The sequence below is a fragment of the Microcebus murinus genome, chromosome 22 (assembly GCF_040939455.1).
Source record: "Microcebus murinus isolate Inina chromosome 22, M.murinus_Inina_mat1.0, whole genome shotgun sequence".
NCBI lineage: Eukaryota > Metazoa > Chordata > Mammalia > Primates > Cheirogaleidae > Microcebus > Microcebus murinus.
In genome coordinates this window covers 29,795,681-29,867,612 of record NC_134125.1, presented here as the reverse complement: position 1 = coordinate 29,867,612, position 71,932 = coordinate 29,795,681, and positions in this window count along the sequence as shown.

Here is a 71,932-nt window from a genome sequence, read left to right as displayed (position 1 = left end):
GCAGGGCGCAGAGCGTATCTGGGTGTGTCCACTCACCCACGGGAGACGGGCAAGGGGGTGCAGCGTGGATATGGCTATGTACACTGAACCACGGCAGACGGTCCGGCAGGGCGGTGTGCGGATCTGGCTGTGTCCACTCACCCACGGCAGACGGTCAGGAAGGGCGCAGTGCGGATCTGGCTGTGTCCACTCACCCACGGGAGACGGGCAGGCAGGGCGCAGTGCGGATCTGGCTGTGTCCACTCACCCACGGCAGACGAGCAGGCAGGGCGCAGTGCGGATATGGCTGTGTCCACTCAGCCACGGGAGACGGGCAGCCAAGGCACAGTGTGGATCTGGCTGTGTCCACTCACTCACAAGAGACGGGCAGAAAGGGCGCTGTGTGGATCTGGCTATGTCCACTGACCTACGGCAGACGGGCAGGCAGGGCGCAGTGCGGATGTGGCTGTGTCCACTCACCCACGGCAGACGGTCAGGCAGGGCGCAGTGCGGATCTGGCTGTGTCCACTCACCCACGGGAGACGGGCAGAGAGGGTGTCGTGTGGATCTGGCTATGTCCACTGACACACGGTATACGGGCAGGCAGGGCGCACTGCGGATTTGGCTGTGTCCCCTCACCCACAGCAGACGGTCAGGCAGGGCGCAGTGCGGATCTGGCTGTCTCCCCTCTCCCACGGCAGACGGTCAGGCAGGGCGCAGTGCGGATCTGGCTGTGTCCACTCACCCAAGGGAGACGGGCAGGCAAGGCGCAGTGTGGATTTGGCTGTGTCCACTCACCCACGGGAGACGGGCATAGAGGGTGCTGTGTGGTCTGGCTATGTAGTGACCGACGGCAGAAGGGCAGGCAGGGCGCAGTGCGGATCTGGTTGTGTCCCCTCACCAACGGCACACGGTAAGGCAGGGCGCAGTGCGGATCTGGCTGTGTCCACTCACCCACGGGAGACGGGCAGGCAGGGCGCAGTGCGGATCTGGCTTTGTCCACTCACCCAGGGCAGACGGGCAGGCAGGGCGCAGTGCGGATATGGCTGTGTCCACTCACCCATGGGAGACGGGCAGGCAAGTCGCAGTGTGGATCTGGCTGTGTCCACTCACCCACAGGAGACGGGCAGAGAGGATGCAGTGAGGATCTGGCTGTTTCCACTCACCCACGGGAGACTTGCAGGCAGGGCTCAGTGCGGATCTGGCTGTGTCCACTCACCCACGGGAGACGGGCAGGCAAGGCGCAGTGTGGATCTGGCTGTGTCCACTCACCCACGGGAGATGGGCAGGCAGGGCGCAGTGCGGATCTGGCTGTGTCCCCTCACCCACGGCAGACAGTCAGGCAGGGCGCAGTGCGGATCTGGCTGTGTCCACTCACCCACGGGAGACGGGTAGGCAAGGCGCAGTGTGGATCTGGCAGTGTCCACTCACCAACGGGAGACGGGCAAGAGGGCGCAGTGCGGATATGGCTGTGTCCACACACCCATGGGAGACGGGCAGGCAGGGCACATTGCGGATCTGGCTGTGTCCACTCACCCAAGGGAGACGGGCAGAGAGGGTGCCGTGTGGATCTGGCTATGTCCACTGACCCACGGCACACGGGCAGGCAGGGCGCAGTGCGGATCTGGCTGTGTCCCCTCACCCACGGCAGAGGGTCAGGCAGGGCGCAGTGCGGAATTGCCTGTGTCCACTCACCCACGGGAGACAAGTAGGCAAGGTGCAGTGTGGATCTGGCTGTGTCCACTCACCCACGGTAGACGGGCAGGCAGGGCGCACAGCGGATCTGGCTGTGTCCACTCACCCACGGGAGACGTGCAGGCAAGGTGCAGTGTCGATCTGGCTGTGTCCACTCACCCACGGGAGACGGGCAGAGATGGTGCTGTGTGGATCTGGCTATGTACACTGACCCACGGCAGACGGGCAGGCAGAGCGCAGTGCGGATCTGGCTGTGTCCACTCACCCACGGCAGACGGTCAGGCAGGGCGCAGTGCGGATCTGGCTGTGTCCACTCACCCACGTAGACGGGCAGGCAGGGCGCAGTGCGGATCTGGCGGTGTCCACTCACCCACGGGAGACGGGCAGGCAGGGCACATTGCGGATATGGCTGTGTCCACTAACCCAAGGGAGAAGGGCAGAGAGGGTGCTGTGTGGTCTGGCTATGTCCACTGACCGACGGCAGACGGGCAGGCAGGGCGCAGTGCGGATCTGGCTTTGTCCACTCACCCAGGGGAGAAGAGCAGAGAGGGTGCCGTGTGGATCTGGCTATGTCCACTGACCCACGGCAGACGGTCATGCAGGGCGCAGTGCAGTTCTGGCTGTGTCCCCTCACCCACTTCAGACGGTCAGGCAGGGCGCAGTGCGGAATTGGCTGTGTCCACTCACCCACGGGGGACAAGTAGGCAAGGCGCAGTGTGGATCTGGCTGTGTCCACTCACCCACGAGAGACGGGCAGAGAGGGTCCTGTGAGGATCTGCCTATGTCCACTGACCCAAGGCAGACGGGCAGGCAGGGCGCAGTGCAGATCTTGCTGTGTCCACTCACCCACGGTGGACGGGCAGGCAGGGCGCACATCGGATCTGGCTGTGTCCACTCACCCACGGGAGACGGGCAGGCATAGCGCAGTGTGGATCTGGCTGTGTCCACAACCCACGGGAGACCGGCAGAGAGGGTGCTGTGTGGATCTGGCTATGTAAACTGACCCACGGCAGACAGGCAGGCAGAGCGCAGTGCGGATCTGGCTGTGTCCACTTACCCACGGCAGATGGTCAGGCAGGGGGCAGTGCGGATCTGGCTGTGTCCACTCACCCACGGGAGATGGGCAGGCAGGGCGCAGTGCGGATCTGGCTGTGTCCACTCACCCACGGGAGATGGGCAGGCAGGGCGCAGTGCGGATCTGGCTCTGTCCACTCACCCACGGGAGACCGGCAGGCAGGGCATAGTGTGGATCTGGCTGTGTCCACTCACCCACGGTAGACGGGCAGGAAGGGCGCAGTGCGGATTTGGATGTGTCCACTCACCCATGGGAGAAGGGCAGGCAAGGCGCAGTGTGGATCTGGCTGTGTCCACTCACCCACGGGAGACGGGCAGAGAGGGTGCTGTGTGGATCTGGCTATGTCCACTGACCCACGGCAGACGGGCAGGCAGGGCGCACTGCGGATCTGGCTGTGTCCAATCACCCACGGCAGACGGGCAGGCAGGGCGCAGTGCGAATATGGCTGTGTCCACTCACCCACGGCAGACGGGCAGGCAGGGCGCACTGCGTATCTGGGTGTGTCCACTCACCCACGGGAGACGGGCAGGCAAGGCGCAGTGTGGATCTGGCTGTGTCCACACACCCACGGGAGACGGGCAAGGGGGTGCTGTGTGGATCTGGCTATGTACACTGAACCACAGCAGACGGGAAGGCAGGGCGGTGTGCGGATCAGGCTGTCTCCACTCACCCACGGCAGACGGTCAGGAAGGGCGCAGTGTGGATCTGGCTGTGTCCACTCACCCACGGGAGACGGGCAGGCAGGGCGCTTGTGGATCTTGCTGTGTCCACTCACCCACGGGAGACGGGCGGAGAGGGTGCTGTGTTGATCTGGCTATGTCCACTGACCCACGGCAGACAAGCAGGCAGGGCGCAGTGCGGATCTGGCTGTGTCCAATCACCCACGGCAGACGGGCAGGCAAGGTGCAGTGTGGATCTGGCTGTGTGCACTCACCCACGGGAGACGGGCAGGCAAGGTGCACTGTGGATGTTGCTGTGAACACTCACCCACGGGAGACGGGCAGAGAGGGTGCTGTGTGGATTTAGCGATGTCCACTGACCCACGTCAGACGGGCAGGCAGGGCGCAGTGCGGATCTGGCTGTGTCCACTCACCCACGGGAGACCGGCAGGCAGGGCGCAGTGCGGATCTGGCTGTGTCCACTGACCCACGGCAGACGGGCAGGCAGGGCGCAGTGCGGATCTGGCTGTGTCCACTGACCCACGGCAGACGGGCAGGCTGGGCGAAGTGCGGATCTGGCTGTGTCCACTCACCCACGGGAGACGGGCAGGCAGGGCGCAGTGTGGATCTGGCTGTGTCCACTCACCAACGGGAGACGGGCAAGTGGGTGTTGTGTGGATCTGGCTATGTCCACTGACACAGGGAAGACGGGCAGGCAGGGCGGTGTGCGGATCTGGCTGTGTCCACTCACCCACGGTAGACGGTCAGGAAGGGCGCAGTGCGGATCTGGCTGTGTCCACTCATGCACGGGAAACGGGCAGGCAGTGCGCAGTGCAGATCTGGCTGTGTACACTCACCCACGGCAGACGGGCAGGCAGGGCGCAGTGTGGATCTGGCTGTGTCAACTCACCCACGGGAGACTGGCAGGCAAGGCGCAGTGTGGATCTGGCTGTGTCCACTCACCCCCGGGAGATGGGCAGAAAGGGCGCTGTGTGGATCTGGCTATGTCCACTGACCCACGGCCGATGGGCTGGCAGCGCGCAGTGCGGATCTGGCTGTGTCCACTCACCCACGGCAGACGGGCAGGCAGGGCGCAGTGCGGATCTGGCTGTGTCGCCTCACTCACGGCAGACGGTCAGGCGGGTCGCAGTGCGGAATTGGCTGTGTCCACTCACCCACGGGAGACGGGTAGGCAAGGTGCAGTGTGGATCTGGCAGTGTCCACACACCCACGGGAAACGGGCAGAGAGGGTCCTGTGTGGATCTGGCTATGTCCACTTACCCACGGCAGACGGGCAGGCAGGGCGCAGTGCGGATCTGGCTGTGTCCACTCACCCACGGCAGACGGGCAGGCAGGGCGCAGTGCGTATCTGGCTGTGTCCACTCACCCACGGGAGACGGGCAGGCAAGGCGCAGTGTGGATCTGGCTGTGTCCACTCACCCACGAGAGACGGGCAGAGAGTGCGCTGTGTGGATCTGGCTATGTCTACTGACCCACGGCAGATGGGCAGGCAGGGCGCAGTGCGGATGTGGCTGTGTCCACTCACCCACGGCAGAGGGTCATGCAGGGTGCAGAGCGGATCTGGCTGTGTCCACTCACCCAAGGGAGACGGGCAGGCAAGGCGCAGTGCGGATCTAGCTGTGTCCACTCACCCATGGGAGACGGGCAGGCAGAACGTAGTGCGGATCTGGCTATGTCCACTCACCCACGGGAGACGGGCAGAAAGGGCTCTGTGTGGATCTGGCTATGTACACTGACCCACGACAGACGGGTAGGCAGGGCGCTGGGCGGATCTGGCTGTGTCCACTCACCCACGGGAGACGGGCAGGCAGGGCGCAGTCGGATCTGGCTGTGTCCACTCACCCATGGGAGACGGGCAGGCAAGGCGCAGTGTGGATCTGGCTGTGTCCACTCACCCACGGGAGATGGGCAGAGAGGGTGCTGTGTGGATCTGGCTATGTCCACTGACCCACGGCAGACGGGCAGGCAGGGCGCAGTGCGGATCTGGCTGTGTCCAATCACCCACGGCAGACGGGCAGGCAGGGCGCAGTGCGGATATGGCTGTGTACACTCACCTACGGCAGACGGGCAGGCAGGGCGCAGAGCGTATCTGGGTGTGTCCACTCACCCACGGGAGACGGGCAAGGGGGTGCAGCGTGGATATGGCTATGTACACTGAACCACGGCAGACGGGCAGGCAGGGCGGTGTGCGGATCTGGCTCTCTCCACTCACCCACGGCAGACGGTCAGGAAGGGCGCAGTGTGGATCTGGCTGTGTCCACTCACCCACGGGAGATGGGCAGGCAGGGCGCAGTGTGGATCTGGCTGTGTCCACTGACCCACGGCAGACGGGTAGGCAGGGCGCAGTGCGGATCTGGCTGTGTCCCCTCACCCACGGCAGACGTTCAGGTAGGGCGCAGTGCGGATCTGGCTGTGTCCACTCACCCACGGGAGACGGGTAGGCAAGGCAAACTGTGGATCTCGCTGTGTCCACTCACCCACAGGAGACAGGCAGAGAGGGTGCTGTGTGGATCTGGCTATGTCCACTGACCCACGGCATACGGTCAAGCAGGGCACAGTGCGGATCTGGCTGTGTCCACTCACCCACAGCAGAGGGTCAGGCAGGGCGTAAAGCGGATCTGGCTGTGTCCACTCACCCACGGGAGTTGGGCAGGCAAGGCGCAGTGCGGATCTAGCTGTGTCCACTCACCCACGGGAGACGGGCAGGCAGAACGTAGTGCGGATCTGGCTGTGTCCACTCACCAACGGGAGACGGGCAGGCAAGGCGCAGTGTGGATCTGGCTGTGTCCACTCACCCACAAGAGACGGACAGAGAGAGTGCTGTGTGGATCTGGCTATGTCCACTGACCCACGGCAGACGGGCAGGCAGGGCGCAGTGCGGATCTGGCTGTGACCCCTCACCCATAGCAGACGGTCAGGCCGGGCGCAGTGCGGATCTAGCTGTGTCCACTCACCCACGGGACACGGGCAGGCAGGGCGCAGTGCGGATCTGGCTGTGTCCACTCACCCACGGGAGACGGGCAGGCAGGGCGCAGTGCGGATCTGGCTGTGTCCACTCACGCACAGGAGACGGGCAAGCAAGGTGCAGTGTGGATCTGGCTGTGTCCATCACCCACAGGAGACGGGCAGAAAGGGCGCTGTGTGGATCTGACTATGTCCACTGACCCACGGCAGACGAGCAGGCAGGGCGCAGTGCGGATCTGGCTGTGTCCAATCACCCACAATAGACGGGCAGGCAGGGCGCTGTGCGGATCTGGCTGTGTTCACTCACCCACGGGAGAAGGTCAGGCAGGGCACAGTGCGGATCTGGCTGTGTCCACTCACCCATGGTAGACGGGTAGGCAAGGCGCAGTGTGGATCTGGCTGTGTCCACTCACCCACGGGAGACGGGCAGAGAGGGTGCTGTGTGGATCTGGCTATGTCCAGTGACCCACGGCAGACGGGCAGGAAGGGCGCAGTGCGGATCTGGCTATGTCCACAGACCCACGGGAGATGGGCAGGCAAGGCGCAGTGCAGATCTGGCTGTGTCCACTGACCCACGGCACACGGGCAGGCAGGGCGCAGTCCGGATATGGCTGTTTCCACTCACCCACGGCAGACGGTCAGGAAGGGCGCAGTGCGGATCTGGCTGTGTCCACTGACCCACGGGAGACGGGCAGGCAGGGCGCAGTGCGGATCTGGCTGTGTCCACTCACCCACGGCAGACGGGCAGGCAGGGCGCAGTGCGGATCTGGCTGTGTCCACTCACCCACGGGAGACGGGCAGGCAGGGCGCAGTGTGGATCTGGCTGTGTCCACTCACCCACGGGAGACGGGCAGGCAAGGCGCAGTGTGGATCTGGCTGTGTCCACTCACCCACAGGAGACGGGCAGAAAGGGCTCTGTGTGGATCTGGGTATGTCCACTGACCCACAGCAGACAGGCAGGCACGGCGCAGTGCGGATCTGGCTGTGTCCAATCACCCACGGCAGACGGGCAGGCAGGGCGCAGTGCGGATCTGGCTGTGTCCACTCACCCACGGCAGACGGTCAGGCAGGGCGCAGTGCGGATCTGGCTGTGTCCACTCACCCACGGGAGACGGGCAGGCAGGGCGCAATGGGGATCTGGCTGTGTACACTCACCCACGGGAGACGGCCAGGCAAGGCGCAGTGTGGATCTGGCTGTGTCCACTCACCCACGGGAGACGGGCAGAGAGTGTGCTGTGTGGATCTGGCTATGTCCACTGACCCACGGCAGACGGGCAGGCAGGGCGCAGTGCGGATATGGCTGAGTCCACTCACCCACGGGAGACAAGTAGGCAAAGCGCAGTGTGGATCTGGCTGTGTCCACTCACCAGCGGGAGACGGGCAGAGAGGGTGCCTTGTGGATCTGGCTATGTCCACTGACCCACGGCAGACGGGCAGGCAGGGCGGTGTGCGGATCTCGCTGTGTCCACTCACCCACGGCAGACGGGCAGGCAGGGTGCAGTGCGGATCTGGCTGTGTCCACTCACCCACGGGAGACGGGCAGGCAGGGCGCAGTGTGGATCTGGCTGTGTCCACTCACCCACGGGAGACGGGCAGAAAGGGCGCAGTGTGGATCTGGCTGTGTGCACTCACCCACGGGAGACGGCCAGAGAGGGTGCTGTGTGGATCTCGCTATGTCCACTGACCCACAGCAGACGGGCAGGCAGGGCGCAGTGCGGATCTGGCTGTGTCCCCTCACCCAAGGCAGACCGTCAGGCAGGGCGCAGTGCGGATCTGGCTGTGTCCACTCCCCCACGGGAGACGGGCAGGCAGGGCGCAGTGCGGATCTGGCTGTGTCCAATCACCCACGGCAGACGGGCAGGCAGGGTGCAGTGCGGATCTTGCTGTGTCCACTCACCCACGGGAGACTGTCAGGCAGGGCACAGTGCGGATCTGGCTGTGTCCACTCACCCACGGGAGACGGGTAGGCAAGACGCAGTGTGGATCTGGCTGTGTCCACTCACCCACGGGAGACGGGCATAGAGGGTGCTGTGTGGATCTGGCTATGTCCACTGACCCATGGCAGACTGGCATGAAGGGCGCAGTGCGGACCTGACTGTGCCCAGTGACCCACGGGAGACCGGCAGGCAAGGCGCAGTGGATATCTGGCTATGTACACTGACCCACGGCACACGGGCAGGCAGGGCCCAGTCCGGATCTGGCTGTGTCCACTGACCCACGGGAGACGGGCAGGCAATGCGCAGTGTGGATCTGGCTGTGTCCACTCACCCACGGGAAACGGGCAGAGAGGGTGCTGTGTGGATCTGGTTATGTACACTGACCCACGGCAGACGGGCAGGTAGGGCCGTGTGCGGATCTGGCTGTGTCCACTCACCCACGGCAGACGGTCAAGTAGGGCGCAATGCGGATCTGGCTGTGTCCACTACCCACGGGAGACGGGCAGGCAGGGAGCAGTGCGGATCTCGCTGTGTCCACTCACCCACGCCAGACGGTCGTGAAGGGCGCAGTGCGGATCTGGCTGTGTCCACTAACCCACGGGAGACGGGCAGGCAGGGCGCAGTGCGGATCTGGCTGAGTCCACTCACCCACGGCAGACAGGCAGGCAGGGCGCAGTGCGGATCTGGCTCTGTCCACTCACCCACGGGGGACGTGTAGGCAAAGAGCAGTGTGGATCTGGCTGTGTCCACTCACTCACGGGAGAAGGGCAGAGAGGGTGGCGTGTGTATTTGGCTATGTCCACTGACCCACTGAAGACGGGCAGGCAGGGCGCAGTGCGGATCTGGCTGTGTCCCCTCACCCACGGCAGACGGTCAGGCAGGGCGCAGTGCGGATATGGCTGTGTCCACTCACGCACGGGAGACGGGTAGGCAAGAAGCACTGTGGATCTGGCTGTGTCCACTCACCCACGGGAGACGGGCAGAGAGGGTGCTGTGTAGATCTGGCGATGTCCACTCACCCACGGCAGACGGGCATGCAGGGCGCCGTGCGGATCTGGCTGTGTCCACTCACCCACGGGAGACGGGCAGGCAAGGCGCAGTGTGGATCTGGCTGTGTCCACTCACCAACGGGAGACGGGCAGAGAGGGTGCTGTGTGGATCTGGCTATGTACACTGACCCACAGGAGACGGGCAGGCAGGGCGCAGTGCGGATCTGGCTCTGTCCAATCACCCACGGCAGACTGGCATACAGGGCGCAGTGCGGATCTGGCTGTGTCCACTCACCCACGGGAGACGGTCAGGCAGGGCACGTGCGGATCTAGCTGTGTCCACTCACCCACGGGAGACGGGTAGGGAAGGCGCAGTGTGGATCTGGCTGTGTCCACTCACCCACGGGAGACGGGCAGGCAAGGCGCAGTGTGGATCTGGCTGTGTCCACTCACCCACGGGAGACGGGCAGAGAGGGTGCTGAGTGGATCTGGCTATGTACACTGACGCACGGGAGACGGGCAGGCAGGGCGCAGTGCGGATCTGGCTGTGTCCAATCACCCACGGCAGACGGGCAGGCAGGGCGCAGTGCGGATCTGGCTGTGTCCACTCACCCACGGCAGACGGTCAGGCAGAGCACAGTGCGGATCTCGCTGTGTCCACTCACCCACGGGAGACTGGTAGGCAAGGCGCAGTGTGGATCTGGCTGTGTCCACTCACCCACGGGAGACGGGCAGAGAGGGTGCTGTGTGGATCTGGCTATGTCCACTGACCCACGGCAGACTGGCAGGAAGGGCGCAGTGCGGATCTGGCTGTGTCCACTGACCCACGGGAGACGGGCAGGCAAGGCGCAGTACAGATCTGGCTGTGTCCACTGTCCCACGGCACACGGGCAGGCAGGGCGCAGTGCGGATCTGGCTGTGTCCACTCACCCACGGGAGACGGGCAGGCAATGCGCAGTGTGGATCTGACTGTGTCCACTCACCCTCGGGAGACGGGCAGAAAGGGTGCTGTGTGGATCTGGTTATATACACTGACCCACGGCAGACGGGCAGGCAAGGCGCAGTGCGGATCTGGCTGTGTCCACTCACCCACGGGAGACGGGCAGGCAAGGTGCAGTGTTTATCTGGCTGTGTCCATCACCCACGGTAGACGGGCAGAAAGGGCGCTCTGTGGATCTGGCTATGTCCACTGACCCACGGCAGACGGGCAGGTAGGGCGTAGTGCGGATCTGGCTGTGTCCAATCACCCTCGGCAGACAGGCAGGCAGGGCGCAGTGCGGATCTGGCTGTGTAAACTCACCCAGGGGAGACGGTCAGGCAAGGCGCAGTGTGGATCTGGCTGTGTCCACTCACCCACGGCAGGCGGTCAGGCAGGGCGCAGTGCGGATCTGGCTATGTCCACTGACCCACGGCAGACGGGCAGGCAGGGCCCAGTGCGGATCTGGCTCAGTCCACTCACCCACGGGAGTCGGGCAGGCAGGGCGCAGTGCGGATCTGGCTGTGTCCACTCACCCACGGGAGACGGGCAGGCAAGGTGCAGTGCGGATCTGGCTGTGTCCACTCACCCACGGGAGACGGGCAGAGACGGTGCTGTGTGGATCTGGCGATGTCCACTGACCCACGGCAGACGGGCAGGCAGGTTGCAGTACGGATCTCGCTGTGTCCACTCACCCACGGCAGGCGGTCAGGCAGGGCGCAGTGCGGTTCTGGCTGTGTCCACTCACCCACGGCAGACGGTCAGGCAGGGCGCAGTGCGGATCTGGCTGTGTCCACTCACCCACGGGAGACGGGTAGTCAGGGCGCAGTGCAGATCTGGCTGTGTCCACTCACCCACGGGAGACGGGTAGGCAGGGCGCAGTGCGGATCTGGCTGTGTCCACTCACCCACGGCAGACGGGCAGGCAGGGCCCAGTGCGGATCTGGCTCTGTCCACTCACCAACGAGAGACGGGCAGAGAGGGTGCTGTGTGGATCTGGCTTTGTCAATCACCCACGGGAGACGGGAGGAGACGGTGCTGTGTGGATCTGGGTGTGTCCACTCACCCACGGTAGACGGGCAGGCAGGGCGCAGTGCGGATTTGGCTGTGTCCACTCACCCACGGGAGGCGGTCAGGCAAGGCGCAGTGTGGATCTGGCTGTGTCCACTCACCCACGGGAGACGGGCAGAGAGGGTGCTATGTGGATCTGGCTATGTTCACTGACCCACGGCAGACGGGCAGGCAGGGCCCAGTGCGGATCTGGCTCTGTCCACTCACCCACGGGAGACGGGCAGGCAGGGCGCAGTGCGGATCTGCCTGTGTCCACTCACCCTCGGCAGACGGGCAGGCAGGGCGCAGTGCGGATCTGGCTGTGTCCACTCACCCACGGGATACGGGCAGGCAGGGCGCAGTGCGGATCTGGCTGTGTCCAATCACCCACGGCAGACGGGCAGGCAGGGCGCAGTGCGGATCTGGCTGTTTCCACTCACAAATGGGAGACGGACAGGCAAGGCGCAGTGTGGATCTAGCTGTGTCCACTCACCCACGGGAGACGGACAGAGAGGGTGCTGTGTGGATCTGGCTATGTCCACTCACCCACGGCAGACGGGCAGGCAGGGCGCAGTGCGGATCTGGCTGTGTCCACTCACACAAGGGAGGCGGTCAGGCAGTGCGCAGTGCGGATCTGGCTGTGTCCACTCACCCACGGGAGACGGGTAGGCAGGGCGCAGTGCCGATCTGGCTGTGTCCACTCACCCACGGCAGACGGCCAGGCAGGGCGCAGTGCGGATCTGGCTGTGTCCCCTCACCCACGGGAGACGGGCAGGCAAGGCGCAATGCGGATCTGGCTGTGTCCACTCACCCACGGGAGACGGGCAGGCAGAGCGCAGTGCGGATCTGGCTGTCTCCACTCACCCACGGGAGACAGGCAGGCAAGGCGCAGTGCGGATCTGGCTGTGTCCAGTAACCAACGGGAGACGGGCAGGCAAGGCGCAGTTCGGATCTGGCTGTGTCCACTCACCCACGGGAGACGGGCAGGCAGGGCGCAGTGCGGATCTGTCTGTGTCCACTCACCCACGGCATACGGTCAGGCGGGTTGCAGTGCGGATCTGGCTGTGTCCACTCACCCACGGGAGACAGGTAGGCAAGGCGCAGTGTGGATCTGGCTGTGTCCACTCACCCATGGGACACGGGCAGAGAGGGTGCTGTGTGTATCTGGTGATGTCCACTGACCAACGGCAGATGGGCAGGCAGGACGCAGTGCTGATCTGGCTGTGCCCACTCACACACGGCAGACGGGCAGGCAAGGCGCAGTGTGGATCTGGCTGTGTTCATTCACACACGGCAGACGGGTAGGCAAGGCGCAGTGTGGATCTGGCTGTGTCCACTCACCCACGGGAGACGGGCAGAGAGGGTGCCGTGTGTATCTGGATACGTCCACTGACCCACGGCAGACGGGCAGGCAGGGCGCAGTGCGGATCTGGCTGTGTCCACTCACCCACGGCAGACGGGCAACCAGGGCGCAGTGCAGATCTGACTGTGTCCACTCACCCACTGCAGATAGTCAGGCAGGGCGAAGTGCGGATCTGGCTGTGTCCACTCACCCACGGGAACGGGTAGGCAAGGCACAGTGTGGATCTGGCTGTGTCCACTCACCCACGGGAGACGGGCAAAGAGGGTGCTGTGTGGATCTGGCTATGTCCACTGACCCACGGCAGACGGGCAGGCAGGGCGCAGTGCGGATCTGGATGTGTCCCCTCACTCACAGCAGACGGTCAGGCAGGGCGCAGTCTGGATCTGGCTGTGTCCACTCACCCACGGGAGACGGGCAGGCAGGGCGCAGTGCGGATCTGGCTGTGTCCACTCACCCACGGGAGACGGGTAGGCAGGGCGCAGTGCGGATCTGGCTGTTTCCACTCACCCACGGGAGACGGGCAGGCAGGGTGCAGTGCGGATCTGGCTGTGTCCACTCACCCACGGCAGACGGGCAGGCAGGGCGCAGTGCGGATCAGGCTGTGTCCATTAACCCATGGGAGACAGGCAGGCTAGGCGCAGTGTGGATCTGGCTGTGTCCACACTCCCACGGGAGACGGGCAGAGAGGGTGCTGTGTGGATCTGGCTATGTCCACTGACCCACGGCACACGGGCAGGCAGAGCGCAGTGCGGTTCTGGCTTTGTCCAATCACCAATGCAGACGGGCAGGCAGGGCGCAGTGCGGATATGGCTGTGTCCACTCACCCACGGGAGACGTGCAGGTAAGGCGCATTGTGGATCTCGCTGTGTCCACTCACCCACGGCAGACGGGCAGGCAGGGCGCAGTGCGGATCTGGCTGTGTCCACTCACCCACGGGAGACAGGCAGAGAGGGTGCTATGTGGAGGTGGCTATGTTCACTGACCCACGGCAGACGGGCAGGCAGGGCGCAGTGCGGATCTGGCTGTGTCCACTCACCCACGGCAGACGGTCAGGAAGGGCGCAGTGCGGATCTAGCTGTGTCCACTCACCCACGGGAGACGGGCACGCAGGGCGCAGTGCGGATCTGGCTGTGTCCACTCACACACGGCAGACAGGCAAGCAGGGCGCAGTGCGGATCTGGCTTTGTCCACTCACCCACGGGAGACGGGCAGGCAAGGCGCAGTTTGGATCTGGCTGTGTCCATTCACCCACGGGAGACGGGCAGAAAGGGCGCTGTGTGGATCTATGTCCACTGACCCACGGCAGACGGGCAGGCAAGGCGCAGTGCGGATCTGGCTTTGTCCAATCACCCACGGCAGACGGGCAGGCAGGGCGCAGTGCGGATCTGGCTGTGTCCACTCACCCACGGCAGACGGGCAGGCAGGGTGCAGTGCGGATCTGGCTGTGTCCACTGACCCACGGCAGACGGTCAGGCAGGGCGCAGTGCGGATCTGGCTGTGTCCACTCACCCACGGCAGACGGGTAGGCAAGGCGCAGTGTAGATCTGGCTGTGTCCACTCATCAACGGGAGAGGGGCAGAGAGGGTGCCGTGTGGATCTGGCTATGTCCACTGACCCACGGCAGTTGGGCAGGCCAGGCGCAGTGCGGATCTGGCTGTGTCCAATCACCCACGGCAGACGGGCAGGAAGGGCGCAGTGCGGATCTGGCTGTGTCCACTCACCCACGGGAGACAGGCAGGCAAGTCGCAGTTTGGATCTGGCTGTGTCCACTCACCCACGGGAGACGGGCAGAGAGGGTGCTGTGTGGATCTCGCTATGTACACTGACCCACGGCAGACGGGCAGGCAGGGCGCAGTGCGTTTCTGGCTCTGTCCACTCACCCATGGCAGACGGTCAGGAAGGGCGCAGTGCGGATCTGGCTATGTCCACTCACCCAAGGGAGACGGGCAGGCAGGGCGCAGTTGGGATCTGGCTGTGTCCGCTCACACACGGCAGACGGGCAGGCAGGGCGCTGTGCGGATCTGGCTGTGTCCACTCACCCACGGGAGTCGGTCAGGCAAGGCGCAGTGTGGATCTGGCTGTGTACACTCACCCACGGGAGATGGCCAGAAAGGGCACTATGTGGATTTGGCTATGTCCACCTACCCACGGCAGACGGGCAGGCAGGGCGCAGTGCGGAGCTGTCTGTGTCCAATCACACACGGCAGACGGGCAGGCAGGGCGCAGTGCGGATCTGGCTGTGTCTACACACCCACTGCAGACGGTCAGGCAGGGCGCAGTGCGGATCTGGCTGTGTCCACTAACCCACGGGAGACGGATAGGAAAGGAGCAGTGTGGATCTGGCTGTGTCCACTCACCCACGGGAGACAGGCAGAGAGGGGGCTGTGTGGATCTGGCTATGTACACGGACCCACGGCAGACGGGAAGGCAGGGCGCACTACGGATCTGGCTGTGTCCACTCACCCACGGCAGACGGTCAGGCAGGGCGCAGTGCGGATCTCGCTGTGTCCACTCACCCATGGGAGATGGGCAGGCAAAGCGCAGTGTGTATCTGGCTGTGTCCACTCACCCTCGGGAGATGGGCAGAGAGGGTGCCGTGTGGATCTGGCTATGTCCACGGACCCACGGGAGACGGTCAGGCAGGGAGCAGTGCGGATCTGGCTGTGTCCACTCACCCACGGGAGACGGGCACACAAGGCGCAGTGTGGATCTGGCTGTGTCCACTCAACCACGGGAGACGGACAGAGAGGGTGCTGTGTGGATCTGGCTATGTCCACTTACCAATGGCAGACGGGCAGGCAGGGCGCAGTGGGGATCTGGCTGTGTCCACTCACCCACGGCAGACGGTCAGGAAGTGCACAGTGCGGATCTGGCTGTGTCCACCCACCCACGGCAGACGGGCAGGCAGGTCGCAGAGCGGATGTGGCTGTGTCCACTCACCCACGGCAGACGGGTAGGCAGGGCGCAGTGCGGATCTGACTGTGTCCACTCACCCAGGGTGACGGGAGGCAAGGCAAAGTGTGGATATGGCTGTGTCCACTCACCCACGGGAGAAGGGCAGAGAGGGTGCTGTGAGGATATGGCTGTGTCCACTCACCCACGGGAGACGGGCAGGCAAGGCGCACTGTGGATCTGGCTGTGTCCACTCACCCACGGGAGACGGGCAGAGAGGGTGCTGTGTGGATCTGGCTATGTCCACTGACCCACGGCAGACGGGAAGGCAGGGCACCGTGCGGATCAGGCTGTGTCCAATCACCCACGGCAGACGGTCAGGCAGGGCGCAGTGCGGATCTGGCTGTGTCCACTCACCCACGGCAGACGGGCAGGCAGGGCGCAGTGCGGATCTGGCTGTGTCCACTCACCCTCGGGAGACGGGCAGAGAGTGTACTTTGTGGATCTGGCTATGTCCACTGACCCACGGCAGACGGGCAGGCAGGGCACAGTGCGGATCTGGCTGTGTCCACTCACCCACGGGAACGGGTAGGCAAGGCACAGTGTGGATCTGGCTGTGTCCACTCACCCACGGGAGACGGGCAAAGAGGGTGCTGTGTGGATCTGGCTATGTCCACTGACCCACGGCAGACGGGCAGGCAGGGCGCAGTGCGGATCTGGATGTGTCCCCTCACTCACAGCAGACGGTCAGGCAGGGCGCAGTCTGGATCTGGCTGTGTCCACTCACCCACGGGAGACGGGCAGGCAGGGCGCAGTGCGGATCTGGCTGTGTCCACTCACCCACGGGAGACGGGTAGGCAGGGCGCAGTGCGGATCTGGCTGTTTCCACTCACCCACGGGAGACGGGCAGGCAGGGTGCAGTGCGGATCTGGCTGTGTCCACTCACCCACGGCAGACGGGCAGGCAGGGCGCAGTGCGGATCAGGCTGTGTCCATTAACCCATGGGAGACAGGCAGGCTAGGCGCAGTGTGGATCTGGCTGTGTCCACACTCCCACGGGAGACGGGCAGAGAGGGTGCTGTGTGGATCTGGCTATGTCCACTGACCCACGGCACACGGGCAGGCAGAGCGCAGTGCGGTTCTGGCTTTGTCCAATCACCAATGCAGACGGGCAGGCAGGGCGCAGTGCGGATATGGCTGTGTCCACTCACCCACGGGAGACGTGCAGGTAAGGCGCATTGTGGATCTCGCTGTGTCCACTCACCCACGGCAGACGGGCAGGCAGGGCGCAGTGCGGATCTGGCTGTGTCCACTCACCCACGGGAGACAGGCAGAGAGGGTGCTATGTGGAGGTGGCTATGTTCACTGACCCACGGCAGACGGGCAGGCAGGGCGCAGTGCGGATCTGGCTGTGTCCACTCACCCACGGCAGACGGTCAGGAAGGGCGCAGTGCGGATCTAGCTGTGTCCACTCACCCACGGGAGACGGGCACGCAGGGCGCAGTGCGGATCTGGCTGTGTCCACTCACACACGGCAGACAGGCAAGCAGGGCGCAGTGCGGATCTGGCTTTGTCCACTCACCCACGGGAGACGGGCAGGCAAGGCGCAGTTTGGATCTGGCTGTGTCCATTCACCCACGGGAGACGGGCAGAAAGGGCGCTGTGTGGATCTATGTCCACTGACCCACGGCAGACGGGCAGGCAAGGCGCAGTGCGGATCTGGCTTTGTCCAATCACCCACGGCAGACGGGCAGGCAGGGCGCAGTGCGGATCTGGCTGTGTCCACTCACCCACGGCAGACGGGCAGGCAGGGTGCAGTGCGGATCTGGCTGTGTCCACTGACCCACGGCAGACGGTCAGGCAGGGCGCAGTGCGGATCTGGCTGTGTCCACTCACCCACGGCAGACGGGTAGGCAAGGCGCAGTGTAGATCTGGCTGTGTCCACTCATCAACGGGAGAGGGGCAGAGAGGGTGCCGTGTGGATCTGGCTATGTCCACTGACCCACGGCAGTTGGGCAGGCCAGGCGCAGTGCGGATCTGGCTGTGTCCAATCACCCACGGCAGACGGGCAGGAAGGGCGCAGTGCGGATCTGGCTGTGTCCACTCACCCACGGGAGACAGGCAGGCAAGTCGCAGTTTGGATCTGGCTGTGTCCACTCACCCACGGGAGACGGGCAGAGAGGGTGCTGTGTGGATCTCGCTATGTACACTGACCCACGGCAGACGGGCAGGCAGGGCGCAGTGCGTTTCTGGCTCTGTCCACTCACCCATGGCAGACGGTCAGGAAGGGCGCAGTGCGGATCTGGCTATGTCCACTCACCCAAGGGAGACGGGCAGGCAGGGCGCAGTTGGGATCTGGCTGTGTCCGCTCACACACGGCAGACGGGCAGGCAGGGCGCTGTGCGGATCTGGCTGTGTCCACTCACCCACGGGAGTCGGTCAGGCAAGGCGCAGTGTGGATCTGGCTGTGTACACTCACCCACGGGAGATGGCCAGAAAGGGCACTATGTGGATTTGGCTATGTCCACCTACCCACGGCAGACGGGCAGGCAGGGCGCAGTGCGGAGCTGTCTGTGTCCAATCACACACGGCAGACGGGCAGGCAGGGCGCAGTGCGGATCTGGCTGTGTCTACACACCCACTGCAGACGGTCAGGCAGGGCGCAGTGCGGATCTGGCTGTGTCCACTAACCCACGGGAGACGGATAGGAAAGGAGCAGTGTGGATCTGGCTGTGTCCACTCACCCACGGGAGACAGGCAGAGAGGGGGCTGTGTGGATCTGGCTATGTACACGGACCCACGGCAGACGGGAAGGCAGGGCGCACTACGGATCTGGCTGTGTCCACTCACCCACGGCAGACGGTCAGGCAGGGCGCAGTGCGGATCTCGCTGTGTCCACTCACCCATGGGAGATGGGCAGGCAAAGCGCAGTGTGTATCTGGCTGTGTCCACTCACCCTCGGGAGATGGGCAGAGAGGGTGCCGTGTGGATCTGGCTATGTCCACGGACCCACGGGAGACGGTCAGGCAGGGAGCAGTGCGGATCTGGCTGTGTCCACTCACCCACGGGAGACGGGCACACAAGGCGCAGTGTGGATCTGGCTGTGTCCACTCAACCACGGGAGACGGACAGAGAGGGTGCTGTGTGGATCTGGCTATGTCCACTTACCAATGGCAGACGGGCAGGCAGGGCGCAGTGGGGATCTGGCTGTGTCCACTCACCCACGGCAGACGGTCAGGAAGTGCACAGTGCGGATCTGGCTGTGTCCACCCACCCACGGCAGACGGGCAGGCAGGTCGCAGAGCGGATGTGGCTGTGTCCACTCACCCACGGCAGACGGGTAGGCAGGGCGCAGTGCGGATCTGACTGTGTCCACTCACCCAGGGTGACGGGAGGCAAGGCAAAGTGTGGATATGGCTGTGTCCACTCACCCACGGGAGAAGGGCAGAGAGGGTGCTGTGAGGATATGGCTGTGTCCACTCACCCACGGGAGACGGGCAGGCAAGGCGCACTGTGGATCTGGCTGTGTCCACTCACCCACGGGAGACGGGCAGAGAGGGTGCTGTGTGGATCTGGCTATGTCCACTGACCCACGGCAGACGGGAAGGCAGGGCACCGTGCGGATCAGGCTGTGTCCAATCACCCACGGCAGACGGTCAGGCAGGGCGCAGTGCGGATCTGGCTGTGTCCACTCACCCACGGCAGACGGGCAGGCAGGGCGCAGTGCGGATCTGGCTGTGTCCACTCACCCTCGGGAGACGGGCAGAGAGTGTACTTTGTGGATCTGGCTATGTCCACTGACCCACGGCAGACGGGCAGGCAGGGCACAGTGCGGATCTGGCTGTGTCCAATCACCCACGGGAGACGGGTAGACAAGGCGCACTGAGGATCTGGCTGTGTCCACTCACCCACGGGAGACGGGCAGAGAGGGTGCTGTGTGGATCTGGCTATGTCCACTGACCCACGGCAGACGGGCAGGCAGGGCGCAGTGCGGATCTGGCTGAGTCCATTCACCCACGGGAGACGGGTAGGCAAGGTGCAGTGTTGATCTGGCTGTGTCCACTCACCCACGGGAGACGGGCACAGAGGGCGCAGTGCGGATCTGTCTGTGTCCACTGACCCACGGCAGACGGGCAGGCAGGGCGCAGTGCGGATCTGGCTGTGTCCACTCACCCACGGGATACGGGCATAGAGGGTGCTGTGTGGATCTGGCTATGTACACTGACCCACAGCAGACGGGCAGGCAGGGCGCAGTGCGGATCTGGCTGTGTCCACTCACCCACGGCAGACGGTCAGGAAGGGCGCAGTGCGGATCTGGCTGTGTCCACTCACCCACGGGAGACGGGCAGGCAGGGCGCAGTGCGGATCTGGCTGAGTCCACTCACCCACGGCAGACAGGCAGGCAGGGCGCAGTGCGGATCTGGCTCTGTCCACTCACCCACGGGGGACGTGTAGGCAAAGAGCAGTGTGGATCTGGCTGTGTCCACTCACTCACGGGAGAAGGGCAGAGACGGTGGCGTGTGTATTTGGCTATGTCCACTGACCCACGGAAGACGGGCAGGCAGGGCGCAGTGCGGATCTGGCTGTGTCCCCTCACCCACGGCAGACGGTCAGGCAGGGCGCAGTGCGGATATGGCTGTGTCCACTCACGCACGGGAGACGGGTAGGCAAGAAGCACTGTGGATCTGGCTGTGTCCACTCACCCACGGGAGACGGGCAGAGAGGGTGCTGTGTAGATCTGGCGATGTCCACTCACCCACGGCAGACGGGCATGCAGGGCGCCGTGCGGATCTGGCTGTGTCCACTCACCCACGGGAGACGGGCAGGCAAGGCGCAGTGTGGATCTGGCTGTGTCCACTCACCAACGGGAGACGGGCAGAGAGGGTGCTGTGTGGATCTGGCTATGTACACTGACCCACAGGAGACGGGCAGGCAGGGCGCAGTGCGGATCTGGCTCTGTCCAATCACCCACGGCAGACTGGCATACAGGGCGCAGTGCGGATCTGGCTGTGTCCACTCACCCACGGGAGACGGTCAGGCAGGGCACGTGCGGATCTAGCTGTGTCCACTCACCCACGGGAGACGGGTAGGGAAGGCGCAGTGTGGATCTGGCTGTGTCCACTCACCCACGGGAGACGGGCAGGCAAGGCGCAGTGTGGATCTGGCTGTGTCCACTCACCCACGGGAGACGGGCAGAGAGGGTGCTGAGTGGATCTGGCTATGTACACTGACGCACGGGAGACGGGCAGGCAGGGCGCAGTGCGGATCTGGCTGTGTCCAATCACCCACGGCAGACGGGCAGGCAGGGCGCAGTGCGGATCTGGCTGTGTCCACTCACCCACGGCAGACGGTCAGGCAGAGCACAGTGCGGATCTCGCTGTGTCCACTCACCCACGGGAGACTGGTAGGCAAGGCGCAGTGTGGATCTGGCTGTGTCCACTCACCCACGGGAGACGGGCAGAGAGGGTGCTGTGTGGATCTGGCTATGTCCACTGACCCACGGCAGACTGGCAGGAAGGGCGCAGTGCGGATCTGGCTGTGTCCACTGACCCACGGGAGACGGGCAGGCAAGGCGCAGTACAGATCTGGCTGTGTCCACTGTCCCACGGCACACGGGCAGGCAGGGCGCAGTGCGGATCTGGCTGTGTCCACTCACCCACGGGAGACGGGCAGGCAATGCGCAGTGTGGATCTGACTGTGTCCACTCACCCTCGGGAGATGGGCAGAAAGGGTGCTGTGTGGATCTGGTTATATACACTGACCCACGGCAGACGGGCAGGCAAGGCGCAGTGCGGATCTGGCTGTGTCCACTCACCCACGGGAGACGGGCAGGCAAGGTGCAGTGTTTATCTGGCTGTGTCCATCACCCACGGTAGACGGGCAGAAAGGGCGCTGTGTGGATCTGGCTATGTCCACTGTCCCACGGCAGACGGGCAGGTAGGGCGTAGTGCGGATCTGGCTGTGTCCAATCACCCTCGGCAGACAGGCAGGCAGGGCGCAGTGCGGATCTGGCTGTGTAAACTCACCCAGGGGAGACGGTCAGGCAAGGCGCAGTGTGGATCTGGCTGTGTCCACTCACCCACGGCAGGCGGTCAGGCAGGGCGCAGTGCGGATCTGGCTATGTCCACTGACCCACGGCAGACGGGCAGGCAGGGCCCAGTGCGGATCTGGCTCAGTCCACTCACCCACGGGAGTCGGGCAGGCAGGGCGCAGTGCGGATCTGGCTGTGTCCACTCACCCACGGGAGACGGGCAGGCAAGGTGCAGTGCGGATCTGGCTGTGTCCACTCACCCACGGGAGACGGGCAGAGACGGTGCTGTGTGGATCTGGCGATGTCCACTGACCCACGGCAGACGGGCAGGCAGGTTGCAGTACGGATCTCGCTGTGTCCACTCACCCACGGCAGGCGGTCAGGCAGGGCGCAGTGCGGTTCTGGCTGTGTCCACTCACCCACGGCAGACGGTCAGGCAGGGCGCAGTGCGGATCTGGCTGTGTCCACTCACCCACGGGAGACGGGTAGTCAGGGCGCAGTGCAGATCTGGCTGTGTCCACTCACCCACGGGAGACGGGTAGGCAGGGCGCAGTGCGGATCTGGCTGTGTCCACTCACCCACGGCAGACGGGCAGGCAGGGCCCAGTGCGGATCTGGCTCTGTCCACTCACCCACGAGAGACGGGCAGAGAGGGTGCTGTGTGGATCTGGCTTTGTCAATCACCCACGGGAGACGGGAGGAGACGGTGCTGTGTGGATCTGGGTGTGTCCACTCACCCACGGTAGACGGGCAGGCAGGGCGCAGTGCGGATTTGGCTGTGTCCACTCACCCAAGGGAGGCGGTCAGGCAAGGCGCAGTGTGGATCTGGCTGTGTCCACTCACCCACGGGAGACGGGCAGAGAGGGTGCTATGTGGATCTGGCTATGTTCACTGACCCACGGCAGACGGGCAGGCAGGGCCCAGTGCGGATCTGGCTCTGTCCACTCACCCACGGGAGACGGGCAGGCAGGGCGCAGTGCGGATCTGCCTGTGTCCACTCACCCTCGGCAGACGGGCAGGCAGGGCGCAGTGCGGATCTGGCTGTGTCCACTCACCCACGGGATACGGGCAGGCAGGGCGCAGTGCGGATCTGGCTGTGTCCAATCACCCACGGCAGACGGGCAGGCAGGGCGCAGTGCGGATCTGGCTGTTTCCACTCACAAATGGGAGACGGACAGGCAAGGCGCAGTGTGGATCTAGCTGTGTCCACTCACCCACGGGAGACGGACAGAGAGGGTGCTGTGTGGATCTGGCTATGTCCACTCACCCACGGCAGACGGGCAGGCAGGGCGCAGTGCGGATCTGGCTGTGTCCACTCACACAAGGGAGGCGGTCAGGCAGTGCGCAGTGCGGATCTGGCTGTGTCCACTCACCCACGGGAGACGGGTAGGCAGGGCGCAGTGCCGATCTGGCTGTGTCCACTCACCCACGGCAGACGGCCAGGCAGGGCGCAGTGCGGATCTGGCTGTGTCCCCTCACCCACGGGAGACGGGCAGGCAAGGCGCAATGCGGATCTGGCTGTGTCCACTCACCCACGGGAGACGGGCAGGCAGAGCGCAGTGCGGATCTGGCTGTCTCCACTCACCCACGGGAGACAGGCAGGCAAGGCGCAGTGCGGATCTGGCTGTGTCCAGTAACCAACGGGAGACGGGCAGGCAAGGCGCAGTTCGGATCTGGCTGTGTCCACTCACCCACGGGAGACGGGCAGGCAGGGCGCAGTGCGGATCTGTCTGTGTCCACTCACCCACGGCATACGGTCAGGCGGGTTGCAGTGCGGATCTGGCTGTGTCCACTCACCCACGGGAGACAGGTAGGCAAGGCGCAGTGTGGATCTGGCTGTGTCCACTCACCCATGGGACACGGGCAGAGAGGGTGCTGTGTGTATCTGGTGATGTCCACTGACCAACGGCAGATGGGCAGGCAGGACGCAGTGCTGATCTGGCTGTGCCCACTCACACACGGCAGACGGGCAGGCAAGGCGCAGTGTGGATCTGGCTGTGTTCATTCACACACGGCAGACGGGTAGGCAAGGCGCAGTGTGGATCTGGCTGTGTCCACTCACCCACGGGAGACGGGCAGAGAGGGTGCCGTGTGTATCTGGATACGTCCACTGACCCACGGCAGACGGGCAGGCAGGGCGCAGTGCGGATCTGGCTGTGTCCACTCACCCACGGCAGACGGGCAACCAGGGCGCAGTGCAGATCTGACTGTGTCCACTCACCCACTGCAGATAGTCAGGCAGGGCGAAGTGCGGATCTGGCTGTGTCCACTCACCCACGGGAACGGGTAGGCAAGGCACAGTGTGGATCTGGCTGTGTCCACTCACCCACGGGAGACGGGCAAAGAGGGTGCTGTGTGGATCTGGCTATGTCCACTGACCCACGGCAGACGGGCAGGCAGGGCGCAGTGCGGATCTGGATGTGTCCCCTCACTCACAGCAGACGGTCAGGCAGGGCGCAGTCTGGATCTGGCTGTGTCCACTCACCCACGGGAGACGGGCAGGCAGGGCGCAGTGCGGATCTGGCTGTGTCCACTCACCCACGGGAGACGGGTAGGCAGGGCGCAGTGCGGATCTGGCTGTTTCCACTCACCCACGGGAGACGGGCAGGCAGGGTGCAGTGCGGATCTGGCTGTGTCCACTCACCCACGGCAGACGGGCAGGCAGGGCGCAGTGCGGATCAGGCTGTGTCCATTAACCCATGGGAGACAGGCAGGCTAGGCGCAGTGTGGATCTGGCTGTGTCCACACTCCCACGGGAGACGGGCAGAGAGGGTGCTGTGTGGATCTGGCTATGTCCACTGACCCACGGCACACGGGCAGGCAGAGCGCAGTGCGGTTCTGGCTTTGTCCAATCACCAATGCAGACGGGCAGGCAGGGCGCAGTGCGGATATGGCTGTGTCCACTCACCCACGGGAGACGTGCAGGTAAGGCGCATTGTGGATCTCGCTGTGTCCACTCACCCACGGCAGACGGGCAGGCAGGGCGCAGTGCGGATCTGGCTGTGTCCACTCACCCACGGGAGACAGGCAGAGAGGGTGCTATGTGGAGGTGGCTATGTTCACTGACCCACGGCAGACGGGCAGGCAGGGCGCAGTGCGGATCTGGCTGTGTCCACTCACCCACGGCAGACGGTCAGGAAGGGCGCAGTGCGGATCTAGCTGTGTCCACTCACCCACGGGAGACGGGCACGCAGGGCGCAGTGCGGATCTGGCTGTGTCCACTCACACACGGCAGACAGGCAAGCAGGGCGCAGTGCGGATCTGGCTTTGTCCACTCACCCACGGGAGACGGGCAGGCAAGGCGCAGTTTGGATCTGGCTGTGTCCATTCACCCACGGGAGACGGGCAGAAAGGGCGCTGTGTGGATCTATGTCCACTGACCCACGGCAGACGGGCAGGCAAGGCGCAGTGCGGATCTGGCTTTGTCCAATCACCCACGGCAGACGGGCAGGCAGGGCGCAGTGCGGATCTGGCTGTGTCCACTCACCCACGGCAGACGGGCAGGCAGGGTGCAGTGCGGATCTGGCTGTGTCCACTGACCCACGGCAGACGGTCAGGCAGGGCGCAGTGCGGATCTGGCTGTGTCCACTCACCCACGGCAGACGGGTAGGCAAGGCGCAGTGTAGATCTGGCTGTGTCCACTCATCAACGGGAGAGGGGCAGAGAGGGTGCCGTGTGGATCTGGCTATGTCCACTGACCCACGGCAGTTGGGCAGGCCAGGCGCAGTGCGGATCTGGCTGTGTCCAATCACCCACGGCAGACGGGCAGGAAGGGCGCAGTGCGGATCTGGCTGTGTCCACTCACCCACGGGAGACAGGCAGGCAAGTCGCAGTTTGGATCTGGCTGTGTCCACTCACCCACGGGAGACGGGCAGAGAGGGTGCTGTGTGGATCTCGCTATGTACACTGACCCACGGCAGACGGGCAGGCAGGGCGCAGTGCGTTTCTGGCTCTGTCCACTCACCCATGGCAGACGGTCAGGAAGGGCGCAGTGCGGATCTGGCTATGTCCACTCACCCAAGGGAGACGGGCAGGCAGGGCGCAGTTGGGATCTGGCTGTGTCCGCTCACACACGGCAGACGGGCAGGCAGGGCGCTGTGCGGATCTGGCTGTGTCCACTCACCCACGGGAGTCGGTCAGGCAAGGCGCAGTGTGGATCTGGCTGTGTACACTCACCCACGGGAGATGGCCAGAAAGGGCACTATGTGGATTTGGCTATGTCCACCTACCCACGGCAGACGGGCAGGCAGGGCGCAGTGCGGAGCTGTCTGTGTCCAATCACACACGGCAGACGGGCAGGCAGGGCGCAGTGCGGATCTGGCTGTGTCTACACACCCACTGCAGACGGTCAGGCAGGGCGCAGTGCGGATCTGGCTGTGTCCACTAACCCACGGGAGACGGATAGGAAAGGAGCAGTGTGGATCTGGCTGTGTCCACTCACCCACGGGAGACAGGCAGAGAGGGGGCTGTGTGGATCTGGCTATGTACACGGACCCACGGCAGACGGGAAGGCAGGGCGCACTACGGATCTGGCTGTGTCCACTCACCCACGGCAGACGGTCAGGCAGGGCGCAGTGCGGATCTCGCTGTGTCCACTCACCCATGGGAGATGGGCAGGCAAAGCGCAGTGTGTATCTGGCTGTGTCCACTCACCCTCGGGAGATGGGCAGAGAGGGTGCCGTGTGGATCTGGCTATGTCCACGGACCCACGGGAGACGGTCAGGCAGGGAGCAGTGCGGATCTGGCTGTGTCCACTCACCCACGGGAGACGGGCACACAAGGCGCAGTGTGGATCTGGCTGTGTCCACTCAACCACGGGAGACGGACAGAGAGGGTGCTGTGTGGATCTGGCTATGTCCACTTACCAATGGCAGACGGGCAGGCAGGGCGCAGTGGGGATCTGGCTGTGTCCACTCACCCACGGCAGACGGTCAGGAAGTGCACAGTGCGGATCTGGCTGTGTCCACCCACCCACGGCAGACGGGCAGGCAGGTCGCAGAGCGGATGTGGCTGTGTCCACTCACCCACGGCAGACGGGTAGGCAGGGCGCAGTGCGGATCTGACTGTGTCCACTCACCCAGGGTGACGGGAGGCAAGGCAAAGTGTGGATATGGCTGTGTCCACTCACCCACGGGAGACGGGCAGAGAGGGTGCTGTGAGGATATGGCTGTGTCCACTCACCCACGGGAGACGGGCAGGCAAGGCGCACTGTGGATCTGGCTGTGTCCACTCACCCACGGGAGACGGGCAGAGAGGGTGCTGTGTGGATCTGGCTATGTCCACTGACCCACGGCAGACGGGAAGGCAGGGCACCGTGCGGATCAGGCTGTGTCCAATCACCCACGGCAGACGGTCAGGCAGGGCGCAGTGCGGATCTGGCTGTGTCCACTCACCCACGGCAGACGGGCAGGCAGGGCGCAGTGCGGATCTGGCTGTGTCCACTCACCCTCGGGAGACGGGCAGAGAGTGTACTTTGTGGATCTGGCTATGTCCACTGACCCACGGCAGACGGGCAGGCAGGGCACAGTGCGGATCTGGCTGTGTCCAATCACCCACGGGAGACGGGTAGACAAGGCGCACTGAGGATCTGGCTGTGTCCACTCACCCACGGGAGACGGGCAGAGAGGGTGCTGTGTGGATCTGGCTATGTCCACTGACCCACGGCAGACGGGCAGGCAGGGCGCAGTGCGGATCTGGCTGAGTCCATTCACCCACGGGAGACGGGTAGGCAAGGTGCAGTGTTGATCTGGCTGTGTCCACTCACCCACGGGAGACGGGCACAGAGGGCGCAGTGCGGATCTGTCTGTGTCCACTGACCCACGGCAGACGGGCAGGCAGGGCGCAGTGCGGATCTGGCTGTGTCCACTCACCCACGGGATACGGGCATAGAGGGTGCTGTGTGGATCTGGCTATGTACACTGACCCACAGCAGACGGGCAGGCAGGGCGCAGTGCGGATCTGGCTGTGTCCACTCACCCACGGCAGACGGTCAGGAAGGGCGCAGTGCGGATCTGGCTGTGTCCACTCACCCACGGGAGACGGGCAGGCAGGGCGCAGTGCGGATCTGGCTGAGTCCACTCACCCACGGCAGACAGGCAGGCAGGGCGCAGTGCGGATCTGGCTCTGTCCACTCACCCACGGGGGACGTGTAGGCAAAGAGCAGTGTGGATCTGGCTGTGTCCACTCACTCACGGGAGAAGGGCAGAGAGGGTGGCGTGTGTATTTGGCTATGTCCACTGACCCACGGAAGACGGGCAGGCAGGGCGCAGTGCGGATCTGGCTGTGTCCCCTCACCCACGGCAGACGGTCAGGCAGGGCGCAGTGCGGATATGGCTGTGTCCACTCACGCACGGGAGACGGGTAGGCAAGAAGCACTGTGGATCTGGCTGTGTCCACTCACCCACGGGAGACGGGCAGAGAGGGTGCTGTGTAGATCTGGCGATGTCCACTCACCCACGGCAGACGGGCATGCAGGGCGCCGTGCGGATCTGGCTGTGTCCACTCACCCACGGGAGACGGGCAGGCAAGGCGCAGTGTGGATCTGGCTGTGTCCACTCACCAACGGGAGACGGGCAGAGAGGGTGCTGTGTGGATCTGGCTATGTACACTGACCCACAGGAGACGGGCAGGCAGGGCGCAGTGCGGATCTGGCTCTGTCCAATCACCCACGGCAGACTGGCATACAGGGCGCAGTGCGGATCTGGCTGTGTCCACTCACCCACGGGAGACGGTCAGGCAGGGCACGTGCGGATCTAGCTGTGTCCACTCACCCACGGGAGACGGGTAGGGAAGGCGCAGTGTGGATCTGGCTGTGTCCACTCACCCACGGGAGACGGGCAGGCAAGGCGCAGTGTGGATCTGGCTGTGTCCACTCACCCACGGGAGACGGGCAGAGAGGGTGCTGAGTGGATCTGGCTATGTACACTGACGCACGGGAGACGGGCAGGCAGGGCGCAGTGCGGATCTGGCTGTGTCCAATCACCCACGGCAGACGGGCAGGCAGGGCGCAGTGCGGATCTGGCTGTGTCCACTCACCCACGGCAGACGGTCAGGCAGAGCACAGTGCGGATCTCGCTGTGTCCACTCACCCACGGGAGACTGGTAGGCAAGGCGCAGTGTGGATCTGGCTGTGTCCACTCACCCACGGGAGACGGGCAGAGAGGGTGCTGTGTGGATCTGGCTATGTCCACTGACCCACGGCAGACTGGCAGGAAGGGCGCAGTGCGGATCTGGCTGTGTCCACTGACCCACGGGAGACGGGCAGGCAAGGCGCAGTACAGATCTGGCTGTGTCCACTGTCCCACGGCACACGGGCAGGCAGGGCGCAGTGCGGATCTGGCTGTGTCCACTCACCCACGGGAGACGGGCAGGCAATGCGCAGTGTGGATCTGACTGTGTCCACTCACCCTCGGGAGATGGGCAGAAAGGGTGCTGTGTGGATCTGGTTATATACACTGACCCACGGCAGACGGGCAGGCAAGGCGCAGTGCGGATCTGGCTGTGTCCACTCACCCACGGGAGACGGGCAGGCAAGGTGCAGTGTTTATCTGGCTGTGTCCATCACCCACGGTAGACGGGCAGAAAGGGCGCTGTGTGGATCTGGCTATGTCCACTGTCCCACGGCAGACGGGCAGGTAGGGCGTAGTGCGGATCTGGCTGTGTCCAATCACCCTCGGCAGACAGGCAGGCAGGGCGCAGTGCGGATCTGGCTGTGTAAACTCACCCAGGGGAGACGGTCAGGCAAGGCGCAGTGTGGATCTGGCTGTGTCCACTCACCCACGGCAGGCGGTCAGGCAGGGCGCAGTGCGGATCTGGCTATGTCCACTGACCCACGGCAGACGGGCAGGCAGGGCCCAGTGCGGATCTGGCTCAGTCCACTCACCCACGGGAGTCGGGCAGGCAGGGCGCAGTGCGGATCTGGCTGTGTCCACTCACCCACGGGAGACGGGCAGGCAAGGTGCAGTGCGGATCTGGCTGTGTCCACTCACCCACGGGAGACGGGCAGAGACGGTGCTGTGTGGATCTGGCGATGTCCACTGACCCACGGCAGACGGGCAGGCAGGTTGCAGTACGGATCTCGCTGTGTCCACTCACCCACGGCAGGCGGTCAGGCAGGGCGCAGTGCGGTTCTGGCTGTGTCCACTCACCCACGGCAGACGGTCAGGCAGGGCGCAGTGCGGATCTGGCTGTGTCCACTCACCCACGGGAGACGGGTAGTCAGGGCGCAGTGCAGATCTGGCTGTGTCCACTCACCCACGGGAGACGGGTAGGCAGGGCGCAGTGCGGATCTGGCTGTGTCCACTCACCCACGGCAGACGGGCAGGCAGGGCCCAGTGCGGATCTGGCTCTGTCCACTCACCCACGAGAGACGGGCAGAGAGGGTGCTGTGTGGATCTGGCTTTGTCAATCACCCACGGGAGACGGGAGGAGACGGTGCTGTGTGGATCTGGGTGTGTCCACTCACCCACGGTAGACGGGCAGGCAGGGCGCAGTGCGGATTTGGCTGTGTCCACTCACCCACGGGAGGCGGTCAGGCAAGGCGCAGTGTGGATCTGGCTGTGTCCACTCACCCACGGGAGACGGGCAGAGAGGGTGCTATGTGGATCTGGCTATGTTCACTGACCCACGGCAGACGGGCAGGCAGGGCCCAGTGCGGATCTGGCTCTGTCCACTCACCCACGGGAGACGGGCAGGCAGGGCGCAGTGCGGATCTGCCTGTGTCCACTCACCCTCGGCAGACGGGCAGGCAGGGCGCAGTGCGGATCTGGCTGTGTCCACTCACCCACGGGATACGGGCAGGCAGGGCGCAGTGCGGATCTGGCTGTGTCCAATCACCCACGGCAGACGGGCAGGCAGGGCGCAGTGCGGATCTGGCTGTTTCCACTCACAAATGGGAGACGGACAGGCAAGGCGCAGTGTGGATCTAGCTGTGTCCACTCACCCACGGGAGACGGACAGAGAGGGTGCTGTGTGGATCTGGCTATGTCCACTCACCCACGGCCGACGGGCAGGCAGGGCGCAGTGCGGATCTGGCTGTGTCCACTCACACAAGGGAGGCGGTCAGGCAGTGCGCAGTGCGGATCTGGCTGTGTCCACTCACCCACGGGAGACGGGTAGGCAGGGCGCAGTGCCGATCTGGCTGTGTCCACTCACCCACGGCAGACGGCCAGGCAGGGCGCAGTGCGGATCTGGCTGTGTCCCCTCACCCACGGGAGACGGGCAGGCAAGGCGCAATGCGGATCTGGCTGTGTCCACTCACCCACGGGAGACGGGCAGGCAGAGCGCAGTGCGGATCTGGCTGTCTCCACTCACCCACGGGAGACAGGCAGGCAAGGCGCAGTGCGGATCTGGCTGTGTCCAGTAACCAACGGGAGACGGGCAGGCAAGGCGCAGTTCGGATCTGGCTGTGTCCACTCACCCACGGGAGACGGGCAGGCAGGGCGCAGTGCGGATCTGTCTGTGTCCACTCACCCACGGCATACGGTCAGGCGGGTTGCAGTGCGGATCTGGCTGTGTCCACTCACCCACGGGAGACAGGTAGGCAAGGCGCAGTGTGGATCTGGCTGTGTCCACTCACCCATGGGACACGGGCAGAGAGGGTGCTGTGTGTATCTGGTGATGTCCACTGACCAACGGCAGATGGGCAGGCAGGACGCAGTGCTGATCTGGCTGTGCCCACTCACACACGGCAGACGGGCAGGCAAGGCGCAGTGTGGATCTGGCTGTGTTCATTCACACACGGCAGACGGGTAGGCAAGGCGCAGTGTGGATCTGGCTGTGTCCACTCACCCACGGGAGACGGGCAGAGAGGGTGCCGTGTGTATCTGGATACGTCCACTGACCCACGGCAGACGGGCAGGCAGGGCGCAGTGCGGATCTGGCTGTGTCCACTCACCCACGGCAGACGGGCAACCAGGGCGCAGTGCAGATCTGACTGTGTCCACTCACCCACTGCAGATAGTCAGGCAGGGCGAAGTGCGGATCTGGCTGTGTCCACTCACCCACGGGAACGGGTAGGCAAGGCACAGTGTGGATCTGGCTGTGTCCACTCACCCACGGGAGACGGGCAAAGAGGGTGCTGTGTGGATCTGGCTATGTCCACTGACCCACGGCAGACGGGCAGGCAGGGCGCAGTGCGGATCTGGATGTGTCCCCTCACTCACAGCAGACGGTCAGGCAGGGCGCAGTCTGGATCTGGCTGTGTCCACTCACCCACGGGAGACGGGCAGGCAGGGCGCAGTGCGGATCTGGCTGTGTCCACTCACCCACGGGAGACGGGTAGGCAGGGCGCAGTGCGGATCTGGCTGTTTCCACTCACCCACGGGAGACGGGCAGGCAGGGTGCAGTGCGGATCTGGCTGTGTCCACTCACCCACGGCAGACGGGCAGGCAGGGCGCAGTGCGGATCAGGCTGTGTCCATTAACCCATGGGAGACAGGCAGGCTAGGCGCAGTGTGGATCTGGCTGTGTCCACACTCCCACGGGAGACGGGCAGAGAGGGTGCTGTGTGGATCTGGCTATGTCCACTGACCCACGGCACACGGGCAGGCAGAGCGCAGTGCGGTTCTGGCTTTGTCCAATCACCAATGCAGACGGGCAGGCAGGGCGCAGTGCGGATATGGCTGTGTCCACTCACCCACGGGAGACGTGCAGGTAAGGCGCATTGTGGATCTCGCTGTGTCCACTCACCCACGGCAGACGGGCAGGCAGGGCGCAGTGCGGATCTGGCTGTGTCCACTCACCCACGGGAGACAGGCAGAGAGGGTGCTATGTGGAGGTGGCTATGTTCACTGACCCACGGCAGACGGGCAGGCAGGGCGCAGTGCGGATCTGGCTGTGTCCACTCACCCACGGCAGACGGTCAGGAAGGGCGCAGTGCGGATCTAGCTGTGTCCACTCACCCACGGGAGACGGGCACGCAGGGCGCAGTGCGGATCTGGCTGTGTCCACTCACACACGGCAGACAGGCAAGCAGGGCGCAGTGCGGATCTGGCTTTGTCCACTCACCCACGGGAGACGGGCAGGCAAGGCGCAGTTTGGATCTGGCTGTGTCCATTCACCCACGGGAGACGGGCAGAAAGGGCGCTGTGTGGATCTATGTCCACTGACCCACGGCAGACGGGCAGGCAAGGCGCAGTGCGGATCTGGCTTTGTCCAATCACCCACGGCAGACGGGCAGGCAGGGCGCAGTGCGGATCTGGCTGTGTCCACTCACCCACGGCAGACGGGCAGGCAGGGTGCAGTGCGGATCTGGCTGTGTCCACTGACCCACGGCAGACGGTCAGGCAGGGCGCAGTGCGGATCTGGCTGTGTACACTCACCCACGGCAGACGGGTAGGCAAGGCGCAGTGTAGATCTGGCTGTGTCCACTCATCAACGGGAGAGGGGCAGAGAGGGTGCCGTGTGGATCTGGCTATGTCCACTGACCCACGGCAGTTGGGCAGGCCAGGCGCAGTGCGGATCTGGCTGTGTCCAATCACCCACGGCAGACGGGCAGGAAGGGCGCAGTGCGGATCTGGCTGTGTCCACTCACCCACGGGAGACAGGCAGGCAAGTCGCAGTTTGGATCTGGCTGTGTCCACTCACCCACGGGAGACGGGCAGAGAGGGTGCTGTGTGGATCTCGCTATGTACACTGACCCACGGCAGACGGGCAGGCAGGGCGCAGTGCGTTTCTGGCTCTGTCCACTCACCCATGGCAGACGGTCAGGAAGGGCGCAGTGCGGATCTGGCTATGTCCACTCACCCAAGGGAGACGGGCAGGCAGGGCGCAGTTGGGATCTGGCTGTGTCCGCTCACACACGGCAGACGGGCAGGCAGGGCGCTGTGCGGATCTGGCTGTGTCCACTCACCCACGGGAGTCGGTCAGGCAAGGCGCAGTGTGGATCTGGCTGTGTACACTCACCCACGGGAGATGGCCAGAAAGGGCACTATGTGGATTTGGCTATGTCCACCTACCCACGGCAGACGGGCAGGCAGGGCGCAGTGCGGAGCTGTCTGTGTCCAATCACACACGGCAGACGGGCAGGCAGGGCGCAGTGCGGATCTGGCTGTGTCTACACACCCACTGCAGACGGTCAGGCAGGGCGCAGTGCGGATCTGGCTGTGTCCACTAACCCACGGGAGACGGATAGGAAAGGAGCAGTGTGGATCTGGCTGTGTCCACTCACCCACGGGAGACAGGCAGAGAGGGGGCTGTGTGGATCTGGCTATGTACACGGACCCACGGCAGACGGGAAGGCAGGGCGCACTACGGATCTGGCTGTGTCCACTCACCCACGGCAGACGGTCAGGCAGGGCGCAGTGCGGATCTCGCTGTGTCCACTCACCCATGGGAGATGGGCAGGCAAAGCGCAGTGTGTATCTGGCTGTGTCCACTCACCCTCGGGAGATGGGCAGAGAGGGTGCCGTGTGGATCTGGCTATGTCCACGGACCCACGGGAGACGGTCAGGCAGGGAGCAGTGCGGATCTGGCTGTGTCCACTCACCCACGGGAGACGGGCACACAAGGCGCAGTGTGGATCTGGCTGTGTCCACTCAACCACGGGAGACGGACAGAGAGGGTGCTGTGTGGATCTGGCTATGTCCACTTACCAATGGCAGACGGGCAGGCAGGGCGCAGTGGGGATCTGGCTGTGTCCACTCACCCACGGCAGACGGTCAGGAAGTGCACAGTGCGGATCTGGCTGTATCCACCCACCCACGGCAGACGGGCAGGCAGGTCGCAGAGCGGATGTGGCTGTGTCCACTCACCCACGGCAGACGGGTAGGCAGGGCGCAGTGCGGATCTGACTGTGTCCACTCACCCAGGGTGACGGGAGGCAAGGCAAAGTGTGGATATGGCTGTGTCCACTCACCCACGGGAGACGGGCAGAGAGGGTGCTGTGAGGATATGGCTGTGTCCACTCACCCACGGGAGACGGGCAGGCAAGGCGCACTGTGGATCTGGCTGTGTCCACTCACCCACGGGAGACGGGCAGAGAGGGTGCTGTGTGGATCTGGCTATGTCCACTGACCCACGGCAGACGGGAAGGCAGGGCACCGTGCGGATCAGGCTGTGTCCAATCACCCACGGCAGACGGTCAGGCAGGGCGCAGTGCGGATCTGGCTGTGTCCACTCACCCACGGCAGACGGGCAGGCAGGGCGCAGTGCGGATCTGGCTGTGTCCACTCACCCTCGGGAGACGGGCAGAGAGTGTACTTTGTGGATCTGGCTATGTCCACTGACCCACGGCAGACGGGCAGGCAGGGCACAGTGCGGATCTGGCTGTGTCCAATCACCCACGGGAGACGGGTAGACAAGGCGCACTGAGGATCTGGCTGTGTCCACTCACCCACGGGAGACGGGCAGAGAGGGTGCTGTGTGGATCTGGCTATGTCCACTGACCCACGGCAGACGGGCAGGCAGGGCGCAGTGCGGATCTGGCTGAGTCCATTCACCCACGGGAGACGGGTAGGCAAGGTGCAGTGTTGATCTGGCTGTGTCCACTCACCCACGGGAGACGGGCACAGAGGGCGCAGTGCGGATCTGTCTGTGTCCACTGACCCACGGCAGACGGGCAGGCAGGGCGCAGTGCGGATCTGGCTGTGTCCACTCACCCACGGGATACGGGCATAGAGGGTGCTGTGTGGATCTGGCTATGTACACTGACCCACAGCAGACGGGCAGGCAGGGCGCAGTGCGGATCTGGCTGTGTCCACTCACCCACGGCAGACGGTCAGGAAGGGCGCAGTGCGGATCTGGCTGTGTCCACTCACCCACGGGAGACGGGCAGGCAGGGCGCAGTGCGGATCTGGCTGAGTCCACTCACCCACGGCAGACAGGCAGGCAGGGCGCAGTGCGGATCTGGCTCTGTCCACTCACCCACGGGGGACGTGTAGGCAAAGAGCAGTGTGGATCTGGCTGTGTCCACTCACTCACGGGAGAAGGGCAGAGAGGGTGGCGTGTGTATTTGGCTATGTCCACTGACCCACGGAAGACGGGCAGGCAGGGCGCAGTGCGGATCTGGCTGTGTCCCCTCACCCACGGCAGACGGTCAGGCAGGGCGCAGTGCGGATATGGCTGTGTCCACTCACGCACGGGAGACGGGTAGGCAAGAAGCACTGTGGATCTGGCTGTGTCCACTCACCCACGGGAGACGGGCAGAGAGGGTGCTGTGTAGATCTGGCGATGTCCACTCACCCACGGCAGACGGGCATGCAGGGCGCCGTGCGGATCTGGCTGTGTCCACTCACCCACGGGAGACGGGCAGGCAAGGCGCAGTGTGGATCTGGCTGTGTCCACTCACCAACGGGAGACGGGCAGAGAGGGTGCTGTGTGGATCTGGCTATGTACACTGACCCACAGGAGACGGGCAGGCAGGGCGCAGTGCGGATCTGGCTCTGTCCAATCACCCACGGCAGACTGGCATACAGGGCGCAGTGCGGATCTGGCTGTGTCCACTCACCCACGGGAGACGGTCAGGCAGGGCACGTGCGGATCTAGCTGTGTCCACTCACCCACGGGAGACGGGTAGGGAAGGCGCAGTGTGGATCTGGCTGTGTCCACTCACCCACGGGAGACGGGCAGGCAAGGCGCAGTGTGGATCTGGCTGTGTCCACTCACCCACGGGAGACGGGCAGAGAGGGTGCTGAGTGGATCTGGCTCTGTACACTGACGCACGGGAGACGGGCAGGCAGGGCGCAGTGCGGATCTGGCTGTGTCCAATCACCCACGGCAGACGGGCAGGCAGGGCGCAGTGCGGATCTGGCTGTGTCCACTCACCCACGGCAGACGGTCAGGCAGAGCACAGTGCGGATCTCGCTGTGTCCACTCACCCACGGGAGACTGGTAGGCAAGGCGCAGTGTGGATCTGGCTGTGTCCACTCACCCACGGGAGACGGGCAGAGAGGGTGCTGTGTGGATCTGGCTATGTCCACTGACCCACGGCAGACTGGCAGGAAGGGCGCAGTGCGGATCTGGCTGTGTCCACTGACCCACGGGAGACGGGCAGGCAAGGCGCAGTACAGATCTGGCTGTGTCCACTGTCCCACGGCACACGGGCAGGCAGGGCGCAGTGCGGATCTGGCTGTGTCCACTCACCCACGGGAGACGGGCAGGCAATGCGCAGTGTGGATCTGACTGTGTCCACTCACCCTCGGGAGATGGGCAGAAAGGGTGCTGTGTGGATCTGGTTATATACACTGACCCACGGCAGACGGGCAGGCAAGGCGCAGTGCGGATCTGGCTGTGTCCACTCACCCACGGGAGACGGGCAGGCAAGGTGCAGTGTTTATCTGGCTGTGTCCATCACCCACGGTAGACGGGCAGAAAGGGCGCTGTGTGGATCTGGCTATGTCCACTGTCCCACGGCAGACGGGCAGGTAGGGCGTAGTGCGGATCTGGCTGTGTCCAATCACCCTCGGCAGACAGGCAGGCAGGGCGCAGTGCGGATCTGGCTGTGTAAACTCACCCAGGGGAGACGGTCAGGCAAGGCGCAGTGTGGATCTGGCTGTGTCCACTCACCCACGGCAGGCGGTCAGGCAGGGCGCAGTGCGGATCTGGCTATGTCCACTGACCCACGGCAGACGGGCAGGCAGGGCCCAGTGCGGATCTGGCTCAGTCCACTCACCCACGGGAGTCGGGCAGGCAGGGCGCAGTGCGGATCTGGCTGTGTCCACTCACCCACGGGAGACGGGCAGGCAAGGTGCAGTGCGGATCTGGCTGTGTCCACTCACCCACGGGAGACGGGCAGAGACGGTGCTGTGTGGATCTGGCGATGTCCACTGACCCACGGCAGACGGGCAGGCAGGTTGCAGTACGGATCTCGCTGTGTCCACTCACCCACGGCAGGCGGTCAGGCAGGGCGCAGTGCGGTTCTGGCTGTGTCCACTCACCCACGGCAGACGGTCAGGCAGGGCGCAGTGCGGATCTGGCTGTGTCCACTCACCCACGGGAGACGGGTAGTCAGGGCGCAGTGCAGATCTGGCTGTGTCCACTCACCCACGGGAGACGGGTAGGCAGGGCGCAGTGCGGATCTGGCTGTGTCCACTCACCCACGGCAGACGGGCAGGCAGGGCCCAGTGCGGATCTGGCTCTGTCCACTCACCCACGAGAGACGGGCAGAGAGGGTGCTGTGTGGATCTGGCTTTGTCAATCACCCACGGGAGACGGGAGGAGACGGTGCTGTGTGGATCTGGGTGTGTCCACTCACCCACGGTAGACGGGCAGGCAGGGCGCAGTGCGGATTTGGCTGTGTCCACTCACCCACGGGAGGCGGTCAGGCAAGGCGCAGTGTGGATCTGGCTGTGTCCACTCACCCACGGGAGACGGGCAGAGAGGGTGCTATGTGGATCTGGCTATGTTCACTGACCCACGGCATTCGGGCAGGCAGGGCCCAGTGCGGATCTGGCTCTGTCCACTCACCCACGGGAGACGGGCAGGCAGGGCGCAGTGCGGATCTGCCTGTGTCCACTCACCCTCGGCAGACGGGCAGGCAGGGCGCAGTGCGGATCTGGCTGTGTCCACTCACCCACGGGATACGGGCAGGCAGGGCGCAGTGCGGATCTGGCTGTGTCCAATCACCCACGGCAGACGGGCAGGCAGGGCGCAGTGCGGATCTGGCTGTTTCCACTCACAAATGGGAGACGGACAGGCAAGGCGCAGTGTGGATCTAGCTGTGTCCACTCACCCACGGGAGACGGACAGAGAGGGTGCTGTGTGGATCTGGCTATGTCCACTCACCCACGGCAGACGGGCAGGCAGGGCGCAGTGCGGATCTGGCTGTGTCCACTCACACAAGGGAGGCGGTCAGGCAGTGCGCAGTGCGGATCTGGCTGTGTCCACTCACCCACGGGAGACGGGTAGGCAGGGCGCAGTGCCGATCTGGCTGTGTCCACTCACCCACGGCAGACGGCCAGGCAGGGCGCAGTGCGGATCTGGCTGTGTCCCCTCACCCACGGGAGACGGGCAGGCAAGGCGCAATGCGGATCTGGCTGTGTCCACTCACCCACGGGAGACGGGCAGGCAGAGCGCAGTGCGGATCTGGCTGTCTCCACTCACCCACGGGAGACAGGCAGGCAAGGCGCAGTGCGGATCTGGCTGTGTCCAGTAACCAACGGGAGACGGGCAGGCAAGGCGCAGTTCGGATCTGGCTGTGTCCACTCACCCACGGGAGACGGGCAGGCAGGGCGCAGTGCGGATCTGTCTGTGTCCACTCACCCACGGCATACGGTCAGGCGGGTTGCAGTGCGGATCTGGCTGTGTCCACTCACCCACGGGAGACAGGTAGGCAAGGCGCAGTGTGGATCTGGCTGTGTCCACTCACCCATGGGACACGGGCAGAGAGGGTGCTGTGTGTATCTGGTGATGTCCACTGACCAACGGCAGATGGGCAGGCAGGACGCAGTGCTGATCTGGCTGTGCCCACTCACACACGGCAGACGGGCAGGCAAGGCGCAGTGTGGATCTGGCTGTGTTCATTCACACACGGCAGACGGGTAGGCAAGGCGCAGTGTGGATCTGGCTGTGTCCACTCACCCACGGGAGACGGGCAGAGAGGGTGCCGTGTGTATCTGGATACGTCCACTGACCCACGGCAGACGGGCAGGCAGGGCGCAGTGCGGATCTGGCTGTGTCCACTCACCCACGGCAGACGGGCAACCAGGGCGCAGTGCAGATCTGACTGTGTCCACTCACCCACTGCAGATAGTCAGGCAGGGCGAAGTGCGGATCTGGCTGTGTCCACTCACCCACGGGAACGGGTAGGCAAGGCACAGTGTGGATCTGGCTGTGTCCACTCACCCACGGGAGACGGGCAAAGAGGGTGCTGTGTGGATCTGGCTATGTCCACTGACCCACGGCAGACGGGCAGGCAGGGCGCAGTGCGGATCTGGATGTGTCCCCTCACTCACAGCAGACGGTCAGGCAGGGCGCAGTCTGGATCTGGCTGTGTCCACTCACCCACGGGAGACGGGCAGGCAGGGCGCAGTGCGGATCTGGCTGTGTCCACTCACCCACGGGAGACGGGTAGGCAGGGCGCAGTGCGGATCTGGCTGTTTCCACTCACCCACGGGAGACGGGCAGGCAGGGTGCAGTGCGGATCTGGCTGTGTCCACTCACCCACGGCAGACGGGCAGGCAGGGCGCAGTGCGGATCAGGCTGTGTCCATTAACCCATGGGAGACAGGCAGGCTAGGCGCAGTGTGGATCTGGCTGTGTCCACACTCCCACGGGAGACGGGCAGAGAGGGTGCTGTGTGGATCTGGCTATGTCCACTGACCCACGGCACACGGGCAGGCAGAGCGCAGTGCGGTTCTGGCTTTGTCCAATCACCAATGCAGACGGGCAGGCAGGGCGCAGTGCGGATATGGCTGTGTCCACTCACCCACGGGAGACGTGCAGGTAAGGCGCATTGTGGATCTCGCTGTGTCCACTCACCCACGGCAGACGGGCAGGCAGGGCGCAGTGCGGATCTGGCTGTGTCCACTCACCCACGGGAGACAGGCAGAGAGGGTGCTATGTGGAGGTGGCTATGTTCACTGACCCACGGCAGACGGGCAGGCAGGGCGCAGTGCGGATCTGGCTGTGTCCACTCACCCACGGCAGACGGTCAGGAAGGGCGCAGTGCGGATCTAGCTGTGTCCACTCACCCACGGGAGACGGGCACGCAGGGCGCAGTGCGGATCTGGCTGTGTCCACTCACACACGGCAGACAGGCAAGCAGGGCGCAGTGCGGATCTGGCTTTGTCCACTCACCCACGGGAGACGGGCAGGCAAGGCGCAGTTTGGATCTGGCTGTGTCCATTCACCCACGGGAGACGGGCAGAAAGGGCGCTGTGTGGATCTATGTCCACTGACCCACGGCAGACGGGCAGGCAAGGCGCAGTGCGGATCTGGCTTTGTCCAATCACCCACGGCAGACGGGCAGGCAGGGCGCAGTGCGGATCTGGCTGTGTCCACTCACCCACGGCAGACGGGCAGGCAGGGTGCAGTGCGGATCTGGCTGTGTCCACTGACCCACGGCAGACGGTCAGGCAGGGCGCAGTGCGGATCTGGCTGTGTCCACTCACCCACGGCAGACGGGTAGGCAAGGCGCAGTGTAGATCTGGCTGTGTCCACTCATCAACGGGAGAGGGGCAGAGAGGGTGCCGTGTGGATCTGGCTATGTCCACTGACCCACGGCAGTTGGGCAGGCCAGGCGCAGTGCGGATCTGGCTGTGTCCAATCACCCACGGCAGACGGGCAGGAAGGGCGCAGTGCGGATCTGGCTGTGTCCACTCACCCACGGGAGACAGGCAGGCAAGTCGCAGTTTGGATCTGGCTGTGTCCACTCACCCACGGGAGACGGGCAGAGAGGGTGCTGTGTGGATCTCGCTATGTACACTGACCCACGGCAGACGGGCAGGCAGGGCGCAGTGCGTTTCTGGCTCTGTCCACTCACCCATGGCAGACGGTCAGGAAGGGCGCAGTGCGGATCTGGCTATGTCCACTCACCCAAGGGAGACGGGCAGGCAGGGCGCAGTTGGGATCTGGCTGTGTCCGCTCACACACGGCAGACGGGCAGGCAGGGCGCTGTGCGGATCTGGCTGTGTCCACTCACCCACGGGAGTCGGTCAGGCAAGGCGCAGTGTGGATCTGGCTGTGTACACTCACCCACGGGAGATGGCCAGAAAGGGCACTATGTGGATTTGGCTATGTCCACCTACCCACGGCAGACGGGCAGGCAGGGCGCAGTGCGGAGCTGTCTGTGTCCAATCACACACGGCAGACGGGCAGGCAGGGCGCAGTGCGGATCTGGCTGTGTCTACACACCCACTGCAGACGGTCAGGCAGGGCGCAGTGCGGATCTGGCTGTGTCCACTAACCCACGGGAGACGGATAGGAAAGGAGCAGTGTGGATCTGGCTGTGTCCACTCACCCACGGGAGACAGGCAGAGAGGGGGCTGTGTGGATCTGGCTATGTACACGGACCCACGGCAGACGGGAAGGCAGGGCGCACTACGGATCTGGCTGTGTCCACTCACCCACGGCAGACGGTCAGGCAGGGCGCAGTGCGGATCTCGCTGTGTCCACTCACCCATGGGAGATGGGCAGGCAAAGCGCAGTGTGTATCTGGCTGTGTCCACTCACCCTCGGGAGATGGGCAGAGAGGGTGCCGTGTGGATCTGGCTATGTCCACGGACCCACGGGAGACGGTCAGGCAGGGAGCAGTGCGGATCTGGCTGTGTCCACTCACCCACGGGAGACGGGCACACAAGGCGCAGTGTGGATCTGGCTGTGTCCACTCAACCACGGGAGACGGACAGAGAGGGTGCTGTGTGGATCTGGCTATGTCCACTTACCAATGGCAGACGGGCAGGCAGGGCGCAGTGGGGATCTGGCTGTGTCCACTCACCCACGGCAGACGGTCAGGAAGTGCACAGTGCGGATCTGGCTGTGTCCACCCACCCACGGCAGACGGGCAGGCAGGTCGCAGAGCGGATGTGGCTGTGTCCACTCACCCACGGCAGACGGGTAGGCAGGGCGCAGTGCGGATCTGACTGTGTCCACTCACCCAGGGTGACGGGAGGCAAGGCAAAGTGTGGATATGGCTGTGTCCACTCACCCACGGGAGACGGGCAGAGAGGGTGCTGTGAGGATATGGCTGTGTCCACTCACCCACGGGAGACGGGCAGGCAAGGCGCACTGTGGATCTGGCTGTGTCCACTCACCCACGGGAGACGGGCAGAGAGGGTGCTGTGTGGATCTGGCTATGTCCACTGACCCACGGCAGACGGGAAGGCAGGGCACCGTGCGGATCAGGCTGTGTCCAATCACCCACGGCAGACGGTCAGGCAGGGCGCAGTGCGGATCTGGCTGTGTCCACTCACCCACGGCAGACGGGCAGGCAGGGCGCAGTGCGGATCTGGCTGTGTCCACTCACCCTCGGGAGACGGGCAGAGAGTGTACTTTGTGGATCTGGCTATGTCCACTGACCCACGGCAGACGGGCAGGCAGGGCACAGTGCGGATCTGGCTGTGTCCAATCACCCACGGGAGACGGGTAGACAAGGCGCACTGAGGATCTGGCTGTGTCCACTCACCCACGGGAGACGGGCAGAGAGGGTGCTGTGTGGATCTGGCTATGTCCACTGACCCACGGCAGACGGGCAGGCAGGGCGCAGTGCGGATCTGGCTGAGTCCATTTACCCACGGGAGACGGGTAGGCAAGGTGCAGTGTTGATCTGGCTGTGTCCACTCACCCACGGGAGACGGGCACAGAGGGCGCAGTGCGGATCTGTCTGTGTCCACTGACCCACGGCAGACGGGCAGGCAGGGCGCAGTGCGGATCTGGCTGTGTCCACTCACCCACGGGATACGGGCATAGAGGGTGCTGTGTGGATCTGGCTATGTACACTGACCCACAGCAGACGGGCAGGCAGGGCGCAGTGCGGATCTGGCTGTGTCCACTCACCCACGGCAGACGGTCAGGAAGGGCGCAGTGCGGATCTGGCTGTGTCCACTCACCCACGGGAGACGGGCAGGCAGGGCGCAGTGCGGATCTGGCTGTGTCCACTCACACACGGCAGACGGGCAAGCAGGGCGCAGTGCGGGTCTGGCTTTGTCCACTAACCCACGGGAGACGGGCAGGCAAGGCGCAGTTTGGATCTGGCTGTGTCCACTCACTTACGGGAGACGGGCAGAAAGGGCGCTGTGTGGATCTGTCTATGTCCACTGACCCACGGCAGATGGGCAGGCAAGGCGCAGTGCGGATCTGGCTGTGTCCAATCACCCACGGCAGACGGGCAGGCAGGGCGCAGTGCGGATCTGGCTGTGTCCACTCACCCACGGCAGACGGTCAGGCAGGGCGCAGTGCGGATCTGGCTGTGTCCACTCACCCACGGGAGACGGGTAGGCAAGGCCCAGTGTAGATCTGGCTGTGTCCACTCATCAACGGGAGAGGGGCAGAGAGGGTGCCGTGTGGATCTCGCTATGTCCACTGACACACGGCAGATGGGCAGGCCGGGCGCAGTGCGGATCTGGCTGTGTCCCCTCACCCACGGCAGACGGTCAGGCAGGGCGCAGTGCGGATCTGCCTATGTCCACTCACCCACGGGATATGGGTAGGCAAGGTGCAGTGTGGATCTGGCTGTGTCCACTCACGCACCGGAGACGGGCAGAGAGGGCGCAGTGCGGATCTGGCTGTGTGCACTCACCCACAGCAGACGGGCAGGCAGGGCACAGTGCGGATATGGCTGTGTCCACTCACCCAAGGGTGATGGGCAGGCAAGGTGCACTGTGGATCTTGCTGTGTCCACTCACCTACGGGAGACGTGCAGAGAGGGTGCTGTGGATCCGGCTACGTCCACTGACCCACGGCAGACGGGCAGGCAGGGCGCAGTGCGGATCTGGCTGTATCCAATCACCCACGGCAGACGGGCAGGCAGGGCGCAATGCGGATCAGGCTGTGTCCACTCACCCACGGCAGACGGTCAGGCAGGGCGCAGTGCGGATCTGGCTGTGTCCACTCACCCACGGGAGACGGGTAGGGAAGGCGCAGTGTGGATCTGGCTGTGTCCACTCACCCACGGGATACGGGAAGAAAGGGTGCTGTGTGGATCTGGCTATGTGCACTGACCCACGGCAGACGGGCAGGCAGGGCGCAGTGCGGATCTGGCTGTGTCCACTGACCCACGGCAGATGGGCAGGCAGGGTGCAGTGCGGATCTGGCTGTGTCCACTCAACCACGGGATACGGGCAGGCAAGGCGCAGTGTGGATCTGGCTGTGTCCACTGACCCACGGTAGACGGGCAGGCAGGGCGCAGTGCGGATCTGGCTGTGTCCAATCACCCACGGCGGACGGGCAGGCAAGGCGCAGTGCGGATCTGGCTGTGTCCAATCACCCACGGCAGACGGGCAGGCAGGGCGCAGTGCGGATCTGGCTATGTCCACTCACCCCCGGCAGACGGTCAGGCAGGGCGCAGTGCGGATCTGGCTGTGTTCACTCACCCATGGGAGACGGGCAGAGAGGGTGCTGTGTGGATCTGGCTATGTCCACTGACTCACGGCAGACGGGCAGGCAGGGCGCAGTGCGGATCTGGCTGTGTCCAATCACCCACGGCAGACGGGCAGGCAGGGCGCAGTGCGGATATGGCTGTGTCAACTCACCCACGGGAGACGTGCAGGTAAGGCCCATTGTGGATCTCGCTGTGTCCACTCACCCACGGCAGACGGGCAGGCAGTGCACAGTGCGGATCTGGCTGTGTCCACTCACCCACGGGAGACGGGTAGGCAAAGCGCAGTGTGGATCTGGCTGTGTCCACTCACCCACGGGAGACGGGCAGGCAAGGCGCAGTGTGGATCTGGCTGTGTCCACTAACCCACGGGAGAAGGGCAGAGAGGGTGCTGTGTAGGACTTGCTATGTCCACTGACCCACGGCATACGGGCAGGCAGGGCGCAGTGCGGATTTGGCTGTGTCCACTCACCCACGGCAGATGGGCAGGCTGGGCGCAGTGCGGATCTGGCTGTGTCCACTCACCCACGGGAGACGGGCAGGCAAGGCGCAGTGTGGATATGGCTGTTTCCACTGACCCACGGGAGACGGGCAGAGAGGGTGCTGTGTTTATCTGGCTATGTACACTGACCCACGGCAGACGGGCAGGCAGGGCGCAGTGCGGATCTGGCTATGTCCACTCTCCCACGGGAGACTGGCAGGCAGGGCCCAGTGCGGATCTGGCTGTGTCCACTCACACGGCAGACAGGCAGGCAGGGCGCAGTGCGGATCTGGCTGTGTCCACTCACCCACGGCAGACGGTCAGGCAGGGGGCTGAGCGGATCTGGCTGTGTCCACTCACCCACGGGAGACGGGTAGGCAAGGCGCAGTGTTGATCTGGCTGTGTCCACTCACCCACGGTAGACGGGCAGAGAGTGTGCTGTGTGGATCTGGTAATGTCCACTGACCCACGGCAGACGGGCAGGCAGGGCGCAGTGCGGATATGGCTGTGTCCAATCACCCACGGCAGTCGGGCAGGCAGGGTGATGTGCGGATCTGGCTGTGTCCACTCACCCACGGGATACGGGCAGGCAAGGCGCAGTGTGGATCTGTCTGTGTCCACTCACCCACGGGAGATGGGCAGAGAGGGTGCTGTGTGGATCTGACTATGTACACTGACCCATGGCAGACGGGCCCGCAGGGCGCAGTGCGGATCTGGCTGTGTCCACTCACCCACGGCAGACGGTCAGGAAGGGCTCAGTGCGGATCTGACTGTGTCCACTCACCCACGGGAGACGGGCAGGCATGGCGCAGTGCGGATCTGGCTGTGTCCACACACCCTCGGCAGACGGGCAGGCAGGGGGCAGTGCGGATCTGGCTGTGTACACTCACCCACGGCAGACGGGCAGGCAGGGCGTAGTACGGATCTGGCTGTGTCCACTCACCCACGGCAGATGGGCAGGCAGGGCGCAGTGCGGATCTGGCTGTGTCCACTCACCCACGGCAGACGGTCAGGCAGGGCGCAGTGCGGATCTGGCTGTGTCGACTCACCCACGGAAGACGGGCAGGCAGGGCGCAGTGCGGATCTGGCTGTGTCCACTCGCCCACGGGAGACGGGCAGGCAGGGCGCAGTGCGGATCTGGCTGTGTCCACTCACCCACGGCAGACAGTCAGGCAGGGTGCAGTGCGGATCTGGCTGTGTCCACTCACCCACGGGAGACGGGTAGGCATGGCGCAGTGTGGATCTGGCTGTGTCCACTCACCCACAAGAGACGGGCAGAGAGTGTGCTGTGTAGATCTGACTATGTCCACTACCCACGGCAGTCGGGCAGGCAGGGCCCAGTGCGGATCTGGCTGTGTCCACTCACCCACGGCAGACGGGCAGGCAGGGCGCAGTGTGGATCTGGCTGTGTCCACTCACTCACGGGAGACGGGCAGGCAAGGCGCAGTGTGGATCTGACTGTGTCCACTCACCCACGGGATAGGGGCAGAGAGGGTGCTGTGTGGATCTGGCTATGTACACTGACCCATGGCAGACAGGCAGGCAGGGCGCAGTGCGGATCTGGCTGTGTCCCCTCACCCACGGCGGACGGTCAGGAAGGGCGCAATGCGGATCTGGCTGTGACCACTCACTCACGGCAGACGGGCAGGCAGGGCGCAGTGTGGATCTGGCTGTGTCCACTCACCCACGGGAGACGGGTAGGCAAGGCGCAGTGTGGATCTGGCTATGTCCACTGACCCACGGGAGATGGGCAGAGAGGGTGCTGTGTGGATCTGGCTATGTCCACTGATCCACGGTAGACGGGTAGGGAGGGCGCAGTGTGGATCTGGCTATGTCCACTCTCCCACGGGAGACGGGGAGGCAGGGCGCAGTGCGAATCTGGATGTGTCCACTCACACACGGCAGAAGGAAGGGAGGGCGCAGTGCAGATCTGGCTGTGTCCACTCACCCATGGGAGACTGGCAGGCAAGGCGCAGTGTGGATCTGGCAGTGTCCACTCACCCACGGGACACGGGCAGAGAGGTTGCTGTGTGGATCTCGCTGTGTCCACTCACCCACGGCAGACGGGCAGGCTGGCGCAATGCGGATCTGGCTGTGTTCACTCACCCAAGGGAGACGGCGTGGCAAGGTGCAGTGTGGGTCTGGCTGTGTCCACTCACCCACGGGAGACGGGCAAAGAGGGTGCTGTGTGGATCTGACAATGTACACTGACCCACGGCAGACGAGCAGGCAGGGCGCAATGCGGATCTGGCTGTGTCCACTCACCCACTGCAGACGGTCAGGAAGGGCGCAGTGCGGATCTGGCTGTGTCCACTCACCCACGGGAGACGGACAGGCAGGGCGCAGTGCGGATCTGGCTGTGTCCACTCACCCACGGGAGACGGGCAGAGAGTGTGCTGTGTGGATCTGGTTATGTACACTGACCCACGGCAGACGGGCAGGCAGGGCGCAGTGCGGATCTGGGTGTGTCCGCTCACCCACGGGAGACGGGCAAAGAGGGTGCTGTGTGGATCTGCCTATGTACACTGACCCACGTCAGATGGGCAGGCAGGGCGCAGTGCGAATATGGCTGTGTCCAATCACCCACGGCAGACGGGCAGGCAGGGTGCAGTGCGGATATGGCTGTGTCCAATCACCCACGGCAGAGGGGCAGGCAGGGCGCAGTGAGGATCTGGCTGTGTCCACTCACCCACGGCACACGGTCAGGCAGGGCGCAGTGCGGATCTGGCTGTGTCCAATCACCCACGGGAGACGGGTAGGCAAGGCGCCGTGTGGATCTGGCTGTGTCCACTCACCCAGGGGAGACGGGCAGAGAGGGTGCTGTGTGGATCTGGCTATGTCCACTGACCCACGGCAGACGGGCAGGCAGGGCGCAGTGCGGATCTGGCTGTGTCCAATCACCCACGGGAGACCGGTAGGCAAGGCGCAGTGTGGATCTGGCTGTGTCCACTCACCCACGGGAGACGGGCAGAGAGAGTGCTGTGTTGATCTGGCTGTGTGCACACACCCACGGGAGACGGGTAGGCAAGGCGCAGTGTGGATCTGGCTGTGTCCACTCACCCACGGGAGACGGGCAGAGAGGGTGCTGTGTTGATCTGGCTGTGTCCACACACCCACGGGAGACGGGTAGGCAAGGCGCAGTGTTGATCTGGCTGTGTCCACTCACCCACGGGTGACGGGCAGAGAGGGTGCTGTGTGGATCTGGCTATGTCCACTGACCCACGGCAGACGGGCAGGCAGGGCGAAGTGCGGATCTGGCTGTGTCCACTCACCCACGGCAGACGGGCAGGCAGGGCGCAGTGCGGATCTGGATGTGTCCACTCACCCACAGGAGACGGGCAGGCAAGGCACAGTGTGCATCTGGCTGTGTCCACTCACCCACGGGAGACGGGCAAGGGGGTGCTGTATGTATCTGGCTATGTACACTGACCCACGGCAGACAAGCAGGCAGGGCGGTGTGCGGATCTGGCTGTGTCCACTCACCCACGGGAGACGGGCAGGCAGTGCGCAGTGCGGATTTGGCTGTGTACACTCACCCACGGCAGACGGGCAGGCAAGGCACAGTGTGGATCTGGCTGTGTCCACTCACCCACGGGAGACGGGCAGAAAGGGCGCTGTGTGGATCTGGCTCTGTCCACTGACCCACGGCAGAGGGGAAGGCAGGGCGCAGTGCGGATCTGGCTGTGTCCACTCACCCACGGGAGACGGGCAATGGGGTGCTGTATGTATCTGGCTATGTACACTGACCCACGGCAGACAAGCAGGCAGGGCGGTGTGCGGATCTGGCTGTGTCCACACACCCACGGGAGACGGGCAGGCAGGGCGCAGTGCGGATCTGGCTGTGTCCACTCACCCATGGGAGACGGGCAGAGAGAGTGCTGTGTTGATCTGGCTGTGTCCACACACCCACGGGAGACGGGTAGGCAAGGCGCAGTGTGGATCTGGCTGTGTCCACTCACCCACGGGAGACGGGCAGAGAGGGTGCTGTGTTGATCTGGCTGTGTCCACACACCCACGGGAGACGGGTAGGCAAGGCGCAGTGTTGATCTGGCTGTATCCACTCACCCACGGGTGACGGGCAGAGAGGGTGCTGTGTGGATCTGGCTATGTCCACTGACCCACGGCAGACGGGCAGGCAGGGCGAAGTGCGGATCTGGCTGTGTCCACTCACCCACGGCAGACGGGCAGGCAGGGCGCAGTGCGGATCTGGATGTGTCCACTCACCCACAGGAGACGGGCAGGCAAGGCGCAGTGTGCATCTGGCTGTGTCCACTCACCCACGGGAGACGGGCAAGGGGGTGCTGTATGTATCTGGCTATGTACACTGACCCACGGCAGACAAGCAGGCAGGGCGGTGTGCGGATCTGGCTGTGTCCACTCACCCACGGGAGACGGGCAGGCAGTGCGCAGTGCGGATTTGGCTGTGTCCACTCACCCACGGCAGACGGGCAGGCAAGGCACAGTGTGGATCTGGCTGTGTCCACTCACCCACGGGAGACGGGCAGAAAGGGCGCTGTGTGGATCTGGCTCTATCCACTGACCCACGGCAGACGGGAAGGCAGGGCGCACTGCGGATCTGGCTGTGTCCACTCACCCACGGGAGACAGGTAGGCAAGGCGCAGTGTGGATCTGGCTGTATCCACTCACCCACGGGAGACGGGCAGAGAGGGTGCAGTGCGGATCTGGCTGTGTCCAATCACCCACGGCAGAGGGGCAGGCAGGGCGCAGTGAGGATCTGGCTGTGTCCACTCACCCACGGCACACGGTCAGGCAGGGCGCAGTGCGGATCTGGCTGTGTCCAATCACCCACGGGAGACGGGTAGGCAAGGCGCCGTGTGGATCTGGCTGTGTCCACTCACCCAGGGGAGACGGGCAGAGAGGGTGCTGTGTGGATCTGGCTATGTCCACTGACCCACGGCAGACGGGCAGGCAGGGCGAAGTGCGGATCTGGCTGTGTCCACTCACCCACGGCAGACGGGCAGGCAGGGCGCAGTGCGGATCTGGATGTGTCCACTCACCCACAGGAGACGGGCAGGCAAGGCGCAGTGTGGATTTGGCTGTGTCCACTCACCCACGGGAGACGGGCAGAGAGGTTGCTGTGTGGATCTGGCTATGTCCACTGATCCACAGCAGACGGGCAGGGAGGGCGCAGTGCAGATCTCGCTGTGTCCACTCACTCACGGCAGACGGGCAGGCTGGCGCAATGCGGATCTGGCTGTGTCCACTCACCCAAGGGAGACGGCGAGGCAAGGTGCAGTGTGGATCTGGCTGTGTCCACTGACCCACGGGAGACGGGCAGAGAGGGTGCTGTGTGGATCTGACTATGTACACTGACCCACGGCAGACGAGCAGGCAGGGCGCAATGTGGATCTGGCTGTGTCCACTCACCTACTGCAGACGGTCAGGAAGGGCGCAGTGCGGATCTGGCTGTGTCCACTCACCCACGGGAGACGGGCAGGCAGGGCGCAGTGCGGATCTGGCTGTGTCTACTCACCCACGGCAGACGATTAGGCAGGGCGCAGTGCGGATCTGGCTGTGTCCACTCACCAACGGGAGACGGGCAGGCAAGGCGTAGTGTGGATCTGGCTGTGTCCACTCACCCACAGGAGACGGGCAGAGAGAGTGCTGTGTGGTTCTGGCTACGTACACTGACCCACGGCAGACGGGCCCGCAGGGCGCAGTGCGGATCTGAGTGTGTCCACTCACCCACGGGAGACGGGCAAAGAGGGTGCTGTGTGGATCTGCCTATGTACACTGACCCACGTCAGACGGGCAGGCAGGGCGCATTTCGGATCTGGCTGTGTCCAATCACACACGGCAGACGGGCAGGCAGGGCGCAGTGCGGATCTGGCTGTGTCCAATCACCCCCGCAAGACGGGCAGGCAGGGCGCAGTGCGGATCTGGCTGTGTCTAATCACCCACGGGAGACGGGTAGGCAAGGCGCCGTGTGGATCTGGCTGTGTCCACTCACCCACGGGAGACGGGCAGAGAGGGTGCTGTGTGGATCTGGCTATGTCCACTGACCCACGGCAGACGGGCAGGGAGGGCGCAGTGCGGATCTCGCTTTGTCCACTCACCCACGGCAGACGGGCAGGCAGGGCGCAGTGCGGATCTGGCTGTGTCCACTCACCCAGGGCAGACGGGCAAGCAGGGCGCAGTGCGGATCTGGCTGTGTCCACTCACCCACGGCAGACGGTAAGGCAAGGCGCAGTGTGGATCTGGCTGTGTCCACTCACCCACGGGAGATGGGCAGAAAGGGCGCTGTGTGGATCTGGCTATGTCCACTGACCGACGGCAGACTGGAAGGCAGGGCACAGTGCGGATCTGGCTGTGTCCACTCACCCACGGCAGACGGGCAGGCAGGGCGCACTGCGGATCTGGCTGTGTCCACTCACCCACGGGAGACAGGTAGGCAAGGCGCAGTGTGGATCTGGCTGTGTCCACTCACCCACGGGAGACGGGCAGAGAGGGTGCTGTCCGGATCTGGCTATGTCCACTGACCCACGGCAGACGGGCAGGCAGGGCGCAGTGTGGATCTGGCTGTATCCACTCAAAAACGGGAGACAGTCCTAGAGGGTGCTTTGTGGATCTGGCTATGTCCAATGACCCACGGCAGACGGGCAGACAGGGCGCAGTGCGGATCTGGCTGTGTCCACTCACCTACGGCACATGGGCAAGCAGGGCGCACTGCGGATGTGGCTGTGTCCACTCACCCACGGGATACGGGCCGGCAGGGCACAGTGCGGATCTGGCTGTGTCCACTCACCCAGGGGAGATGGGCAGAGAGGGTGCTGTGTGGATCTGGCTATGTCCACTGACACACGGCAGACGGGCAGGCAGGGCGCAGTTCGGATCTGGCTGTGTCCACTCACACACGGGAGACGGGCAGGCAGGGCGCACTGTGGATCTGGTTGTGTCCACTCACCTACGGGAGACGGGCACAGAGTGTGCTGTGTGGACCTGGCTATGTCCACTGACCAACGGCAGACGGGCAGGCAGGGCGCAAAGCGGATCTGGCTGTGTCCACTCACCCACGGGAGACGGGCACACAAGGCGCAGTGTGGATCTGGCTGTGTCCACTCACCCACGGGAGACGGGCAGAGAGGGTTCTGTGTGGATCTGGCTATGTCCACTGACCCACGGAAGACGGGCCTGCAGGGCGCAGTGCGGATCTGGCTGTGTACACTCACACACGGCAGATGGGCAGGCAGGGTGCAGTGCGGATCTGTCTGTGTCCACTCACCCACGGGAGACGGGCAGGCAAGGCGCAGTGTGGATCTGGCTGTGTCCACTCACCCACGGGAGACGGGTAGGCAAGGCGCAGTGTGGATATGGCTATGTCCACTGACCCACGGGAGATGGGCAGAGAGGGTGCTGTGTGGATCTGGCTATGTCCACTGATCCACGGCAGACGGGTAGGGAGGGCGCAGTGTGGATCTGGCTATGTCAACTCTCCCACGGGAGACGGGGAGGCAGGGCGCAGTGCGTATCTGGATGTGTCCACTCACACACGGCAGACAGGCAGGGAGGGCGCAGTGCGGATCTGGCTGTGTCCACTCACCCATGGGAGACTGGCAGGAAAGGCGCAGTGTGGATCTGGCTGTGTCCACTCACCCACGGGAGTCGGGCAGAGAGGTTGCTGTGTGGATCTGGCTATGTCCACTGATCCACGGCAGACGGGTAGGGAGGGCGCAGTGCAGATCTCGCTGTGTCCTCTCACCCACGGCAGACGGGCAGGATGGCGCAATGCGGATCTGGCTGTGTCCACTCACACACGGGAGACGGCGAGGCAAGGTGCAGTGTGGATCTGGCTGTGACCACTCACCCACGGGAGACGGGCAGAGAGGGTGCTGTGTGGATCTGACAATGTACACTGACCCTCGGCAGACGAGCAGGCAGGGCGCAATGCGGAATTGGCTGTGTCCACTCACCCACTGCAGACGGTCAGGAAGGGCGCAGTGCGGATCTGGCTGTGTCCACTCACCCACGGGAGACGTCCAGGAAGGGCGCAGTGCGGATCTGGCTGTGTCTACTCACCCACGGCATACGATTAGGCAGGGCGCAGTGCGGATCTGGCTGTGTCCACTCACCCACGGGAGACGGGCAGGCAAGGCGTAGTGTGGATCTGGCTGTGTCCACTCACCCACGGGAGACGGGCAGAGAGTGTGCTGTGTGGATCTGGCTATGTACACTGACCCACGGCAGACGGGCAGGCAGGGCGCAGTGCGGATCTGGGTGTGTCCACTCACCCACGGGAGACGGGCAAAGAGGGTGCTGTGTGGATCTGCCTATGTACACTGACCCACGTCAGATGGGCAGGCAGGGCGCAGTGCGAATCTGGTTGTGTCCAATCACCCACGGCAGACGGGCAGGCAGGGCGCAGTGCGGATCTGGCTGTGTCCAATCACCCACGGCAGACGGGCAGGCAGGGCGCAGTGAGGATCTGGCTGTGTCCACTCACCCAAGGCAGACGGTCAGGCAGGGCGCAGTGCGGATCTGGCTGTGTCCAATCACCCACGGGAGACGGGTAGGCAAGGCGCCGTGTGGATCTGGCTGTGTCCACTCACCCACGGGAGACGGGCAGAGAGGGTGCTGTGTGGATCTGGCTGTGTCCACACACCCACGGGAGACGGGTAGGCAAGGCGCAGTGTTGATCTGGCTGTGTCCACTCACCCACGGGTGACGGGCAGAGAGGGTGCTGTGTGGATCTGGCTATGTCCACTGACCCACGGCAGACGGGCAGGCAGGGCGAAGTGCGGATCTGGCTGTGTCCACTCACCCACGGGAGACGGGCAGAAAGGGCGCTGTGTGGATCTGGCTGTGTCCACTCACCCACGGCAGACGGGCAGGCAAGGCGCAGTGTGGATCTGGCTGTGTCCACTCACCAACGGGAGACGGGCAGAAAGGGCGCTGTGTGGATCTGGCTCTGTCCACTGACCCACGGCAGACGGGAAGGCAGGGCGCAGTGCGGATCTGGCTGTGTCCACTCACCCACGGGAGACGGGCAAGGGGGTGCTGTATGTATCTGGCTATGTACACTGACCCACGGCAGACAAGCAGGCAGGGCAGTGTGCGGATCTGGCTGTGTCCACTCACCCACGGGAGACGGGCAGGCAGGGCGCAGTGCGGATCTGGCTGTGTCCACTCACCCACGGGAGACGGGCAGGCAGGGCGCAGTGCGGATCTGGCTGTGTCCACTCACCCACGGCAGACGGGCAGGCAAGGCGCAGTGTGGATCTGGCCGTGTCCACTCACCCAGGGGAGACGGGCAGAAAGTGCGCTGTGTGGATCTGGCTCTGTCCACTGACCCACGGCAGACGGGAAGGCAGGGCGCAGTGCGAATCTGGCTGTGTCCAATCACCCGCGGCAGACGGGCAGGCAGGGCGCAGTGCGGATCTGGCTGTGTCCACTCACCAATGGGAGACGGGCAGAGAGGGTGCTGTGTGGATCTGGCTATGTCCACTGACCCACGGCAGACGGGCAGGCATGGCGCAGTGCGGATCTGGCTGTGTCCACTCACCCACGGTAGACGGGTAGGCAGGGCGCAGTGTGGATCTGGCTGTGTCCACTGACCTACGCAGACGGGCAGGCAGGGCGAAGTGCGGATTTGGCTGTGTTAATTCACCCACGGCAGACGGGCAGGCACAGCGCAGTGCGGATCTGGCTGTGTCCACTCACCCACGGGAGACGGGCAGGCAGGGCACAGTGCGGATCTGGCTGTGTCCACTCACCCACGGGAGACGGGCAGGCAAGGCGCAGTGTGGATCTGGCTTTGTCCACTCACCCAAGGGACACGGGCAGAGAGGGTGCTGTGTGGATCTGGCTATGTCCACTGACCCACGACATAGGGGCAGGCAGGGCGCAGTGCGGATCTGGCTATGTCCACTCACCCACGGGAGACGGGCAGGCAGGGCGCAGTGCGGATCTGGATGTGTCCACTCACACACGGCAGACAGGCAGGGAGGGCGCAGTGCGGATCTGGCTGTGTCCACTCACCAATGGGAGACTGGCAGACAAGGCGCAGTGTGGATTGGGCTGTGTCCACTCACCCACGGGAGACGGGCAGAGAGGTTGCTGTGTGGATCTGGCTATGTCCACTGATCCACGGCAGACGGGCAGGGAGGGCGCAGTGCAGATCTCGCTGTGTCCACTCACCCACGGCAGACGGGCAGGCTGGCGCAATGCGGATCTGGCTGTGTCCACTCACCCACGGGAGACGGGCAGAGAGGGTGCTGTGTGGATCTGATTATGTACACTGACCCACGGCAGACGAGCAGGCAGGGCGCAATGCGGATCTGGCTGTGTCCACTGACCTACTGCAGACGGTCAGGAAGGGCGTAGTGCGGATCTGGCTGTGTCCACTCACCCACGGGAGACGGGCAGGCAGGGCGCAGTGCGGATCTGGCTGTGTCTACTCACCCACGGCAGACGATTAGGCAGGGCGCAGTGCGGCTGTGGCTGTGTCCACTCACCCACGGGAGACGGGCAGGCAAGGCGTAGTGTGGATCTGGCTGTGTCCACTCACCCACTGGAGACAGGCAGAGAGAGTGCTGTGTGGATCTGGCTATGTACACTGACCCACGGCAGACGGGCAGGCAGGGCGCAGTGCGGATCTGAGTGTGTCCACTCACCCATGGGAGACGGGCAAAGAGGGTGCTGTGTTGATCTGCCTATGTACACTGACCCACGTTAGACGGGCAGGCAGGGCGCAGTTCGGATCTGGCTGTGTCCAATCACCCACGGCAGACGGGCAGGCAGGGCGCAGTGCGGATCTGGCGGTGTCCACTCACCCACGGCAGACGGGCAGGCAGGGCGCAGTTAGGATCTGGCTGTGTCCACTCTCCCACGGGAGACGGGCAGGCAGGGCACAGTGAGGATCTGGCTGTGTCCACTCACACACGGCAGACAGGCAGGCACGGCGCAGTGCGGATCTGGCTGTGTCCACTCACCCATGGGAGACGGGCAGGCAATGGGCATTGTGGATCTGGCTGTGTCCACTCACCCACGGGAGACGGGCAGAGAGGTTGCTGTGTGGATCTGGCTATGTCCAATGACCCACGGCAGACGGGCAGGGAGGGCGCAGTGCGGATCTCGCTGTGTCCACTCACCCACGGCAGACGGGCAGGCAGGGCGCAGTGCGGATCTGGCTGTGTCCACTCACCCACGGGAGACGGGCAGGCAAGGCGTAGTGTGGATCTGGCTGTGTCCACTCACCCATGGGAGACGGTCAGAGAGGGTGCTGTGTGGATCTCGCTATGTACACTGACCCACGGCAGACGGGCAGGCAGGGCGCAGAGAGGATCTGGGTGTGTCCACTCACCCACGGGAGACGGGCAGGCAAGGCGCAGTGTGGATCGGCTGTGTCCACTCACCCACGGGAGACGGGCAGAAAGGGCGCTGTGTGGATCTGGCTATGTCCACTGACCGACGGCAGACGGGCAGGCAAGGCGCAGTGCGGATCTGGCTGTGTGCAATCACCCACAGCAGACGGGCAGGCAAGGCGCAGTGTGGATCTGGATGTGTCCACTCACCCACGGGGGATGGCAGAGGGTGCTGTGTGAATCTGGCTATGTCCACGGACACACGGCAGACAGGCAGGCAGGGCGCAGCGCGGATCTTGCTGTGTCCACTCACACACGGGAGACGGGGAAGCAAGGCGCAGTGTGTATATGGCTGTGTCCACTCACCCACGGGAGACGGGTAGGCAAGGCGCAGTGTTGATCTGGCTGTGTCCACTCACACACGGGAGACGGGCAGAGAGGGTGCTGTGTGGATGTGGCTATCTCCACTGACCCACGACAGACAGGCAGGCAGGGCGCAGTGCGGATCTGGCTGTGTTCACTCACCCACGGCAGCCGGGCATGCAGGGCGCAGTGCGGATCTGGCTGTGTCCACTCACCCACGGCAGACGGGCAGGCAAGGCGCAGTGTGGATCTGGCTGTGTCCACTCACCCACGGGAGACGGGCAGAGAGGGTGCTGTGTGGATCTGGCTATGTCCACTGACCCACCGCAGACGGGCAGGCAGGGCGCAGTATGGATGTGGCTGTGTCCACTCACCCACGGCAGACGGGCAGGCAGGGCGCAGTGCGGATCTGGATGTGTCCACTCACCCACGGGAGACGGGCAGGCAAGGCGCAGTGTGGATCTGGCTGTGTCAACTCACCCACGGAAGACGGGCAAGGGGGTGCTATATGTATCTGGCTATGTACACTGACCCACGGCAGACGGGTAGGCAGGGCGGTGTGCGGATCTGGCTGTGTCCACTCACCAACGGCAGACGGTCAGGAAGGGCGCAGTGCGGATCTGGCTGTGTCCACTCACCCACTGGAGACGGGCAGACAGCGCACAGTGCGGATCTGGCTGTGTCCACTCACCCACGGCAGATGGGCAGGCAGGTCGCAGTGTGGATCTGGCTGTGTCCACTCACCCACGGGAGACGGGCAGGCAAGGCGCAGTGTGGATCTGACTGTGTCCACTCACCCACGGGAGTCGGGCAGAAAGGGCGCTGTGTGGATCTGGCTCTGTCCACTGACCCACGGCAGACGGGAAGGCAGGGCGCAGTGCGGATCTGGCTGTGTCCAATCACCCACGGCAGACGGGCAGGCAGGGCGCAGTGCGGATCTGGCTGTTTCCACTCACCCACTGCAGACGGGCAGGCAGGGCGCAGTGCGGATCTGGCTGTGTCCAATCATCCACGGCAGATGGGCAGGCAGGGCGCAGTGAGGATCTGGCTGTGTCCACTCACCCGCGGCAGACGGTCAGGCAGGGCGCAGTGCGGATCTGGCTGTGTCCAATCACCCACCGGAGACGGGTACGCAAGGCGCCGTGTGGTGATCTGGCTGTGTCCACTCACCCACGGGAGACGGGTAGAGAGGGTGCTGTGTGGATCTGGCTATGTCCACTGACCCACGGCAGACGGGCAGGCAGGGCGCAGTGCGGATCTGGCTGTGTACACTCACCCACGGGAGACGGGCAGGCAGGGCGCAGTGCGGATCTGGCTGTGTCCACTCACCCATGGGAGATGGGCAGGCAAGGCGCAGTGCGCATCTGGCTGTGTCCACTCACCCATGGGAGACGGGCAGGCAAGGCGCAGTGTGGATCTGGCTGTGTCCACTCACCCACGGGAGACGGGCAGAGAGGTTGCTGTGTGGATCTGGCTATGTCCAATGACCCACGGCAGACGGGCAGGGAGGGCGCAGTGCTGATCTCGCTGTGTCCACTCACCCACGGCAGACGGGCAGGCAGGGCGCAGTGCGGATCTGGCTGTGTCCACTCACCCATGGCAGACGGGCAGGCAGGGCGCAGTGCGGATCTGGCTGTGTCCACTCACCCACGGCAGACGGTAATGCAAGGCGCAATGTGGATGGCTGTGTCCACTCACCCACGGGAGACGGGCAGAAAGGGCGCTGTGTGGATCTGGCTATGTCCACTAACCGACGGCAGACTGGCAGGCAGGGCGCAGTGCGGATGTGGCTGTGTCCAATCACCCACGGGAGACGGGTAAGCAAGGCGCAGTGTGGATCTGGCTGTGTCCACTCACCCACGGGAGACGGGCAGAGAGGGTGCTGTGTGGATCTGGCTATGTCCACTGATCCAAGGCAGACGGGCAGGGAGGGCGCAGTGCAGATCTCGCTGTGGCCACTCACCCACGGCAGACGGGCAGGCTGGCGCAATGCGGATCTGGCTGTGTCCACTCACCCACGGGAGACGGCGAGGCAAGGTGCAGTGTGGATCTGGTTGTGTCCACTCACCCACGGGAGACGGTCAGAGAGGGTACTGTGTGGATCTGACAATGTACACTGATCCACGGCAGACGAGCAGGCAGGGCGCAATGCGGATCTGGCTGTGTCCACTCACCCACTGCAGACGGTCAGGAAGGGCGCAGTGCGGATCTGGCAGTGTCCTCTCACCCACGGGAGACGGGCAGGCAGGGCGCAGTGCGGATCTGGCTGTGTCTACTCACCCACGGCATACGATTAGGCAGGGCGCAGTGCGGATCTGGCTGTGTCCACTCACCCACGGGAGACGGGCAGGCAAGGCGTAGTGTGGATCTGGCTGTGTCCACTCACCCATGGGAGACGGTCAGAGAGGGTGCTGTGTGGATCTCGCTATGTACACTGACCCACGGCAGACGGGCAGGCAGGGCGCAGAGAGGATCTGGGTGTGTCCACTCACCCACGGGAGACGGGCAGGCAAGGCGCAGTGTGGATCGGCTGTGTCCACTCACCCACGGGAGACGGGCAGAAAGGGCGCTGTGTGGATCTGGCTATGTCCACTGACCGACGGCAGACGGGCAGGCAAGGCGCAGTGCGGATCTGGCTGTGTGCAATCACCCACAGCAGACGGGCAGGCAAGGCGCAGTGTGGATCTGGATGTGTCCACTCACCCACGGGGGACGGCAGAGGGTGCTGTGTGAATCTGGCTATGTCCACGGACACACGGCAGACAGGCAGGCAGGGCGCAGCGCGGATCTTGCTGTGTCCACTCACACACGGGAGACGGGGAAGCAAGGCGCAGTGTGTATATGGCTGTGTCCACTCACCCACGGGAGACGGGCACAGAGGGTGCTGTGTGGATCTGGCTATGTCCACTGACCCACGGGAGACGGGCAGGCATGGCGCAGTGCGGATCTGGCTGTGTCCACTCACCCACGGCAGACGGGCAGGCAGGGCGCAGTGCGGATCTGGCTGTGTCCACTCACCCTCGGGAAATGGGCAGGCAAGGCGCAGTGTGGATCTGGCTGTGTCCAATCACCCACGGGAGACGGGCAGAGAGGGTCCTGTGTGGATCTGGCTATGTCTACTGACCCACGGCAGACGGGCAGGCAGGGCGCAGTGTGGATCTGGCTGTGTCCAATCACCCACGGCAGACGGGCAGGCAGGGCGCAGTGCGGAATTGGCTGTGTCCACTCACCCACGGGAGACGGGTAGGCAAGGCGCAGTGTTGATCTGGCTGTGTCCACTCACCCACGGGAGACGGGAAGGCAAGGCGCACTGTGGATCTTGCTGTGACCACTCACCCATGGGAGATGGGCAGAGAGGGTGCTGTGTGTATCTAGCTATGTCCACTGACCCACGGCAGACGGGCAGGCAGGGCGCAGTGCGGACCTGGCTGTGTTAACTCACCCACGGCAGACGGGCTGGCAGGGCGCAGTGTGGATCTGGCTGTGTCCACTCACCCACGGGAGACGGGCAGAGAGGGTGCTGTGTTGATCTGGCTATGTCCACGGACCCACGGCAGACGGGCAGGCAGGGCGCAGTGCGGATCTGGCTGTGTCCGCTCACCCACGGCATAAGGTCAGGCAGGGCGCAGTGCTGTATTGGCTGTGTCCACTCACCCACGGGAGACGGGTAGGCAAGGCGCAGTGTTGATCTGGCTGTGTCCACTCACCCACGGGAGACGGGCAGAGAGGGTGGTGTGTGGATCTGGCTATGTCCACTGATCCATGGGAGACGGGCTCAAAGGGCGCTGTGTGGATCTGGCTATGTCCACTGACCCACGGCAGACGGGCAGGCAGGGCGCAGTGCGGATCTGGCTATGTCCACTCACCCACGGCAGACGGGCAGGCAGGGCGCAGTGCGGATCTGGCTGTCTCCACTCACCCACGGGAGATGGGCAGGCAAGGCGCAGTGTGGATCTGGCTATGTCCACTGACCCACGGCAGACGGGCAGGCAGGGCGCAGTGCGGATCTGGCTATGTCCACTCACCCACGGCAGACGGGCAGGCAGGGCACAGTGCGGATCTGGTTGTGTCCACTCACCCACGGGAGATGGGCAGGCAAGGCGCAGTGTGGATCTGGCTGTGTCCATTCACTCACGGGAGACGGGCAGAAAGGGCGCTGTGTGGATCTGGCTATGTCCACTGACCCACGACAGACGGGCAGGCATTGCGCAGTGCGGATCTGGCTGTGTCCAATCACACACGGCAGACGAGCAGGCAGGGCGAAGTGCGGATTTGGCTGTGTTAACTCACCCACGGCAGACGGGCAGGCAGGGCGCAGTGCGGATATGGCTGTGTCCACTCACCCACGGCAGACGGTCAGGCAGGGCGCAGTGCGGATCTGGCTGTGTCCACTCACACACGGCAGACAGGCAGGCAGGGCGCAGTGCGGAACTGGCTGTGTCCACTCACCCATGGGAGACGGGCAGGCAAGGCGCAGTGTGGATCTGGCTGTGTCCACTCACCCACGGGAGACGGGCAGAGAGGTTGCTGTGTGAATCTGGCTATGTCCACTGACCCACGGCAGACGGGCAGGGAGTGCGCAGTGCGGATCTCGCTGTGTCCACTCACCCACGGCAGACGGGCAGGCAGCCCACTATGCGGATCTGGCTGTGTCCACTCAACCACGGCAGACGGTCAGGCTGGGCGCAGTGCGGATCTGGCTGTGTCCACTCACCCACGGGAGACAGGTAGGCAAGGCGCAGTGTGGATCTGGCTGTGTCCACTCACCCACGGGAGACGGTCAAGGAGGGTGCTGTCCGGATCTGGCTATGTTCACTGACCCACGGCAGACGGGCAGGCAGGGCGCAGTGCGGATGTGGCTGTGTCCAATCACCCACGGCAGACGGGCATGCAGGGCGCAGTGCGGACCTGGCTGTGTCCACTCACCCACGTGAGACGGGTAGGCAAGGCGCAGTGTGGATCTGGCTGTGTCCACTAACCCACGGGAGACGGGCAGAGAGGGTGCTGTGTTTATCTGGCTGTGTCCACACACCCACGGGAGACGGGTAGGCAAGGCGCAGTGTTGATCTGGCTGTGTCCACTCACACACGGGAGACGGGCAGAGAGGGTGCTGTGTGGATGTGGCTATCTCCACTGACCCACGGCAGACAGGCAGGCAGGGCGCAGTGCGGATCTGGCTGTGTTCACTCACCCACGGCAGCCGGGCATGCAGGGCGCAGTGCGGATCTGGCTGTGTCCACTCACCCACGGCAGACGGGCAGGCAAGGCGCAGTGTGGATCTGGCTGTGTCCACTCACCCACGGGAGACGGGCAGAGAGGGTGCTGTGTGGATCTGGCTATGTCCACTGACCCACCGCAGACGGGCAGGCAGGGCGCAGTATGGATGTGGCTGTGTCCACTCACCCACGGCAGACGGGCAGGCAGGGCGCAGTGCGGATCTGGATGTGTCCACTCACCCACGGGAGACGGGCAGGCAAGGCGCAGTGTGGATCTGGCTGTGTCAACTCACCCACGGAAGACGGGCAAGGGGGTGCTATATGTATCTGGCTATGTACACTGACCCACGGCAGACGGGTAGGCAGGGCGGTGTGCGGATCTGGCTGTGTCCACTCACCAACGGCAGACGGTCAGGAAGGGCGCAGTGCGGATCTGGCTGTGTCCACTCACCCACTGGAGACGGGCAGACAGCGCACAGTGCGGATCTGGCTGTGTCCACTCACCCACGGCAGATGGGCAGGCAGGTCGCAGTGTGGATCTGGCTGTGTCCACTCACCCACGGGAGACGGGCAGGCAAGGCGCAGTGTGGATCTGACTGTGTCCACTCACCCACAGGAGTCGGGCAGAAAGGGCGCTGTGTGGATCTGGCTCTGTCCACTGACCCACGGCAGACGGGAAGGCAGGGCGCAGTGCGGATCTGGCTGTGTCCAATCACCCACGGCAGACGGGCAGGCAGGGCGCAGTGCTGATCTCGCTGTGTCCACTCACCCACGGCAGACGGGCAGGCAGGGCGCAGTGCGGATCTGGCTGTGTCCACTCACCCATGGCAGACGGGCAGGCAGGGCGCAGTGCGGATCTGGCTGTGTCCACTCACCCACGGCAGACGGTAATGCAAGGCGCAATGTGGATGGCTGTGTCCACTCACCCACGGGAGACGGGCAGAAAGGGCGCTGTGTGGATCTGGCTATGTCCACTAACCGACGGCAGACTGGCAGGCAGGGCGCAGTGCGGATGTGGCTGTGTCCAATCACCCACGGGAGACGGGTAAGCAAGGCGCAGTGTGGATCTGGCTGTGTCCACTCACCCACGGGAGACGGGCAGAGAGGGTGCTGTGTGGATCTGGCTATGTCCACTGATCCAAGGCAGACGGGCAGGGAGGGCGCAGTGCAGATCTCGCTGTGGCCACTCACCCACGGCAGACGGGCAGGCTGGCGCAATGCGGATCTGGCTGTGTCCACTCACCCACGGGAGACGGCGAGGCAAGGTGCAGTGTGGATCTGGCTGTGTCCACTCACCCACGGGAGACGGTCAGAGAGGGTACTGTGTGGATCTGACAATGTACACTGATCCACGGCAGACGAGCAGGCAGGGCGCAATGCGGATCTGGCTGTGTCCACTCACCCACTGCAGACGGTCAGGAAGGGCGCAGTGCGGATCTGGCAGTGTCCTCTCACCCACGGGAGACGGGCAGGCAGGGCGCAGTGCGGATCTGGCTGTGTCTACTCACCCACGGCATACGATTAGGCAGGGCGCAGTGCGGATCTGGCTGTGTCCACTCACCCACGGGAGACGGGCATGCAAGGCGTAGTGTGGATCTGGCTGTGTCCACTCACCCACGGGAGACAGTCAGAGAGGGTGCTGGGTGTGTTCACTGACGGATCTGGGTGTGTCCACTGACCCACGGGAGATGGGCAAAGAGGGTGCTGTGTGGATCTGCCTATGTACACTGACCCACGTCAGACGGGCAGGCAGGGCGCAGTGTGTCTCTGGCTGTGTCCACTCACCCACGGGAGACGGGCAGGCAAGGCGCAGTGCGGATCTGGCTGTGTCCACTCACCCACGGCAGACGGTCAGGCAGGGCGTAGTGCGGATCTGGCTGTGTCCAATCACCCACGGGAGACGGGTAGGCAAGGCGCCGTGTGGAAATGGCTGTGTACACTCACCCACGGGAGACGGGCAGAGAGGGTGCTGTGTGGATCTGGCTATGTCCACTGACCCACGGCAGACGGGCAGGCAGGGCGCAGCGCGTACCTGGCTGTGTCCATTCACCCACGAGAGACGGGCAGGCAGGGCGCAGTGTGGGTCTGACTGTGTCCACTCACCCATGGGAGATGGGCAGGCAAGGCGCAGTGTGGATCTGGCTGTGTCCACTCACCCACGGGAGACGGGCAGAGAGGATGCTGTGTGGTTCTGGCTATATCCACAGACCCACGGCAGACAGACAGGGAGGGCGCAGTGCGGATCTCGTTGTGTCCACTCAACCACGGCAGACGGGCAGGCAGGGCGCAGTGCAGATCTGGCTGTGTCCACTCACTCACGGCAGACGGGCAGGCAGGGCGCAGTGCGGATCTGGCTGTGTCCACTCACCCACGGCAGACGGTCAGGTAGGGCGCAGTGCGGATCTGGCGGTGTCCACTCACAAACGGGGGACGGTCAGGCAGGGCGCAGTGCGGATCTGGCTGTGTCCACTCTCCCACGGGAGACGGGCAGGCAGGGCACAGTGAGGATCTGGCTGTGTCCACTCACACACGGCAGACAGGCAGGCACGGCGCAGTGCGGATCTGGCTGTGTCCACTCACCCATGGGAGACGGGCAGGCAATGGGCATTGTGGATCTGGCTGTGTCCACTCGCCCACGGGAGACGGGCAGAGAGGTTGCTGTGTGGATCTGGCTATGTCCAATGACCCACGGCAGACGGGCAGGGAGGGCGCAGTGCGGATCTCGCTGTGTCCACTCACCCACGGCAGACGGGCAGGCAGGGCGCAGTGCGGATCTGGCTGTGTCCACTCACCCACGGGAGACGGGCAGGCAAGGCATAGTGTGGATCTGGCTGTGTCCACTCACCCATGGGAGACGGTCAGAGAGGGTGCTGTGTGGATCTCGCTATGTACACTGACCCACGGCAGACGGGCAGGCAGGGCGCAGAGAGGATCTGGGTGTGTCCACTCACCTACGGGAGACGGGCAGGCAAGGCGCAGTGTGGATCGGCTGTGTCCACTCACCCACGGGAGACGGGCAGAAAGGGCGCTGTGTGGATCTGGCTATGTCCACTGACCCACGGCAGACGGGCAGACAAGGCGCAGTGCGGATCTGGCTGTGTGCAATCACCCACAGCAGACGGGCAGGCAAGGCGCAGTGTGGATCTGGATGTGTCCACTCACCCACGGGGGACGGCAGAGGGTGCTATGTGAATCTGGCTATGTCCACGGACACACGGCAGACAGGCAGGCAGGGCGCAGCGCGGATCTTGCTGTGTCCACTCACACACGGGAGACGGGGAAGCAAGGCGCAGTGTGTATATGGCTGTGTCCACTCACCCACGGGAGACGGGCACAGAGGGTGCTGTGTGGATCTGGCTATGTCCACTGACCCACGGGAGACGGGCAGGCATTGCGCAGTGCGGATCTGGCTGTGTCCACTCACCCACGGCAGACGGGCAGGCAGGGCGCAGTGCGGATCTGGCTGTGTCCACTCACCCTCGGGAAATGGGCAGGCAAGGCGCAGTGTGGATCTGGCTGTGTCCAATCACCCACGGGAGACGGGCAGAGAGGGTCCTGTGTGGATCTGGCTATGTCTACTGACCCACGGCTGACGGGTAGGCAGGGCGCAGTGTGGATCTGGCTGTGTCCAATCACCCACGGCAGACGGGCAGGCAGGGCGCAGTGCGGAATTGGCTGTGTCCACTCACCCACGGGAGACGGGTAGGCAAGGCGCAGTGTTGATCTGGCTGTGTCCACTCACCCACGGGAGACGGGAAGGCAAGGCGCACTGTGGATCTTGCTGTGACCACTCACCCACGGGAGATGGGCAGAGAGGGTGCTGTGTGTATCTAGCTATGTCCACTGACCCACGGCAGACGGGCAGGCAGGGCGCAGTGCGGACCTGGCTGTGTTAACTCACCCACGGCAGACGGGCTGGCAGGGCGCAGTGTGGATCTGGCTGTGTCCACTCACCCACGGGAGACGGGCAGAGAGGGTGCTGTGTTGATCTGGCTATGTCCACGGACCCACGGCAGACGGGCAGGCATGGCGCAGTGCGGATCTGGCTGTGTCCGCTCACCCACGGCATAAGGTCAGGCAGGGCGCAGTGCTGTATTGGCTGTGTCCACTCACCCACGGGAGACGGGTAGGCAAGGCGCAGTGTTGATCTGGCTGTGTCCACTCACCCACGGGAGACGGGCAGAGAGGGTGATGTGTGGATCTGGCTATGTCCACTGATCCATGGGAGATGGGCTCAAAGGGCGCTGTGTGGATCTGGCTATGTCCACTGACCCACGGCAGACGGGCAGGCAGTGCGCAGTGCGGATCTGGCTATGTCCACTCACCCACGGCAGACGGGCAGGCAGGGCGCAGTGCGGATCTGGCTGTCTCCACTCACCCACGGGAGATGGGCAGGCAAGGCGCAGTGTGGATCTGGCTATGTCCACTGACCCACGGCAGACGGGCAGGCAGGGCGCAGTGCGGATCTGGCTATGTCCACTCACCCACGGCAGACGGGCAGGCAGGGCACAGTGCAGATCTGGTTGTGTCCACTCACCCACGGGAGATGGGCAGGCAAGGCGCAGTGTGGATCTGGCTGTGTCCATTCACTCACGGGAGACGGGCAGAAAGGGCGCTGTGTGGATCTGGCTATGTCCACTGACCCACGACAGACGGGCAGGCATTGCGCAGTGCGGATCTGGCTGTGTCCAATCACACACGGCAGACGAGCAGGCAGGGCGAATTGCGGATTTGGCTGTGTTAACTCACCCACGGCAGACGGGCAGGCAGGGCGCAGTGCGGATATGGCTGTGTCCACTCACCCAAGGCAGACGGTCAGGCAGGGCGCAGTGCGGATCTGGCTGTGTCCACTCACACACGGCAGACAGGCAGGCAGGGCGCAGTGCGGAACTGGCTGTGTCCACTCACCCATGGGAGACGGGCAGGCAAGGCGCAGTGTGGATCTGGCTGTGTCCACTCACCCACGGGAGTCGGGCAGAGAGGTTGCTGTGTGAATCTGGCTATGTCCACTGACCCACGGCAGACGGGCAGGGAGGGCGCAGTGCGGATCTCGCTGTGTCCACTAACCCACGGCAGACGGGCAGGCAGCCCACTATGCGGATCTGGCTGTGTCCACTCAACCACGGCAGACGGTCAGGCTGGGCGCAGTGCGGATCTGGCTGTGTCCACTCACCCACGGGAGACAGGTAGGCAAGGCGCAGTGTGGATCTGGCTGTGTCCACTCACCCACGGGAGACGGTCAAGGAGGGTGCTGTCCGGATCTGGCTATGTTCACTAACCCACGGCAGACGGGCAGGCAGGGCGCAGTGCGGATGTGGCTGTGTCCAATCACCCACGGCAGACGGGCATGCAGGGCGCAGTGCGGACCTGGCTGTGTCCACTCACCCACGGGAGATGGGTAGGCAAGGCGCAGTGTGGATCTGGCTGTGTCCACTAACCCACGGGAGACGGGTAGAGAGGGTGCTGTGTTTATCTGGCTGTGTCCACACACCCACGGGAGACGGGTAGGCAAGTCGCAGTGTTGATCTGGCTGTGTCCACTCACACACGGGAGACGGGCAGAGAGGGTGCTGTGTGGATGTGGCTATCTCCACTGACCCACGGCAGACAGGCAGGCAGGGTGCAGTGCGGATCTGGCTGTGTTCACTCACCCACGGCAGCCGGGCATGCAGGGCGCAGTGTGGATCTGGCTGTGTCCACTCACCCACGGGAGACGGGCAGAGAGGGTGCTGTGTGGATCTGGCTATGTCCACTGACCCACCGCAGACGGGCAGGCAGGGCGCAGTATGGATGTGGCTGTGTCCACTCACCAACGGCAGACGGGCAGGCAGGGCGCAGTGCGGATCTGGATGTGTCCACTCACCCACGGGAGACGGGCAGGCAAGGCGCAGTGTGGATCTGGCTGTGTCAACTCACCCACGGGAGTCGGGCAGAAAGGGCGCTGTGTGGATCTGGCTCTGTCCACTGACCCACGGCAGACGGGAAGGCAGGGCGCAGTGCGGATCTGGCTGTGTCCAATCACCCACGGCAGACGGGCAGGCAGGGCGCAGTGCGGATCTGGCTGTGTCCACTCACTCACGGCAGACGGTCAGGCAGGGCGCAGTGCGGATCTGGCTGTGTCCACTCACCCATGGGAGACGGGTAGGCAAGGCGCAGTGTGGATCTGGCTGTGTCCACTGACCCACTCAGACGGGCAGGCAGGGCGAAGTGCGGATCTGGCTTTGTTAACTCACCCACGGCAGACGGGCAGGCAGGGTGCAGTGCGGATCTGGCTGTGTCTACTCACCCACGGCAGACGAATAGGCAGGGCGCAGTGCGGATCTGGCTGTGTCCACTCACCCACGGGAGACGTGCAGAGATGGTGCTGTGTGGATCTGGCTATGTACACTGACCCACGGCACACGGGCAGGCAGGGCGCAGTGCGGATCTGGTGTGTCCACTCACCCACGGGAGACGGGCAGAGAGGGTGCTGTGTGGATCTGGCTATGTCCAATGACCCACGGCAGACGGGCAGGGAGGGCGCAGTGCGGATCTCGCTGTGTCCACTCACCCACGGCAGACGGGCAGGCAGGGCGCAGTGTGGATCTGGCTGTGTCCACTCACCCACGGCAGACGGAGAGGCAAGGCGCAGTGTGGATCTGGCTGTGTCCACTCACCCACGGCAGACGGTAAGGCAAGGCGCAGTGTGGATCTGGCTGTGTCCACTCACCCACAGGAGACGGGCAAAAGGGCGCCGTGTGGATCTGGCTATGTCCTCTGACCGACAGCAGACTGGCAGGCAGGGCACAGTGCTGATCTGGCTGTGTCCACTCACCCACGGCAGACGGGCAGGCAGGGCGCAATGCGGATCTGGCTGTATCCACTCAACCACGGCAGACGGTCAGACAGGGCGCAGTGCGGATCTGGCTGTGTCCACTCACCCACGGCAGACGGGCTGGCAGGGCGCAGTGTGTATATGGCTGTGTGCACTCACCCACGGGAGACAGGCAGAGAGGGTGCTGTGTGGATCTGGCTAAATCCACTGACCCACGGCAGACGGGCAGGCAAGGCGCAGTGCGGATCTGTCTGTGTCCACTCACCCACGGCAGACGGTCAGGCAGGGCGCAGTGCGGATCTGGCTGTGTCCACTCACCCACGGGAGACGGGAAGAGAGGGTGCTGTGTGGATCTGGCTATGTCCACTGACAGCCGGAAATGGGCAGGCAGGGCGCAGTGCGGATCTGGCTGTGTCCACTCACCCATGGGAGACGGGCAGGCAGGCCGCAGTGCGGATCTGGCTGTATCCACTCACCCACGGGAGACGGGCAGAGAGGGTGCTGTGTCGATCTGGCTGTGTCCACTGACCCACGGCAGACGGGCAGGCAGGGCGCAGTGCGGATATGGCTGTGTCCACTCATCCACGGCAGACGGACAGGCAGGGCACAGTGTGGATCTGGCTGTGTCCAGTCACCCACGGCAGACGGTCAGGAAGGGCGCAGTGCGGATCTGGCCGTGTCCACTCACCCACTGGAGACGGGCAGACAGCGCACAGTGCGGATCTTGCTGTGTCCACTCACCCACGGCAGATGGGCAGGCAGGTCGCAGTGTGGATCTGGCTGTGTCCACTCACCCACGGGAGACGGGCAGGCAAGGCGCAGTGTGGATCTGACTGTGTCCACTCACCCACGGGAGTCGGGCAGAAAGGGCGCTGTGTGGATCTGGCTCTGTCCACTGACCCACGGCAGACGGGAAGGCAGGGCGCAGTGCGGATCTGGCTGTGTCCAATCACCCACGGCAGACGGGCAGGCAGGGCGCAGTGCGGATCTGGCTGTGTCCACTCACCCACTGCAGACGGGCAGGCAGGGCGCAGTGCGGATCTGGCTGTGTCCAATCATCCACGGCAGATGGGCAGGCAGGGCGCAGTGAGGATCTGGCTGTGTCCACTCACCCGCGGCAGACGGTCAGGCAGGGCGCAGTGCGGATCTGGCTGTGTCCAATCACCCACGGGAGACGGGTACGCAAGGCGCCGTGTGGTGATCTGGCTGTGTCCACTCACCCACGGGAGACGGGTAGAGAGGGTGCTGTGTGGATCTGGCTATGTCCACTGACCCACGGCAGACGGGCAGGCAGGGCGCAGTGCGGATCTGGCTGTGTACACTCACCCACGGGAGACGGGCAGGCAGGGCGCAGTGCGGATCTGGCTGTGTCCACTCACCCATGGGAGATGGGCAGGCAAGGCGCAGTGCGCATCTGGCTGTGTCCACTCACCCATGGGAGACGGGCAGGCAAGGCGCAGTGTGGATCTGGCTGTGTCCACTCACCCACGGGAGACGGGCAGAGAGGTTGCTGTGTGGATCTGGCTATGTCCAATGACCCACGGCAGACGGGCAGGGAGGGCGCAGTGCTGATCTCGCTGTGTCCACTCACCCACGGCAGACGGGCAGGCAGGGCGCAGTGCGGATCTGGCTGTGTCCACTCACCCATGGCAGACGGGTAGGCAGGGCGCAGTGCGGATCTGGCTGTGTCCACTCACCCACGGCAGACGGTAATGCAAGGCGCAATGTGGATGGCTGTGTCCACTCACCCACGGGAGACGGGCAGAAAAGGCGCTGTGTGGATCTGGCTATGTCCACTAACCGACGGCAGACTGGCAGGCAGGGCGCAGTGCGGATGTGGCTGTGTCCAATCACCCACGGGAGACGGGTAAGCAAGGCGCAGTGTGGATCTGGCTGTGTCCACTCACCCACGGGAGACGGGCAGAGAGGGTGCTGTGTGGATCTGGCTATGTCCACTGATCCAAGGCAGACGGGCAGGGAGGGCGCAGTGCAGATCTCGCTGTGGCCACTCACCCACGGCAGACGGGCAGGCTGGCGCAATGCGGATCTGGCTGTGTCCACTCACCCACGGGAGACGGCGAGGCAAGGTGCAGTGTGGATCTGGCTGTGTCCACTCACCCACGGGAGACGGTCAGAGAGGGTACTGTGTGGATCTGACAATGTACACTGATCCACGGCAAACGAGCAGGCAGGGCGCAATGCGGATCTGGCTGTGTCCACTCACCCACTGCAGAGGGTCAGGAAGGGCGCAGTGCGGATCTGGCAGTGTCCTCTCACCCACGGGAGACGGGCAGGCAGGGCGCAGTGCGGATCTGGCTGTGTCCACTCACCCACGGGAGACGGGCAGGCAAGGCGTAGTGTGGATCTGGCTGTGTCCACTCACCCACGGGAGACAGTCAGAGAGGGTGCTGGGTGTGTTCACTGACGGATCTGGGTGTGTCCACTGACCCACGGGAGATGGGCAAAGAGGGTGCTGTGTGGATCTGCCTATGTACACTGACCCACGTCAGACGGGCAGGCAGGGCGCAGTGTGTCTCTGGCTGTGTCCACTCACCCACGGGAGACGGGCAGGCAAGGCGCAGTGCGGATCTGGCTGTGTCCACTCACCCACGGCAGACGGTCAGGCAGGGCGTAGTGCGGATCTGGCTGTGTCCAATCACCCACGGGAGACGGGTAGGCAAGGCGCCGTGTGGAAATGGCTGTGTACACTCACCCACGGGAGACGGGCAGAGAGGGTGCTGTGTGGATCTGGCTATGTCCACTGACCCACGGCAGACGGGCAGGCAGGGCGCAGCGCGTACCTGGCTGTGTCCATTCACCCACGAGAGACGGACAGGCAGGGCGCAGTGTGGGTCTGACTGTGTCCACTCACCCATGGGAGATGGGCAGGCAAGGCGCAGTGTGGATCTGGCTGTGTCCACTCACCCACGGGAGACGGGCAGAGAGGATGCTGTGTGGTTCTGGCTATATCCACAGACCCACGGCAGACAGACAGGGAGGGCGCAGTGCGGATCTCGTTGTGTCCACTCAACCACGGCAGACGGGCAGGCAGGGCGCAGTGCAGATCTGGCTGTGTCCACTCACTCACGGCAGACGGGCAGGCAGGGCGCAGTGCGGATCTGGCTGTGTCCACTCACCCA